Source organism: Trichomycterus rosablanca, chromosome 4 (genome assembly GCF_030014385.1).
Source record: "Trichomycterus rosablanca isolate fTriRos1 chromosome 4, fTriRos1.hap1, whole genome shotgun sequence".
NCBI lineage: Eukaryota > Metazoa > Chordata > Actinopteri > Siluriformes > Trichomycteridae > Trichomycterus > Trichomycterus rosablanca.
The window spans coordinates 13,634,417-13,704,989 of NC_085991.1; the positions used below are offsets into that span (position 1 = coordinate 13,634,417).

A 70,573-nucleotide genomic window follows, 5' to 3' on the forward strand; every position below is an offset into this window, starting at 1 on the left:
CTGTTCATCTTTCAATGTGTCGAATGCTTTTTATTGGTTTCTGAAAGTTTTTCGATAGTTTTGTAATTGTTTTGTTGTGATGTTTAGATGCCTGCTAGAAATCAGCGTTGCCCAATGTGCGGGGTGGAATATGCAAATTTATCCCAGCACTTGCGCAAGTTTCATCTCGTTGCGAACGAGAAGAACCTCTTGCTGCAGATGGCAAGTATGCGGTAATACAGACCTTTAAAATTTCCTTTGAAATGTCATTACAAATGCATCGAAATGATAAGTATGCAGGCGCGTCGTAGTGGGGTGAAATATGGGACTGAGTTACCAGTGACGCAAGTCAGGAGAGGGCCCATGAAGGCTCCAGAAGGAGTGTGGACTGAGGTGAGGGAGGCTTATGGGCACTGCTTGTCACCGTATCATCGTTTCGGTCTATCGCCGTGCACGACTGTCGGTCATCGCTAATGTGTGTGGAGAGCCTTCACCAGGTCTTCGGCATGATGACCGGATACTTTGTGTCCATGTCCGGTCATCGTGCGGGAGTATTGAAGAACCTGAGAGTGGACGAGGTCAAGGACGCCCAGGTGAAAGGCGACCATGTGACCATCGACGTGAGTGTGTCTCTTCGTTGCCCTCGGGTTCCGAGCGGTCCGTGGTACGGGGAGGCGGGATCGGGGTCGTCGGGCCCACTAAAACTGTCGTCTCTTTCTCTGTGATCACGTAGGTGGAAGAGCACAAGTCCGTGTCCACGTACGGCCGAATAATTTACTAGCGTGAGAATTGCACATCATAACGTGGCACCTTATTTTTTTCTACAGACAGACACAAGTAAGGATGTTCCCACGGGAGACCCAAAAACCCGATCCCAGCCAGCAGACGTACACCCTCCGTGTCAGAGGAAGAAACCTCCTTGATCTTCTGGAGGGTGTCAACCGTGCCCTCGAGGCGATGGATGCGGCCCAAGAGGACATTAATCGGTTTTATGCGGCCTACGGAGAACGGGTGTACGTTCTGTCACGGGCTGATTCCACGTCTCATGTAGGTGTACATAACCATTAGCTTTCAGTGTTAGGCTTGAAAATCAACATGATATTGTTTGTTTGTTTGTTCGTCTGTTAGGGTTTCGACATCATGTTTCAAACACTCGGCTCAGCGGGTAGCACCGTCACCTCACGGCGATAAGGTCCTGGGTTCAATCCCCGAATAGGGCGGCCCGGGTGGAGTTTGCAGGTGTTTGAACGCATCGTGAGAAGTGAAAAAAAAAAAAGTACATGTATGTATGTATATATACACATATATTTTCTTTACATATAGCGTGACTGGAAAATTTGAGTGTTGCGTGCCCGGGTGTACGTCCAGGAGCGTAAAAAGGTTGGACCGTCACAACGCCACTGTGCACGGTGACATGGAGGTGATGTTTAAATTTTCTTTTAAACAATGAACTTTTTTGTCGTAAATGATCAGAATGAAAGGACAACGACGAGCTCAAACACATTGTTTCGTTCTGTTTCTGTTCTTCAGCCGTCCAAGCTAGATTACTACACCACCCAGGCGAAGGTGAACCACGTCTTGGGCAAGATCGCGGACCTGAGGGCCAGCCACCCGGTACTGCCGATGGTGAGCACCTTAGATATCGGTCACTCCGGGAGGCCGTACTCCACACCCGCGACCCCTGCCGCACCCGCGAACTCCGCCGCACCCGCGACCCCCACCGCACCCGTTGCCACAGCCACGTCATCCGCCCAGGCGGAGGTCGGTTCCCGGGAACGGGTGGACGAGGCACAGCCGGGCACCAGCGCTGAGTGCAGTAACCCCGCCTGCGTGGCCATGGCGAAGAGGTTGGCGGAAACTGTCTTTGAGCTTGGCCGCCTCCAGAGGATCCTGTCCCACAGCCCCAAGAAAAGCACGCGGAAAAAGTTTTCACGAAGGGACACCTTCCTTCGTAAGGACTCTCCTGTATACGGTGAGTCCCTTTTACGGCCTGTCACGCACAATTACATTTTCCAGGACATGCGAGGCATCGTTTTAATTCTTAATTCCGATTGGGGTTTTGTGCTGGCACCAACCCTTCAAAGAAGAAGCTGGAAAACTCCAAAGGCTCGGTGACCCACATTTGCCGTTTTTTTATATTTGCCGGCGAAGGGCGCCTCTTGAAGGGGAACTTTGGATTTCTAAAGACGCATTCTTGCATCAGAGAGTGAGTCATAGACACATATCATCGTTTCGGTCTATCGCCGTGCACGACTGTCGGTCATCGCTAATGTGTGTTTGGGTGGTGCTTTCACACATTCGTTTTTCAGTTGGGTCAAGGCGTTGATCGAACAAAAGTTGAAGCTGACCACAATACGTTGCAATCTCATGAGTCTGAAGAAGTTCTTCGGCCATCTGACGTACGTGCCACGCCACACCACGAGACTGTCTGGACTCGATTTCCTGAGGCTGAATAATGAGGTGACGAGTCGGCTGAAAGATCTACAGCGCAATGTCACCTGTCATCGCCAGGCAGTCCTCAAAGCCGCCTCCAGGAAGTATGTAACGTGGTGAGTTGAGGATACGCTCACCGAGTCACGGAGGCCGTACCCACAATGACCTCGTGCTCGTCTCACCCCACAGAAAGCCTCGTGTCCAAGGAGGACCAAGTGAGCTTCCGGCGGGACGTTCGTCGGATCCTCCCTGCCAAGATCGGTGAGTGTCGTCCCCTCGATCGTTTCCGAAGTCGTGCGAGACGGAAGCAGAACCCCATCTAACGTCTTCTCTGTCAAACTGTGTCTCTCCGTAGAGTCCCTGAAGAATGGTTCTGTGGAGAGCCTTCACCAGGTCTTCGGCATGATGACCGGATATTTTGTGTCCATGTCCGGTCATCATGCGGGAGTATTAAAGAACCTGAGAGTGGACGAGGTCAAGGACGCCCAGGTGGAAGGTGACCACGTGACCATCGACGTGAGTGTGTCTCTTCGTTGCCCTCGTGTTCCGGACGGTCCATGGTACGGGAAGGCGGGATCAGGGTCGTCGGGCCCGCTAAAACTGTTGTCTCTTTCTCTGTGATCACGTAGGTGGAAGAGCACAAGTCCGCGTCCACGTACGGCCACGCCCAGCTGAGCCTGACCATGTCCGAGCTGAAATGGTTCAAGGGGCTGCTCGATGTGCAAAATAAGTTCAGCAGCGGGGAATCTCCGTACTTCTTTTTTAACACTTCTGGCGGCAGGTGCGAGAAGGTTCTCTCGTACTTCAAGACAGAGTGGACGCGGATGGGTTTTGGAGGAAGTTTCAATTTCCGCAACTTCCGGACCTCCATGGTGCACCACGTGAGTGTACAGTCAGTCATTAAGGTGTCATGAAACGCGTGTGTTAGGACGACGACGATTTCACGAAATTTAACTCTCTCTGATCCGTCTGTCCATTGTTGTGTTCTCTCAGACCAAGAACCTGACCCCTCGGAGGAGGCGGGCAGTGCATCGGGCCATGTGCCATTCTGAGGCGGTGGCCTCAAAGTTTTATGTGCCGCTCAACACGGTGCGGGAGGCCGCTGAAGTACGCTGGTTGAAAGAAGGGATAGGAGGAAGAACGCCCCGGATGCACCGGCGTCCGCCCCAGGGCCCGCCGCAGTCTCCTCCAGGAACACGAGGAGTGGGAGACGGAGGACTCTTCCGTGGAGGGCGAGCTACCGCACAAGCTGGAGAATTCGTCTTCGGACGAGTTCAAGGGTGGGAAGCGCTCTCGTAAGTGAAAGCACTTGGTGGAATCCTCCTCGTCCTCCACATCGCAAGAACCTGTGGTGCCGAGCACGCCCGACAGGCCTGTCACTCTACCGGTGAGACATCACCTCGCTGGGTGTTCTTTCTTTTTTTGTATTTATTTATTTTAATCGTCGTATGCTACATGGCCATCTGACATTGTCTAACCTTTGTCTTTTGTGTCAAGCTAGGGTTACCAAATCTTGGGAGGTGAACCCTCCCTGGAGCATGACTACGTGGTGCCCACGGTCAGGGTGAGCCAGTTCACCCTGAGAGCTCTGGGAGGATTCCGCAGGCCCTCGGTGCGTCTGCTGCCGAGATCGCCCTCTTCTTTCTCGTCCAGCGAAAAGATCGAAAAGGAAGAAATCGGAATGGAACCCAGTGCCACTTTTTAGGACCATGTTTTTTTTTTCTAAGTTCGGTTCCTTTCACCTTGTGTTTTGTCTTGTGAATGTTAAGAGTGTGCCTAGTTGTTTGTGTGTGTTCAATAAACGTTTGATTGTTTTTCTATTGAAAGAATGGCTCGTCTCCTCCATGCTGTGACCGTCCCGACCCACGTTCATGGGTTATGACTTTTTGGTTATCTCACGACACTTTGGTAATACCATCCCTTCCCAGTTCTGACCTCGACTCTTTGCCGACCTCACGACGCCCACGTGCCCTACGACACCCTAGAGGGTGGTGTTTCGGGTTTGGTGTCTCTGAGACCTTCTCTGACCTGTCAGAGGGACTTAGGGTTTCGTGATGACAACTTGGTTGTAGGGTGGTGTTTCGGCTTTGGTGTGTCCAAGACCTTTTTTGAGTCTCTCATGAGAAATGACACATTGGGAAGCCCTCTTAGTGATCCAATATTAGACCTCAGTTTGGCTCGGGAAGACTTAGGGTTACGTGATGTCACTTTGGTTATCTCAATGACAGGTTGGTGATCACTTCCTTCCCAGCTCCAAACTCGACTCTTTGCCGACCTGACGACGCCCACTTGCCCTATGCCACCCTATAGGGTGGTGTTTCGGGTTTGGGAAAAATATAGAGTTTATGAAATGTTTGCAATTTTGTGAGCCATTTGTCAAGAAAATAATTTTGAATCTATCATCTTCTATTCAAAAGTTATAATCAATTTAGCAGAAGGCGTCATTTAGCAATTTAGAATGTTCGTGTAGAATGTTCTTTTTTACTTCACTTTTTACCAATGTCAGCATACACTATAAACCAATTAAAGTGTACTTTTATGGAAAATAAAGACTACATATACACACCATTATAACCAGGAGAATCAGTTCTTTAAAATTATATGAAACTCAATGTTTTTCAAGTGTAATATAAATGTTTATAAAAACCTTCAAAATCAACCTAAAAAAATCTCTCATTTTTTACTTAATTCATAAATACTTACATTTTTAACACATTTCTGTGCAATATAGAGAAAAATATAGATTATATAAAATGTTTGCAATTTTGTGAGTCATTTGTCAAGAAAATAATTTTGAATCTATCATCTTATATTCAAAAGTTATAATCAATTTAGCAGAAGGCATCATTTAGCAATTTAGAATGTTTGTGTAGCTCCTTTTTTACTTCACTTTTTACCAATGTCAGCATACACTATACACCAATGAAAGTGTACTTTTTTCTTAATAAGACAGCAGATAAAATATATTTGACAAAATAAGCACTCTAACAACAGTGTATAGTTCAAAAACATTAAAGATTTCTATTAGAATTATATACACTTCTCATTCTATAAATAATTTCAAAACAACAATACAATATAGTTCAGCACTATTGAAGAACAATGAACAATGCATCACTCCATAAAACAAACTCTCAAATAATCCAATTCAACAATACAAGAAAAAGCAATTATTTGTTCAGGATAATCATCAATTCAGTAAACAGTTTTGAGGCAACAGGAGGTCACGAACAGGGGCTAAGGCGAGACAGAAGGGGCGGACACACACGCAGAGATGACAAAACCAAGGATATTTATTAATAACAAAAACAAAACCAGAACAAATGTTAAACAAAACTAAACACAGCTAACTAAGGTTAATCAACTAAAGCTAGAAACATAACTAAATGTGAGCTAGAAACAAGACTTAACATGAGCTATAACATGACTTCACATGGGGGGGGGGGGGGGGGGGGGGGGGGGCACGAGATGGCGGCAGGTGAAGACGTGTTTCTGTGAGAGGAATTTTATACCCCAGCTATTCCCCTCTAACGTTCTTTTTTGAGGTGGTATACAAACTGAAAATCCGACTTATGACTTGATGAACTTCCACATTTGCAAATAAGAGATTTTATATCAATTTTTAAAATACTTTTACCTCAGACTATTTCTTGATAGCTACCTAGCTTGTGTTAACTTTTGGGCTAAGGACTTAAGGGCTGCTATGGCTAGTAAAGGTGAAAAACTTTCTCAACAAGAAATGCATTCGTATGCTAAGGAGGCTACAAACAACAAAAACACGAAAGAAAACAGGAGTCCTGAGAGTAAGAAAAAAAAAGAGCTCTCAATGACTGACTTATATGATCTTATAAACGAAAGGTCTGACAGAATTGAGTCCAAAGTCTCAAGGAATGCAGCCTGCATTGAAGCCTTGGGAGAGAAAGTGGACTGCATTCACAACGAGGTGGGTGGCATTCGTATTGAAATTGATGAATTGAAGCAGAGATGTACCCTCCTATCAGCAAAAAATTGCTGATTTAGAAGAAAAGTTAGCTGAGACTGAGCGTCATGGGAGGAGATGGAATCTGCGGTTATACGGTCTGCAGGACCAACTGAAGGAAGATGTGAAATCTACTGTTATAGACGTGTGTCGCTCTGTGATGCCCTCGCTGCACGTTGCTATGGTTGATGTAGTTCATCACATCGGGAGATATGACAGCAACAGTTCAAAGCCAAGACCGGTGATTATACGATTCATCTCCCGAACGGAAAGAGACATGCTTTGGAAGACAGCGAAGAGCAGTGAGTACCTGAAGGCAAACAAGCTATTGTTTAAAGAAGATCTCACAGCAGCAGACAGAGCAGCAAGACAGTGTTTATGGCCCGAGGTCAAGCGTGCTAGGAAAGCTGGAAAGGTTGCCTACTACAGAGGTGCAAGAGCATATGTTGAAGGAAAACAAATTTTGCTTAGCCAGAGTGGTATGGAATTTTAATATAATGCAAAGAAATACCAACAGGGTGTGATTAAATTTTATATTTTGAGTTATTATATATTCACACAGCATTCATAGATACATTTAAGTATGTTGTATATCTGATTTCCTTATTATTTACACCCTTAATAACTAGAGTAAGAGAAGGGGTGCTGGAGTTTTTTTGTTCACACAGAACAAGGTTCCTAAAGTCACTTACTAATAATCTAGTGTTCTGTTCATTCTGTCTTTTTCACTGGTTTCGCTTAATGTCAGGGGCTTACGCAACATAAACAAAAGAAAATCAGTTTTTTTATTATTGCAACAAAGAAGGGCTGATTTTTATTTTCTACAAGAAACACAGTATTACTTCAGACTTACATTTTTGGAAAAGTCAATGGGGAAATGAAATGTGGCTATGCAATGGTACAAACAGATCAGCAGGGGTTGCTATTCTTAAGGGGAAATACAGGGGTAAGGTAGTTCACTGTGAAGATGATAACAAAGGTAGATGGCAACTACTTGTGATAGATGACATAGGTAAACAATACATTTTGGTTAATGTTTATGGAACAAATGATTTGCGTTCAAACTCAGAACTTTTAGACAAAATGGAGGAAAGGATCATACACATGTCCAGCAAATACTCAGATGCTAATATTATACTTGGTGGGGATTTTAATACAGTCTCAGATGACGGCCTAGACAGATGGCCTCCTAAAGTAAGGAGTAGTGATAACAGCAATGGGATCTTTAAGTTGAGCACTAATCTTGGTCTTGTAGATATTTGGAGAAAAAACAACCCACTAACTTTGATGTATACATGGCAAAATAGTAACCTGTCTGTGCAGTCTCGAATTGATTTATGGTTGATCTCAGAGGTTCTGTGCTATAAAGTAGAAAAAGTTAGTATTGAACCTGCAGTTCTCACAGACCATCGATCTATTTATATATCATTTAATACAGCTGACAGGACAGACAATTTTAGATATTGTAGAGATTATTGGATGTTAAACAACTCACTACTACTTAATAAAGATTTTGAACACAAGACTTCTGACATTATCAAAAAACATCATAGACAAGCATGTATAACTAATCAATTTGGAATATATTGGGAATTAATGAAATATGAAGTCAGATGTTTAGCTATTAAAATGAGTAAAATGATTGCCAATGAAAAACGAGTAGAAGAGGAAACTATTATTAAAGAAATTATTACGCTTAGTGATAATTCAAATTTAACTGAAAAAGAAGTTCAACGTATGGTAAAATGAGGAAATTTAGATCATATTTATGAGGAAAAAAGCAAAGGGTGCATTTATCAGATCAAGACGCAAATGGTTTGAAAAAGGAGAAAAAAATACAAAATACTTTTATGGCCTAGAAAAAAGAAACTCAGACAAACTTTTGATTGATAAACTGTGCATAAATGGTGTTGTTACAAGTGATATTCAAAATATTTCAAATCATATTACTAATTTCTATCAATTTCTATATTCTAGTAAAGGCACAGATAAAATTTTGTTAGATTCATTCTTAAAAAACTTAGATAACACACGTTCTGTTACTAATGAATTGAAAGATGTATGTGATAGGGAACTTAGTCTCAATGAGATTATTGGTAACATAAATAAACTTAAAGATAACAAGTCCCATGGTAATGATGGACTCTCTAGTGAATTTTATAAGAAATTTCAAGATGATATTAGTCCATTTATTCTTTCAGTCTTTGTTGAAGCAATATATAAGGGAATTTTGCCTACATCACTTAGACAAGGCATAATTACTTTAATACCCAAACCAAATAAAGATATACTTATATTAGAAAATTGGAGACCCATTACTTTGTTAAATAATGATGCCAAAATATTTTCACTTATTTTTGCGAATAGGCTGAAACTGGGTTTGGACAGTCTTATAGATCAATTACAGTCAGGCTTCATGAAAGGAAGGCACATATGTAATAACATTCGTCTTATACTTGACCTTATAGATTATAGTGAATATATTAATGATGAAAGCCTGATTCTGTTTATTGATTTTTTAAAAGCCTTTGACACTGTTGAACATGAATTTATTTTTAAAACTTTAGAATATTTTAAATTTGGTGATTTTTTTAGAAAAGCTGTAACAACTCTTTATGCTAATTGTAACAGTTCTGTTAAACTAGCTAGTGGGACCACAACCAGATTTTGTCTCTCAAGAGGCATTAGACAAGGCTGCCACCTTTCACCTTATATATTTTTGCTGATTGCACAACTCTTTCTTGTCACATGAAAATGAATTTTTTCCAAGGTATAAATGTTTTTGGTAAGGAACTGAAAATTTGTCAATTAGCTGATGACACTGTAATATTTCTTAAAAATTGCATGGAAGTTAGTAAAGCTCTTAAGGCTATGGATGTTTTTTCTAGAGTCTCTGGTCTTAAAATAAACCTTAATAAATGTGAGCTTTTTCCTCTAAAAAATAACAACACTAGTGAAATAGAAAATATCCCAGTAAAAGAGACTGTCACATATCTTGGTATAAAACTTTGTAAAGATGAATCTTTACGTAGCTCTGTGAACTTTGATCCCATTGTTGATTTCTCTAAAAAGAAATTTAATTCTTAGCTGCAAAGAGACTTGTCTATCTATGGACGTGTTTTGTTATCTAAATCTGAAGGACTTTCAAGAGCAGTTTATTTGTCTCAGGCATTATTTGTACCAAAGAATGTTACCAAAAACATGGACACATTAATGATTAATATATTCCCCCATTATTTATTTGAACAACTTTCCTTTTGAAATGTAACTTTGATATTAATAAATTACCTATTATGCTATCTAGATTCCACAAACAAGTGCTACAAACATGGTGCTTGGTCTATAAACACAACTTCTCTCCACACAACTTTTTCATTTGGAATAACAAGTACATCACTTATCAGAATAAATCTTTCTTTTTTTAAGAACTGGTTTCAAGCTAATATTCTACTAGTTTGTCAGCTGTTGAATACAGATAATAACTTTTTAAGTATTAATGAGCTTCGTCTTAAGTTTAACTGCCAAATTTCAGATAAAGAATACTTAATGGTTTTAGGATCAATATCTGACAAGAGTTTGTCTTTATTTAAAAACTACAGCACAAATCATTATATAGACATAAACACAATAATTAAACACTTGTTTCTGGGTGACATTGATATTATTAATGATAAATGTAGCAATAAAATGGTCCGATCCTTATTTAATTATTATTATACTCCTCCTTCTAAATCTTTATGGATCTCAATGTTTCCTGACTTAATATGGGAAGATACTTGGAGTGTACTTAAACGATATTGTATTGCGAATAAAAATAAAGAAGTCTTTTTTAAGATAATACATAAGATTTATCCTGCTAAGGTTACTTTGGAAAGATTCAGACTGGATATAGATTATTGTTGTTGTTTCTGTAATGAAGACAGAAACTATTGAGCATCTTTTTTTTTTTAATGTTCCATTGTATCTATGTTTTGGCATGAAATGGTTCAGTTTTTGAATGAAAAACTTAAAATGAATTTGTCTTCGGATATGCAAGTTGTGTTATTACATTTCTACAGAGATGGTACCCCTACAAATAGAAAATATGTGATTGATTTGTTTTTGATACTTGGTAAATATCATATACATCAAGCTAAATTGTGTAGTTTCAATCCCTGTTTCAATGTATTTAATATAGCCCTTCTTAACTACATTGACAGTATCAAATATTCCAAAAACAAGAAAGCTAGAAGAACTTTGGTATTACTGAAAGAGTTTGGAATTATTTCTGTGTAATGCCCACTGTGTAATGTAATGAGTGTTTATGTAGAACGATGTAAGAATGTGTCAAAATAAAGATAAAAAAAACCAAAAAAAAAAAAAAAAATTGTAGAAGAGGGTGTGGCAGGAGACAGAGTGTGCTCATGGAGAGGGGGCGTGGCACACAGGAGCACCAAACCACACAGAGACAAAGTGTTACACGGGATATCGAATCTCATCTAAGCAATTTTGCCAAAAATTCACTACAAAATATTTAAGACAATGCACAATGGATAATTACCTCAAATTACCTCCTTCCAATGAACAATGCACACTGAACTTTCACCTGTGAAGAGAAAGAGAAACAAAGAACATATACACAAACACAGGGGTTGAGGAAGGATGAGAGGGACTGACGGTAGAAGACAGAAGCCCTATGTAGGTCTAACTGCAAAACTCATCTCCTTCGCTAGAATGCCAAGACAGTTTTGATTGCCAACTAAACAAAATCTTCTACCTTGGCACTCAGGAGCCATGCATGCAATCTTTGTTTTATTTTCTTTTTTGAATTTTTTGTAGCAAAGCCAGCAATTTCTTGATACTTGCTCCATCTGAGGAATGTGGGTGACGTAAAATGATGAGGAAGTGGTTGGAGCTACTGAAAGCTGAGATGGCAAAATTGAATCGACGACAATGTCTGCAAGCTGGCGCGACAGATTTTCCCTAAAGTTTATCTGGCTGTAGCCTGCTAAACTAAACCCATAACGTGATGCTGGATTGGAACGATGCCAGTCCTGAAACAAAATGAAACTATTAACGACGGCTATGTCCACAAAATGGAAGAAAAGTGCTTTCCACCACTTTTGAGTTTTCTGAAGCAGACTGTATGTGTTTAACATTTTATCAGATCTGTCAACATCTCCCATGTGTTTATTGTAGTCCTTTACTACAGCTGGTTGACGGACTACTTTTCTGTCCCACGTGGCACCATTCTTTACCATCCTAGAAACCTCTGATGAATTATCAGCATTGTGGAAATTAGAGAGGCATGTAACTGCTCGCGTGTCCTTCCACAGAACAACTAAGACATTTCCGTCAATTCCACACCACCTCATATCACCACGGTTAGCTTGCCGCTCCCATTTCTTGACATCTTTGAAATCCACTGGGAATTTCTTACGATTAATCGTACATGTCCCACAAGCATTGATTCCCCACTCCTTAAGTCGGACCATAACAGTTGGTGATGTATAGAAGTTGTCAAACCAAACTGTGTGACCTTGATTTTTAAATGGCTGCACAAGGTCTTCGATCACTTTTATAGCCAAATCAGTTATGCGCCCATCAAGACTGCCTGTGTATACATCAAAGTCTAAGGTATATCCCGAATCTGAAGTTGCAATGACCCACAATTTGAAACCCCAGCGAGTAGGTTTGCCCATCATATACTGCTTGAATCCTGATCGACCTTTTGATTTTACCATTCTCTCGTCTATGCTCAGATTTTCATCAGCCTGGAAAAGCTGCTGACACTTGGTTTTGAGGTGGTCCATCAGGTAACGCAACTTCCTAAGACGATCAAGATTATTTTCTGTGGCAGGATCTACAACATGGAGGGCTGCCATTAATTCCTTGAAACGGTCACGGGACATGAATAACTTGGCCCATGAACCCTGAAGAGATCTGGTTCCCCAATATCTGTGAATGCTGTGGAGGGACGTGAAACCCATGTAAATGAGGATCCCAAGAAACCTATAGAATTCATCTGGGGTCACTTCTTCCCATGCCCCATGATGGTTCGCATAAGACGGCCTATTCAGTACAAGCTCCCACCCCTTAGAGTTTGTAAACTGGCAAATCTCAGCAACAATGGTGTACGTGAAAAACAACTTGAAGAAGTCTATTTCACGCAAGGTACTTGTGGCTGACCGTACAGCCCTATGCACACTTTCCAGATCTATGCCTACTGGATGAGAGGGATTAAATGGTATGGGCTCTGGTGCTTCTGTGTCTACATCAGCATAGGAAGGAAAGGATACAGATTCAGGGAAGCGTTTCCGCTTCCTACCTGACATGGGACAAGAAAGACTAACCAAACCCATAAAAGAAAACAAACATTAGTAAAAATCATAATCTGAGTTTGTACTCTTTTGTTGATTTTATATTTTGTTGGCAGCCCTGATTGTGTGTGTGGGTGCAAATGCTGACATTTATTGTCAGCATATATGTACACACACACACACATTTGAAATACATGTATTTACCGATAGGAGGTTGTTGGTTGATCCCTCTGCTCATCTTGCTCTTCTTCATCCTCTTCTTCCATTTCATCCAGGAGCTCCATGTCCATGAAGTCCTCTTCTTCAATGGCCATGCCTTCATGATCTTCATCGCTGTCATGTTCAGCAATAAGCCTAAGCTCGTCAGGGCCTATCCGCTGTCTCCTCTTCAGAGACTCCATAAGGCGTGCATATTGAGCCTTGTCTCCATCCATCTCAGAATAATAAAAGAAAAGAGATTACATTGAATAAAGGCGGTGACAGTGATATTTTAAAAATAATTACATATATGTAGAATTCAATCACAAAAACTCTATGTTTTTGTCAGAGAAGCTAATGTCCACAGGCTCATGTTTTGAAGTAAACTCAAGTACACTGAACCAATACATATGACAAAAGTTTCTCAAATCTGGCACATGGTTTACACATAAAACAATAATTATCTAAGAGGAGCAATAATTACAAGACAAAACTTGATGCTATGGTTATATTTTAAAATGTTGTAAATAGTCACAGACTGAAATGTTATGCACCTGTATGCTTTCAAAAAAAGCTTTCAAAAAAAGTTTGATACCATATTTTAGTCCCTTTCAAATATCTCTTGCAATACATTAGAAAATTATGCAAATCTGACAGAAATATTTTATAGATAAAACTATATTTTACTGATACAAGTAAGAATTACCACAGAAAAAAATATACCATGGAAATAAAGGTTACAAATTGCCCAGACTGACATGCTATCCACCTTTATGCTTTCTGCCTCAGCTAACTTACATTAGCCAGTCATGCTAAATGCATGTAATGCAAAATGTAATGCTATTATGAGCAAAGCTAAGGTGATTTCTAAGCAGACTTTAGACAGTATTTAAGTAAAACAAGTAAGCTATAACTGATTTCAAGATTACATGCATAAAATCTAACTTTGGACTTAGTTGAGCACCCTGTTGAAACCACATGGCTGCAGTGCAACACACAGCTCCAGTAGCTTAGCTTAGTTCACTACTATTCCCTTATTTGTGTAAAACTGCTGCATACTTTACAAACTACTAAACAAACGAGACTAAAAAGGTATCTGATAAACTCTCCACACGTATTTATTTCTATCTAGATGGACATAAAAAACATTACAATCGATTCAGAAAGGAGAGTTGTGCAGCTGACTGACTAAACTTAGAACGCAGCTCTCAAAAACACCTCAGCTTTTCCAAAGCGTAAAGCACTAATAATATTACAATTTTACCATTAAAGCCAAGTTTTCTGAGTAGAAATGAAAAGTAATAACACTAATAAACAGTTTTAAAATAGAACTTACCTCATTTCACTGACAGAATTTCTCTTTCTGTGTTGTTATCCAGTCGACTGTCTCAGCTGCGTCCGTGTTAGGGCGGGGCGAATGAAACAAAAAATTCTCCTTCTCATTAAATATGCAAACCAGCCACGACACAAACCGCTTGACCAATGATATTGCCTTTTAGCCTGGGTTGTCAGCTACCTGGGGCAGTTTTCAGATTTACAATCAGTGATTGGACGGCGGAGATATAAGGCTTTAAGCCATCGAAATTATTGTTTCGAAATTTGAATGGGCCGGCTTTAAAGGGTTAAGCTGGTTACTGTTTATCGACCCCCTGGTCCTTACTCAGAATTTCTTAACGAATTTGCAGATTTTCTTTCTAAATTAGTTTTATCAACTAAAAAAGCTTTAATTGATGGTGACTTTAATATTCATTATGAGGATAAGTGTAATCCACTGAAAATTCTGTTTGATTCTATTTTAGAATCTTTAGGCATTACCCAAAATGTAACGGGACCCACTCACCGCTGTAAACATACCTTAGAATCAATACTTACTTATGGTATGAACATAGACAACCTGGAAATTGTACCACACAATGACTTAATTTAATGATCCACCTTTTTGTTTATTTTTGCACACAGCTGTAGGGAGGGAAAATATACAAATGATGGCAGACTCCATCTACCTTTTGTCAAATGCTGCACTTTTAGAGAAGGAGAGGACATGGTTCAGATATATATAGGAATGATAGCAGTCTTTGAGTGATTCTGCAGCACAAATATTACATTGCTTGAATTTGTTTGCCTTTTTTCTATCCTTCTATTGAGTAAAAGATTACATCTAATCTGCATTGAATGGCATTTCACATAGGGTGATATGTTGGTTTTCAATAAAAAGAACACTTGGCAGGGTGGCAGCATAGGTCAGACGGACACCTGCACTGGGTTGAAAGTTTGGTTCAGAAAGTAATTTCATGTAATTGGTGGCACCATGGCAATGTGTATAAAGTAGGGCTTAAATATTTAACAAATGCAAAGCATTGGGTGATTAAAAAATTTGACAATTCAACACTTTAGAAACCACAGCATAGTGTTTTACTTCAGCATTTAACAAAACAATAGATTAAAATGCCAAAGATTACTGTAAGTTACAAACCAGAGAAAATGCATCGGTGCACATAAAAAGTACTACAGTATCTGTGACTGAATGAAGGAGCGAGTAAGCGATTAAAAAAATTAACCTGGTCTATTTAAAGGTGCCACAGATCTAAAAATGATGAGAAAATGCATCAGAACCTGCTTTTATTCCCCACTCAAATCAACTGAAAATAGGAGGAGTTTGTATAGAACTGTAAAGAAGCACAATCACCCCGTCCTTCTTTCACTTCTCACAATACAAACATGATGTTCCTGTGTTCTCTTCTTCTCAACTATACAATGTAAGTACATCTCAGTATTTTTATCCAGTCACAGTACACAATGTGTTTTAGTTTTACTGTACGAGTTTGGCACAGTCAATAACACCACTGAATGATGTATTAAATGCAGCAGAGGGACACAGCATTGTTCCCTCTTGTGAATATAAGAGTACAGATGATCTGCAGTGGTATCGTCAGTATCCTGGATCTACACCAGAGTTTATTGTTTCTATTGGTACACATCAGTCCTATGAGATCTCTAGCATTCCTGGTTTATCAGCTATAATTGATGGGTCAGAGAACTTTGTGAATCTGAAGATCTCTGCTGCAGTATCAGATTCTGCTCTGTACTACTGTGCCATGAGCCCCACAGTAACAGAAAACTCCTCTATGTTGTACAAAAACCAGTGTATACAGATCACAGACTGAGTACCATGCATTCTTTTTATAACTATATGCTACGGGATAAAGGGTGGTGGACCCAAGAGCAGAGCTCCCGGTTTATTTATTTTATGGGTAAACAGTGAAAGTGAACTAATATAAAACAGAAAACAAGGTATGGAGACTGTGTTTGTGTACTTTTACTGTTGTGAGTGTCTGAGGCTGGATTTGAACCAGTAACTCACTGAACCAGAGAGCAGTGCTTTACCACTGCTTTACAGGAGGAGTGGAAAAAGCACATGGAAAACAAACTCAAAAAGCGGTAGTAAAAAAATGGCGGGAACGGCAAACAAAAGAGATGCTGAAAATGGCATGCTCAAACAAAGGGAGATAATAGTAACTAATCCAACACAAAATTACCATCAGCTTCAGGGCCGGAAACTCTCCTTTAACTAAAATGTTTGTTTTTTGAGAAATAAACTTAAGACAGGGAGCTGAACCCTTTAAGATTTGCTCACCCTTTTAACACAGATTTTCTTACTGAGTTTACACCTCAGTTAATCTGTCTATTTCTGTTTGTTTTAATTTTCTGTTCTTTTTCTCTCTTTTCTTTCACTTGTTTGTTGTAGCTTTTCTTTTTCTTTTCTTTTACTTTTCTTTTCTCCTTTTGCTAAATACCATACCGTCTGCCCCTCTACAAAGGTGCAGCACTGAGCAATGGTTTGAGTGAGCTTTAATGCAGAGCCCTGCAGGTGTGCCTGATTAGCAATAATCAGTGCTGGGGCTTCTGGGAACTGGAATTCTGAGAGCTGCTCCCAGCTGCTCTCTTACTGTGCCGCCCAGGCCCCCTGCTGGTGACCGGCGGCATGGACTGTCCCCTTACACTATATTACCAAATCTAATGGGTTTCTCTTTGGATCTTGGTTCTTTGTGAGGTTTTTTGTGTGGATTTTGTTTGCTTAATTTAAAATCCTGACACACACCAGCAGGACAAAGACCTAAGCATAAACATAAAGTAATAGAAAAGGACAAAACACAGAGAGGGCAAGAAGGCAACCTGCAAATGTAAGAGACATGTAGACCTGTTGACGTAAGAAATGTCCCTAAATTAGGTGATAGGTGAAGAGTAAGTAATTACAGGAAGAGATCATTTCAGTTATTGATTCCAAAAGGTGTGCTATCAAATAAAATAAAAAAATTAAGTTACCTAAGTCATCATCCTCTATAATGACTTCAATCCTCAAATTAAAACAAAAGCAATCCATGTAACACTAATGTGACATTTAATGTTGTTAAACAAACTCACCAGTGTGTCCTGGGGCACTCATGGCATCATCCACAGCTTCAAATTCAGTCTTCAACATCACTGTCATCAACTGTGATCTCATCTTTAAAACAGGAGCAAGCAAAACTGAATAGGCAACCGATATTGTACGTAAGACTATGTGTGCACGAAAACCTTATGTCCATAATAAAATTTAAATTTAAAAGTATAAATAAAATTGCTTTTTCACTTTCATGTGTTCTTTGAATGCAAAATTAGGTTCATATTTGCTTCAGATGCATACCTTCAATCTCAATGTCATCAAGTGATTTGCCCTGTAGATCAGGGAGACACCCTTTTTCCATGGCCAGTAAAAGTTTGAATATTTTAGCCAACTGAGTTGTTGCTTCTGGGAGCCTGTAATAGTCATGGTGCACACGAAAGTCATGTCCCAAAAAGTCTGCAACTTGATCCAATTCATTGTTTTTTAGATTAAGAATTTGTGAGAGAGTGGCCACATGTTTATGCAAGTGTGTTGATTGGAGATGGAGAATGTAGACTCTGCCAGAGCAGCCAGACCCAAAACCTTGGTTCTTCCCTGCTGTTTGCTTACTACCCCTGGTTTTGAGGAACATCTTCTTACATGTCGCCAGAGGTCTTTCCGAGAAGCGATCCGAGAAGCAAAGCGCGCACACGGCCAGAACATCCACAGCCACTTCCAGAACAGCGGTGACACACGGCGCTTGTGGCAGGGCATCCAGGCCATCACCAACTACAGGACGACTCCACCCGTCTGTGACAGTGATGCCTCCCTTCCAGATGCGCTGAATGACTTCTACGCTCGGTTCGAGGCGCAGAACAACATGTTGGCGAGGAAGATGATCCCACCTTGTGACGACCAGGTGCTTCGTCTCACCACAGCGGACGTGAGGAGAACTCTGCACAGAGTCAACCCACGGAAGGCTTCTGGACCAGACAACATTCCTGGCCGAGTGCTCAAGGGATGTGCAGACCAGCTGGCAGATGTATTCACTGACATCTTCAACATCTCCCTGAGCAGCGCCATCGTTCCAACGTGCCTCAAGACGACCACCATCGTACCCGTGCCAAAGAAGTCATCTGTGTCATGCTTCAACGACTATCGTCCCGTAGCACTCACGCCTATCATCACGAAGTGCTTCGAGAAACTAGTCATGAGGCATATTAAGACCCTACTGCCTCCCACCATGGACCCACTGCAGTTTGCGTACCGTCCTAACCGTTCAACGGACGACGCCATATCCACCACACTTCACCTGGCTTCTACACACCTGGACAGAAAGAACACTTACGTCAGGATGCTGTTAATAGACTTTAGCTCAGCATTCAACACCATCATTCCTCAGCATCTAATTGGAAAGCTGAGCACGCTGGGCCTGAACACCTCTCTCTGCAACTGGATCCTGGACTTCTTGACTGAGAGACCTCAGTCCGTCCGGATCGGTAAGAACACCTCCAGCACCACCACACTGAGCACCGGCGCTCCCCAAGGCTGTGTGCTCAGTCCACTGCTGTTTACTCTGCTTACGCACGACTGTACAGCAATGCACAGCTCGAATTCCATCGTTAAGTTTGCAGACGACACAACTGTGGTGGGACTCATCAGCAACAACGATGAGTCAGCGTACAGAGAGGAGATACAACATCTAACGGACTGGTGCCAAGTCAACAACCTGTCTCTGAATGTGGATAAAACCAAAGAGATGGTCATTGACTTTAGAAAGACACTAAGGGACCACTCCCCACTGCACATCGACGGCTCATCTGTTGAGATCGTCAAGAGCACCAAATTTATCGGTGTTCATCTGGAGGAGAATCTCACCTGGACCCTTAACACCAGTTCCATCACCAAGAAAGCCCAGCAGCGTCTCTACTTTTTGAGAAGACTGAGGAAAGCTCATCTGCCACCCCCCATTCTCACCACGTTCTACAGAGGAACAATCGAGAGCATCCTGAGCGGCTGCATCACTGTCTGGTTCGGAAATTGTACTGCGTCGGACCGCAAGACTCTCCAGCGAGTAGTGAGGACAGCTGAAAAGATCATCGGGGTCGCTCTTCCATCTCTCACGGACATTTTTAACACCCGCTGCATCCGCAAAGCTCTCAGCATTGTGGACGATCCAACCCATCCATCACATGGACTTTTTACTCTGCTCCCGTCTGGGAGACGATACCGCAGCATCCGGACTAACACAACCAAACTGTGTAACAGTTTTATCCCTCAAGCAATCAGACTTCTAAACTCAGTACTGTAACAATTTCCTCCGGAAATTTTCTGCTGCCACACACTGATCTGTATTGACTATGTTACTTGCATTTTTGACTGTTACTTGCATTTTTGCACACCTCCTGGAAATGCACAATAATTTCTGCACCTTACTTGTATTTTGCACCATATTTACTTTTTAGGCACCTTATCTGCATTGCCAATTTTACGCTGCTAATGTACAACATGTCACTACCTCATGAACCATTGTACCATCTATTCACCATCATGTACTAACACTTGTCTTTAGTCCTGTGTTCTAATTACTTGTTTAGATTAGGGATAATTAGGAATATCTTTTGTAGTTATTTATTATAGGATTTTTTGTATTATTGTTGTATTTGCACTGTTTTGTATTGTCTTGCACTTTTTGTACCGTGTAACACCGTGATCCTAGAGGAACGCTGTTTCGTTTCAATATGTACTTGTATGTAGCTGAAATGACAATAAAACCTCTCTGACTCTGACTCTGACTTTACGCACAAACATCCCTTTGCAATACATGCAGTGCACAAATTGCTTTGAATCACAAGCTCTGTTAGGTCTTCGTTTTATTTTAAGAGACCCACTTCCTTTCTGTAAAACCTCTGAATTATGCTGATAGTTACCCTTGTTTCTATTTTTTTCCAGCAAACTTTTACTTTCTTTTGAGTACTTTGGAAATGACAGTGCTTCTGCAACTTCAACTTCTTTCATGTGCGTTTTTAAGTGGGGAGAAATTTTAGACTGTGGTTTCCCACAAATGTAACAGTAGTTTTTTCTTGTTTTCTGAACAAGAAATTACAGATGACTGAAAACATGTTTCAGCATTATCCACTGCATCCTCCTGTGCTGTCACTGATATGGCCTGGAAATCAGTCTCACTATTTGCACCTCTTGTCATCTGAGTCTACATTTGTCAACTGCTCCTCATAACAAAACAAGCCAGATTCTTCATTCAAACAAGCTTCTTCCCTGTCTTTCAGACACTGTTTGCCATTGCCTTTGCTCGCATAATTTGGGACCAACTTCAAAATGCAAATTCCACTGAACTGTCTGATTCACTGTCTGACTCTGGCACATATTCTTCTTCTGATAGTGACCTATCCTCATCAGAACTAGAATTCCTTTCCTCCTAGTATCAGAAAATAGAAGATCACTAAACCACACGGTATTAAATGGTAACAGTTTACAAAACAAACTGTAAAAATACTTACCCTTGGCACAAGATCTGTATGATCTTTTTCAAATTTTTCAAAGCAAGACTTTGCAGAAACAACAGCAAACTACAAGAGAGAAAAAATAAAGCTTATTAAAGAAAAAACAATTATGCTTAAAATAAAATTAAGGCAAGGCAAGTTTATTTGTATAGCACCTTTCATACACAGTGGCAATTCAAAGTGCTTTACATAAGGAAAAATTAAAAGCATTAAAACATTCCTGAGATCTAGAACCTCAGAAAGACTTCTTGCAAACATTTAGTTACAATTAAGAACATGAAATTCAAACAAGAGAGATAACAATTAAGAACATGAAAAATTAAAAGAAAATATTGTAAAATATACCCTACAATTTAAGACATATGAAATTAAAACAAGAGAGATAAGCAATTAAGAACATGAAAATTAAAGGAAAATATAGTAAAAAAAAAAAATTATTAAGAGCATGAAAATCACAAAGAAATATGGTAAAATGAGGGTAATAGCAAAAATTTCGAGCTCAATCATAGGCACAAGAAAAAAGAAATGTTTTTAACCTGGATTTAAAGATTTCTACATTTAAGGAACATCTAATATCTCCTGGCAGTCTGTTCCAGTTATATGCAGCCCAACAACTAAATGCTGCTTCACCATATTTAGTTTGGACTCTGGGCTCAACTAGCTGACCTGAGTCCATCGATCTAAGAGATCTACTGGGTTTATATTCTCTAAACATTTCTGAGATGTATTCTGGGCCTAACCCATTCAGTGATTTATAAACCAGTAGCAGCACTTTAAATTCTATTCTGTAACTAACCGGAAGCCAGTGTAGAGATTTTAGAACTGGAGTGATGTGCTCAGTTCTCTTTGTCTTAGTTAAAACTCTAGCAGCAGCGTTCTGAATGAGCTGTAACTGTTTAATGGTCTTTTTGGGAAGTCCAGTTAAGAGACCATTACAATAGTCCACCCTACTAAAGATAAAAGCATGGATCAGCTTCTCTAGGTCTTGTTGGCACACTAGACCCTTGATTTTGGCTATATTTCTAAGATGGTAGAAGGCTGTTTTGGTAATGGTTTTTATATGGCTGGTGAATGTGAGATCTGAGTCTATTAGAACACCAAGATTTTGGACTTGGTCTTTGGTTTTTAGAGCCCGGGAACTGAGGTGTTCACTGACACTAATGCTCTTCTCTTTGCTGCCAAACACAACAATCTCTGTTTTGTCCTTATTTAACTGTAAAAAAATTCTGGCTCATCCAGTTATTGATGTCCTCCAGACACTGACACAGTGAATCAATTGGTCTGTAGTCATCTGGTGAGAGAGCCAGATATATCTGTGTGTCATCTGCATAACTATGGTAATCAATGTTGTTAACCTGTAGCATTTGGCCTAATGGCAGCATATAAAGATTGAACAGAAGAGGTCCGAGAACTGATCCCTGGGGGATTCCACATGTCATAGCCACCCTGTCCGATTCATAGCTGCCAATAGTGACGAAGTAACTCCGGTCTTCTAAATAAGACCTGAACCAATTAAGGACTGTTCCGGAAAGTCCAACCCAGTTTTCCAACTTATCCAGCAGTATTCTATGATCTACAGTGTCAAAGGCAGCACTATGATCCAGTAAAACCAGAACTGATATTTTACCCGAGTCAGTATTCAGCCGTAGATCATTTAACACTTTTATGAGAGCCGTTTCAGTGCTGTGGTGAGGTCGAAAGCCTGACTGAAATTTGTCAAAATAACCACTGGAATTCAAAAAACTGCTGACTTGACTGTAAACAACTTTCTCAATGATCTTAGCTATGAAAGGAAGATTTGAGACCGGCCTGTAGTTGTTTAACACAGACGCATCCAGAGTTCTTTTTTAGGAGTAGCTTAATTTAATTCCTGCAATGTATTTCTGAACATTACCCTAACTGAAGTGTACCTACTTAAAGTCTACTGTAAGTGCAAATAAGTTGGGGCAACATTCAGTAAAGTTACCTTCAAGAGACCAAAAACAACATGCAAACTGATGTTGGATCTTTTACACAGTAGAGTTATGTGGAATCTGACCAAGTTCTTCTTCAACCTTAGCAGCTTTACATTTAAGAACTTAAAATGAAAGACTTTATTACAGTGTACTAAAACTGTAAATTTACTATAGTTCTAATTTGACTAAACACTGGCAGTTATTGCTCAATGGGCATAATCTTATGTGATGTCACAATTGAGAGCCTAACAATGGCTAACAATGGTACTAAAATTTTAAATTTACTATAGTTCTAATTTGACTAAACACTGGCAGGTATTACACTATGGGCTGTTACTGTTAATCACCTGTCTTTCATATGGTACTTTTGAAAATGATCAGTTCTTTTGTGACAAAGAAATTTGATGTGGGCGGAGCTGTGAATTATCCCAATCAATGATCACAGTCTGAACAGTTATAAGAAGAGCACCTGATTTATGTTCCTCAGAATGAAGGACTGTAGGACTGAGCAAGATGTTTTGAGCTGAGTCAGGTTTGTAATTATTACATTTCCATTTGTTCTTTTCAAGCTGAACTCAAGAACATGATCTTCTGTGATGTCACAATTGAGACCCTAACAATGGCTCTGACATGTCTTACTGTTATTTTTGTAAGTGCTATATGTTGGGGTAGTTTTTAGTGATTCAAGCAACTGAAGACATTCAAGTGTTCTATCTTTTTTCTAATTTAAGAGATTGAAACAGACTGGGATTACTTTAAACAAGAGCACTATTTTGTATTCTTAATAAGTGCTCTTGTTTGGGGCAGTCTCATCTGTGCAGATCCAGTTCAGTGTCCTGCAACTTTTTAATGTTTAATTTAATTCCTGCAATGTATTTCTAAAGTGTACCTACTTAAAGTCTACTGTAAGTTCAAATAAGTTGGGGCAACATTCAGTAAAGTTACCTTCAAGAGACCAAAAACAACAAGCAAACTGATGTTCGATTTTTTATACAGTAGAGTTATGTGGAATCTGACCAGGTTCTTCTTCAACCTTAGCAGCTTTACATTTAAGAACTTAAAATGAAAGACTTTATTACAGTGTACTAAAACTGTAAATTTACTATAGTTCTAATTTGACTAAACACTGGCAGGTATTACACTATGGGCTGTTACTGTTAATCACCTGTCTTTCATATGGTACTTTTGAAAATGATCAGTTCTATTGTGACAAAGGAATTTGATGTGGGCGGAGCTGTGATTTATCCCAATCAATGATCACAGTCTGAACAGTTATAAGAAGAGCACCTGATTTATGTTCCTCAGAATGAAGGACTGTAGGACTGAGCAAGATGTTTTGAGCTGAGTCAGGTATGTCATTATTACATTTCCATTTGTTCTATTCAAAATGAACTCAAGAACATGATCTTCTGTGATGTCACAATTGAGACCCTAACAATGGCTCTGACATGTCTTACTGTTATTTTTGTAAGTGCTATTTGTTGTGGTAGTTTTAAGTGACTCAAGCAAGACATTCAAGTGTTCTATCTTTTTTTAATTTAAGAGATTAAAACAGACTGGGATTACCTTAACCCTTTAAAGCCGGCCCATTCAAATTTCGAAACAATAATTTTGATGACTTAAAGCCTTGTATCTCTTCCGTCCAATCACTGATTGTAAATCTGAAAACTGCCCCAGGTAGCTGACAACCCAGGCTAAAAGGCAATATCATTGGTCAAGTGGTTTGTGTCGTGGCTGGTTTGCATATTTAATGAGAAGGCAGAGAATAAATTTTTTTCATTTGCCCCGCCCTCACACGGACGCGGCTGAGAGAGTCGACTGGATAACAACACAGAAAGAGAAATTCTGTCAGTGAAATAAGGTAAGTTCTATTTTAAAACTGTTTATTAGTGTTATTACTTTTCATTTCTACTCAAAAAACTTGGCTTTAATGGTAAAATTGTAATATTATTAGTGCTTTACACTTTAGAAAAGCTGAGGTGTTTTTGAGAGCTGCGTTCTAAGTTTAGTCAGTCAGCTGCACAACTCTCCTTTCTGAATCGATTTTAATGTTTTTTATGTCCATCTAGATGGAAATAAATACGTGTGGAGAGTTTATCAGATACCTTTTTAGTCTCGTTTGCTTAGTAGTTTGTAAAGTATGCAGCAGTTTTACACAAATAAGGGAATAGCAGTGAGCTAAGCTACTGGAGCTGTGTGTTGCACTGCAGCCATGTGGTTGGAACAGGGTGCTCAACTAAGTCCAAAGTTAGATTTTATGCATGTAATCTTGAAATCAGTTATAGCTTACTTGTTTTACTTAAAAACTGTCTAAAGTCTGCTAAGAAATCACCTTAGCTTTGCTCATAATAACATTACATTTTGCATTACATGCATTTAGCATGACTGGCTAAAGTAATTTAGCTGAGGCAGAAAGCATAAAGGTGGATTACATGTCAGTCTGGGCAATTTATAACCTTTATTTCCATGGTATATTTTATCTGTGGTAATTTGTACTTATAACAGAGAAATATTATTTTATCTATGAAATATTTCTGTGAAATTCGCATCATTTTCTAAAAAATTGCTGCATTTATTTGAAAGAGACTAAAGTATGCTATGCTACCATATTGGTGCATATAGGTAGATAACATGTCAGTCTGGGCAATTTATAACTTTTTTTTTACCATATTTTTTTTCTGTGGTAATTCTTACTTGTATCAGTGAAATATAGTTTTATCTATAAAATATTTCTGTCAGATTTGCATAATTTTCTAATGTATTGCAAGAGATATTTGAAAGGGACTAAAATATGGTATCAAACTTTTTTGAAAGCTTTTTTTGAAAGCATACAGGTGCATAACATTTCAGTCTGTGACTATTTACAACATTTTAAAATATAACCATAGCATCAAGTTTTGTCTTGTAATTATTGCTCCTCTTAGATAATTATTGTTTTATGTGTAAACCATGTGCCAGATTTGAGAAACCTTTGTCATATGTATTGGTTCAGTGTACTTGAGTTTACTTGTAAACATGAGCCTGTGGACATTAGCGTCTCTGACAAAAACATATAGAGTATTTGTGATTGAATTCTACATATATGTAATTATTTTTAAAATAACATCACTGTCACCACCTTTATTCATTGTAATCTCTTTTTTTTTTATTCTGAGATGGATGGAGACAAGGCTCAATATGCACGCCTTATGGAGTCTCTGAGGAGGGAACAGGGGCTAGGCCCTGACGAGCTTAGGCTTATTGCTGAACATGACAGCGATGAAGATCATGAAGGCATGACCATTGAAGAGGAGGACTTCATGGACATGGAGCTCCTGGATGAAGGGGAAGAAGAGGATGAAGAAGAGCAAGATGAGCAGAGGGATCAACCAACAACCTCCTATCGGTAAATACATGTATTCCAAGTGTGTGTATTTGTAAATGTGTGTGTGTACATATATGCTGACAATAAATGTCAGCATTTGCACCCACACACACAATCAGGGCTGCCAACAAAAGTTAAAATCAACAAAAAAGTACAAACTCAGATCATGATTTTTACTAATGTTTGTTTTCTTTCATGGGTTTGGTTAGTCTTTCTTGTCCCATGTCAGGTAGGAAGCGGAAACGCTTCCTTGAATCTGTATCCTTTCCTTCCTATGCTGATGTAGACACAGAAGCGCCAGAGCCCATACCATTTAATCCTTCTCGTCCAGTAGGCATAGATCTGGGAAGTGTGCACAGGGCTGTACGGTCAGCCACAAGTACCTTGCGTGAAATAGACTTCTTCAAGTTGTTTTTCACGTACACCATTGTTGCTGAGATTTGCCAGTTTACAAACTCTAAGGGGTGGGAGTTTGTACTGAATAGGCTGTCTTATGCGAACCATCATGGGGCATGGGAAGAAGTGACCCCAGATGAATTCTACCGGTTTCTTGGGCTCCTCATTTACATGGGTTTCACGTCCCTCCACAGCATTCACAGATATTGGGGAACCAGATCTCTTCAGGGTTAATGGGCCAAGTTATTCATGTCCCGTGACCGTTTCAAGGAATTGATGGCAGCCCTCCATGTTGTAGATCCTGCCACAGAAAATAATCTTGATAGTCTTAGGAAGTTGCGTTACCTGATGGACCACCTCAAAACCAAGTGTCAGCAGCTTTTCCAGGCTGATGAAAATCTGAGCATAGACGAGAGAATGGTAAAATCAAAAGGTCGGTCAGGATTCAAGCAGTATATGAAGGGCAAACCTACTCGCTGGGGTTTCAAATTGTGGGTCATTGCAACTTCAGATTCGGTATACCTTAGACTTTGATGTATACATAGACAGTCTTGATGGTCGCATAACTGATTTGGCTATAAAAGTGATCGAAGACCTTGTGCAGCCATTTAAAAATCAAGGTCACACAGTTTGGTTTGACAACTTCTATACATCCCCAACTGTTATGGTCCGACTTAAAGAGTGGGGAATCAATGCTTGTGGGACATGTAGGATTAATCGTAAGAAATTCCCAGTGGATTACAAAGATGTCAAGAAATGGGAGCGGCAAGCTAACCGTGGTGATATGAGGTGGTGTAGAATTGACGGAAATGTCTTAGTTGTTCAGTGGAAGGACACGCGAGCAGTTACATGCCTCTCTAATTTCCACAATGCTAATGATTCATCAGAGGTTTCTAGGATGGTAATGAATGGTGCCACGTGGGACAGAAAAGTAGTCCGTCAACCAGCTGTAGTAAAGGACTACAATAAACACATGGGAGGTGTTGACAGATCTGATCAAATGTTAAACACATACAGTCTGCTTCAGAAAACTCAAAAGTGGTGGAAAACACTTTTCTTCCATTTTGTGGACATGGCCGTCGTTAATAGTTTCATTTTGTTTCAGGACTGGCATCATTCCAATCCAGCATCACGTTGTGGGTTTAGTTCAGCAGGCTACAGCCAGATAAACTTTAGGGAAAATCTGTCGCACCAGCTTGCAGACATTGCCGTCGATTCAATTTTGCCATCTCAGCTTTCAGTAGCTCCAACCACTTCCTCATCGTTTTACGTCACCCACATTCTTCAGATGGAGCAAGTATCAAGAAATTGCTGGCTTTGCTACAAAAAATTCAAAAAAGAATATAAAACAAAGATTGCATGCATGGCTCCTGAGTGCCAAGGTAGAAGATTTTGTTTAGTTGGCAATCGAAACTGTTTTCAGTCTTGGCATTCTAGCGAAGGAGATGAGTTTCGCAGTTAGACCTACACAGGGCTTCTGTCTTCTACCGTCAGCCCCTCTCATCCTTCCTCAACCCCTCTGTTTGTGTATATGTTCTTTGTTTCTCTTTCTCTTCACAGGTGAAAGTTCAGTGTGCATTGTTCATTGGAAGGAGGTAACTTAAGGTAATTATCCATTGTGCATTGTCTGTTAAATATTTTGTAGTGAATTTTTGGCAAAATGGCTTAGATGAGATTTGATATCCTGTTGCCTCAAAACTGTTTACTGAATTGTTCAATGATTATCCTGAACAAATAATTGCTTTTTCTTGTATTGTTGAATTGGATTATTTGAGAGTTTGTTTTATGGAGTGATGTTCTTCAATAGTGCTGAACTACAGTATATTGTATTGTTGTTTTGAAATTATTTATAGAATAAGAAGTGTATGTAATTCTAATAAAAATCTTTAATGTTTTTGAACTATACACTGTTTGTCACACTGCTAGCCTCGGTGTGCTCATATGTGCCACGCCCCTCTTCTCTGTGTGCACACTCACTCCCCTGCCATGCCTCACAGGTGATTGGCTCCCTGAGCTAATCAGCCCCAGCTGCTCCTCATCAAGGAGCATTTATAAGGAGAGCTGGGGCAATGGGCAGGTGGGAGATTATTGTCGGTGTAACTCTGTTTGTGTCTGGTATCTCTGTCCTGGTATCTCTGTCCTGGTATCTCTGTCCTGGTATCTCTGTCCTGGTATCTCTGTCCTGGTATCTCTGTCCTGGTATCTCTGTCCTGGTATCTCTGTCCTGGTATCTCTTTCATGGTAACTTTGTTTGTGTCTTGTATCTCTGCTCCTGGTACCTCTGCCCGTTCTCGTCTTGTTTGCTCTGTTTGCTCTGTTTGCTCTGTTTTCCTGTTTAGTCTTTGATTAGCCTGTCTGTTAGCCTGTGTAGTCTGATTAGCCTGTTTAGTCTTTGTTTAGCTTGTCCGTTAGCCTGTTTAGTCTGTTTTGCCTGTTTAGTCTGTGTTTAGCCTGTCCATTAGCCCAGTTAGTCTGTTTAGCCCAGTTAGTCTGTTTAGTCCTGTTCTGTCAGTTTAACCCTGTCTTGTCTTTATTATCATTAAATATAGTTTATCACACATCTCCGCGTTTGTGTCCGCCCCTCCTGTCCGTCTAGCCCACACACCGTTACAGAATAATCTCCCTAAGAGGACACAGCGAGATGTTTTTTGTCCATGTTTTTCCGGACTTCGGCTCCATGAGGTTTCCTCAAACCTTCCCGCTTAGTAGGCCAGCTCCATATGATGGAAGCGACTCAGGCGTCGAAGGCTTCCTTCTACAGAGCCAGCTCTACCTGCAGAACCTTCTGGACCCCCAGCCAGCTGAAATCGACAGGGTGCGATTTATGATGTCTCGGCTGAGGGGTGCTGCTCGTGAGTGGGCTAAGCAGCTTTGGTCTGACAGGGGAGTTGAGCTGAACTCGGTTAAGGTGTTTGAGGGCCTCATGAGAGCAAAATTTTCCTGCAGCAGAGCGCCCACTGCTAATGTGGTCCGGGTTCCAGTGTCTCCAGGGTCCAAACAGCTGACTTCTGACGCATATCCAGGGTCCAAGCAGCTGATTCCGGACGCCTCTCCAGTGTTTTCGCAGCTGACTCCAGTGTCTCCAGGGTCCAAACAGCTGACTTCTGACGCATATCCAGGGTCCAAGCAGCTGATTTCGGATGCCTCTCCAGTGTTTTCGCAGCTGAGTCCAGTTTCTCCAGGGTCCAAACAGCTGACTTCTGACGCATATCCAGGGTCCAAGCAGCTGATTTCGGACGCCTCTCCAGTGTTTTCGCAGCTGAGTCCAGTTTCTCCAGGGTCCAAACAGCTGACTTTTGACGCATATCCAGGGTCCAAGCAGCTGATTTCGGACGCCTCTCCAGTGTTTTCGCAGCTGAGTGACTTTTCTCCAGTGTTTTCGCAGCTGAGTCCAGTTTCTCCAGGGTCCAAACAGCTGACTTTTGACGCCTCTCCAGGGTCCAAGCAGCTGATTTCGGATGCCTCTCCAGTGTTTTCACAGCTGAGTCCGGTCTTTCCAGGGTCCAAACAGCTGACTTTTGACGCATATCCAGGGTCCAAGCAGCTGATTTCGGACGCCTCTCCAGTGTTTTCGCAGCTAAGTGACTTTTCTCCAGTGTTTTCGCAGCTGACTTCGGACGCCTCTCCAGGGTCCACGCAGCTGAATGACGTTGCTCCAGTGTTTTCGCAGCTGACTTCGGACGCCTCTCCAGGGTCCTCACAGCTGAGTGATGTTTCCCTAGTGTTTTCGCAGCTGAGTGATGTTTCTCCAGTGTTTTCGCAGCTGACTTCGGGTGCCTCTCCAGGGTCTTCGCAGCTGAATCAAGGAGTTTCTCAAGGATTTTCGCAGCTGACTTCGGACGCCTCTCCAGGGTCCTCGCAGCTGAGTGACGTTTCTCTAGTGTTTTCGCAGTTAACTTTGGACGCCTCTCCAGGGTCCTCGCAGCTGAATGACGTTTCTCCAGTGTTTTCGCAGCTAACTTCGGACGCCTCTCCAGGGTCCACGCAGCTGAATGACGTTGCTCCAGTGTTTTCGCAGCTGACTTCGGACGCCTCTCCAGGGTCCTCACAGCTGAGTGATGTTTCTCTAGTGTTTTCGCAGCTGAATGACGTTTCTCCAGTGTTTTCGCAGCTAACTTCGGACGCCTCTCCAGGGTCCACGCAGCTGAATGTTTCTCCAGTGTTTTCCCAAGTGACTTCGGACGCCTCTCCAGGGTCCTCGCAGCTGAATGATGTTTCTCCAGTGTTTTCGCAAGTGACTTTGGATACCTCCCCAGGGTTCTCACAGCTGAATCAAGGAGATTCTCAAGGATTTGTGCAGCTGATTAATGACGTTTCTCCAGTGTTTTCGCAAGTGACTTTGGACACCTCTCCAGGGTTCTCACAGCTGTTTTAAGAAGTTTCTCAAGGGTTTTTGCAGCTGATTCCGGACGCCTCTCCAGGGTCCTCACAGCTGAATCAAGTAGATTCTCAAGGATTTGTGCAGCTGATATGACGTTTCTCGAGTGTTTTTGCAGCTGACTCCGGACGCCTCTTCTCAAGGGTCCACGCAGCTGACTCCGGACGCCTCTTCTCAAGGGTCCACGCAGCTGACTCCGGACGCCTCTTCTCAAGGGTCCACGCAGCTGACTCCGGACGCCTCTTCTCAAGGGTCCACGCAGCTGACTCCGGACGCCTCTTCTCAAGGGTCCTCTCAGCTGACTCCCGGAGCCTCTTCGCCAGGCTCACCGCAGCTGACTCCCGAAGCCTCTTCGCCAGGCTCACCGCAGCTGACTCCCGAAGCCTCTTCGCCAGGCTCCACGCAGCTGACTCACGAAGCCTCTTCGCCAGGCTCCACGCAGCTGGCTCCTGTTCCCGAGTTGGTGTCCTCCGACGGCACTTCTGTTCCCGAGTTGGTGTCCTCCGACGGCACTTCTGTTCCCGAGTTGGTGTCCTCCGACGGCACTTCTGTTCCCGAGTTGGTGTCCTCCGACGGCACTTCTGTTCCCGAGTTGGTGTCCTCCGACGGCACTTCTGTTCCCGAGTTGGTGTCCTCCGACGGCACTTCTGTTCCCGAGTTGGTGTCCTCCGACGGCACTTCTGTTCCCGAGTTGGTGTCCTCCGACGGCACTTCTGTTCCCGAGTTGGTGTCCTCCGACGGCACTTCTGTTCCCGAGTTGGTGTCCTCCGACGGCACTTCTGTTCCCGAGTTGGTGTCCTCCGACGGCACTTCTGTTCCCGAGTTGGTGTCCTCCGACGGCACTTCTGTTCCCGAGTTGGTGTCCTCCGACGGCACTTCTGTTCCCGAGTTGGTGTCCTCCGACGGCACTCCTGTTCCTGAGTTGGTGTCCTCCGACGGCACTTCTGTTCCCGAGTTGGTGTCCTCCGACGGCACTTCTGTTCCCGAGTTGGTGTCCTCCGACGGCACTTCTGTTCCTGAGTTGGTGTCCTCCGACGGCACTTCTGTTCCTGAGTTGGTGTCCTCCGACGGCACTCCTGTTTTTGAGATGGTGCGCCCCGATGGCGCTCCTGTCCCTGAGTTGGTGCATCCCGATGGCGCTTCTGTTCCCGAGATGGCGCCCCCGGATGGTGCTTCTGTTTCTGAGTTGGCGCTTCCTGACGGCGCTCTTGTTTTCGTGTTGGCACCCCTAGATAGTGCTTCTGTCTCCCTGTCGGCGCCCCCTGATGGTGCTTATGAACTCTCGTTGGCACCCCTAGGTGCTTCTGGCTCCTCGACAGCGTTCCCCGACTGCGCCTCTGGATTTCTGTCGGCAGCCTGCGTCCCACCATTTTTATCACGCCTGCCTGAGGACATGTTTAATGACTTCAAATTTACCCCGCAGGGCCCAGGACCTCCTTGTTTTTGTTTTTTAAGGCACTCCAGGTGTAGTGCCTTTGGGAGGGGCATCTGTCACACTGCTAGCCTCGGTGTGCTCATATGTGCCACGCCCCTCTTCTCTGTGTGCACACTCACTCCCCTGCCATGCCTCACAGGTGATTGGCTCCCTGAGCTAATCAGCCCCAGCTGCTCCTCATCAAGGAGCATTTATAAGGAGAGCTGGGGCAATGGGCAGGTGGGAGATTATTGTCGGTGTAACTCTGTTTGTGTCTGGTATCTCTGTCCTGGTATCTCTGTCCTGGTATCTCTTTCATGGTAACTCTGTTTGTGTCTTGTATCTCTGCTCCTGGTACCTCTGCCCGTTCTCGTCTTGTTTGCTCTGTTTGCTCTGTTTGCTCTGTTTTCCTGTTTAGTCTTTGATTAGCCTGTCTGTTAGCCTGTGTAGTCTGATTAGCCTGTTTAGTCTTTGTTTAGCCTGTCCGTTAGCCTGTTTAGTCTGTTTTGCCTGTTTAGTCTTTGTTTAGCTTGTCCGTTAGCCTGTTTAGTCTGTTTTGCCTGTTTAGTCTGTGTTTAGCCTGTCCATTAGCCCAGTTAGTCTGTTTAGCCCAGTTAGTCTGTTTAGTCCTGTTCTGTCAGTTTAACCCTGTCTTGTCTTTATTATCATTAAATATAGTTTATCACACATCTCCGCGTTTGTGTCCGCCCCTCCTGTCCGTCTAGCCCACACACCGTTACACTGTTGTTAGAGTGCTTATTTTGTCAAATACATTTTATCTGCTGTCTTATTTCAAAAATATGGATGTTGACAATTTAGTAATAATTAAGAAAAAAGTACACTTTCATTGGTGTATAGTGTATGCTGACATTGGTAAAAAGTGAAGTAAAAAAGGAGCGACACGAACATTCTAAATTGCTAAATGACACCTGCTAAATTGATCATAACTTTTGAATAGAAGATGATAGATTCAAAATTATTTTCTTGACCAATGGCTCACAAAAATGCAAACATTTCATATATTCTATGTTGTTCTCTATATTGCCCAGAAATGTGTTAAAAATGTAAGTATTTATGAATTAAGTAAAAAACGAGAGATTTTTTTAGGTTGATTTTGAAGTTTTTTTATAAACATTTATTATATTACACTTGAAAAACATTGAGTTTCATATAATTTTAAAGAACTGATTCTCCTGGTTATAATGGTGTGTATATGTAGTCTTTATTTTCCATAAAAGTACACTTTCATTGGTTTATAGTGTATGCTGACATTGGTAAAAAGTGAGGTAAAAAAGGAGCGACACGAACATTCTAAATTGCTAAATGACACCTGCTAAATTGATCATAACTTTTGAATAGAAAATGATAGATTCAAAATTATTTTCTTGCCAAATGGCTTACAAAATTGCAAACATTTCATATATTCTATATTTTTCTCTATATTGCACAGAAATGTGTTCAAAATTTAAGTATTTATGAATTAAATAAAAAACGAGAGATTTTTTTTAGGTTGATTTTGAAGGTTTTTTGTAAACATTTATTATATTACACTTGAAAAACATTGTGTTTCATATAATTTTAAAGAACTGATTCTCCTGGTTATAATGGTGTGTGTATATAGTCTATGCTATGTACGGTATTTACACAATAGGGTTTTTTCTATGACTGTTACATAGTGTCCGAAAATGGAATGTTCCACTCAGGCATGAAAGGGTTAATTTAATTCCTGCAATGTATTTCTGAACATTACCCCAGCTGAAGTGTACCTACTTAAAGTCTACTGTAAGTGCAAATAAAATGGGGCAACATTCAGTAAAGTTACCTTCAAGAGTAAAATAAAGGTAAATAAAGAGACCAAAAACAACAAGCAAACTGATGTTGGATTTTTTACACAGTAGAGTTATGTGGAATCTGACCAGGTTCTTCTTCAACCTTAGCAGCTTTACATTTAAGAATTAAAATGAAAGACTTTATTACAGTGTACTAAAACTGTAAATTTACTATAGTTCTAATTTGACTAAACACTGGCAGGTATTACACTATGGGCTGTTACTGTTAATCACCTGTCTTTCATATGGTAGTTTTGAAAATGATCAGTTCTATTGTGACAAAGGAATTTGATGTGGGTGGAGCTGTGAATTATCCCAATCAATGATCACAGTCTGAACAGTTATAAGAAGAGCACCTGATTTATGTTCCTCAGAATGAAGGACTGTAGGACTGAGCAAGATGTTTTGAGCTGAGTCAGGTTTGTAATTATTACATTTCCATTTGTTCTATTCAAGCTGAACTCAAGAACATGATCTTCTGTGATGTCACAATTGAGACCCTAACAATGGCTCTGACATGTCTTACTGTTATTTTTGTAAGTGCTATTTGTTGGGGTAGTTTTAAGTGACTCAAGCAACTGAAGACATTCAAGTGTTCTATCTTTTTCTAATTTAAGAGAGTAAAACAGACTGGGATTACTTTAAACAAGAGCACTATTTTGTATTCTTAATAAGTGCTCTTGTTTGGGGCAGTCTCATCTGTGCAGATCCTGTTTAGTGTCCTGCAACTTTTTAATGTTTAATTTAATTCCTGCAATGTATTTCTGAACATTACCCTAACTGAAGTGTACCTACTTAAAGTCTACTGTAAGTGCAAATAAGTTGGGGCAACATTCAGTAAAGTTACCTTCAAGAGACCAAAAACAACAAGCAAACTGATGTTGGATTTTTTACACAGTAGAGTTATGTGCAATCTGACCAGGTTCTTCTTCAACCTTAGCAGCTTTACATTTAAGAACTTAAAATGAAAGACTTCATTACAGTGTACTAAAATTCAAAATTTACTATAGTTCTAATTTGACTAAACACTGGCAGGTATTACACTATGGACTGTTACTGTTAATCACCTGTCTTTCATTTACATTTACATTTACATTTTCGGCATTTAGCAGACGCTCTTATCCAGAGCGACTTACAGAAGTGCTTCTATAGTGAACATTTCATTTCTCAAGTTTAGGTAAACAACAGTCAAAGAACACAAACCTGCTAAAACCTGTTAAAAGGCTTTTTTTTTTTTTTTTTTTTTTTTTTTTTTGAAATGGAAAAGAATGGAACGAAATGTTAGTAAATAAGTACAGTCAGCCTAAGTGTTTAGTAAAAAGGTGGGTTTTTAATCGTTTTTTAAAGACAGCAAGAGACTCAGATGTTCGGACAGACAGAGGAAGTTCATTCCACCACTTCGGCGCTAGAACAGAGAACAGCCTTGATGCTTGTCTTCCTTTAGTCCTGGATGGGGGCTCAAGTCGAGCAAGACTAGAGGCTCGGAGGTTGCGTGGTACAGAGCGTGGTTTGATTAGGCCACGAAGGTAGCTTGGGGCTGGTCCATTTTTGGCTTTGTAGGCGAGCGTCAGTGTTTTAAACTGAATGCGTGCAGCTACAGGAAGCCAGTGAAGAGAACGTAGCAGTGAGGTGATGTGGCAGTGTTTGGGTTGGTTAAAAACCAGACGTGCAGCTGCATTTTGAATGAGCTGTAAGGGTTTCATATGGTACTTTTGAAAATGATCAGTTCTATTGTGACAAAGGAATTTGATGTGGGCGGAGCTGTGAATTATCCCAATCAATGATCACAGTCTGAACAGTTATAAGAAGAGCACCTGATTTATGTTCCTCAGAATGAAGGACTGTAGGACTGAGCAAGATGTTTTGAGCTGAGTCAGGTTTGTAATTATTACATTTCCATTAGTTCTATTCAAGCTGAACTCAAGAACATGATCTTCTGTGATGTCACAATTGAGACCCTAACAATGGCTCTGACATGTCTTACTGTTATTTTTGTAAGTGCTATTTGTTGGGGTAGTTTTAAGTGACTCAAGCAACTGAAGACATTCAAGTGTTCTATCTTTTTCTAATTTAAGAGAGTAAAACAGACTGGGATTACTTTAAACAAGAGCACTATTTTGTATTTTTAATAAGTGCTCTTGTTTGGGGCAGTGTCATCTGTGCAGATCCAGTTTAGTGTCCTGCAACTTTTTAATGTTTAATTTAATTCCTGCAATGTATTTCTGAACATTACCCTAACTGAAGTGTACCTACTTAAAGTCTACTGTAAGTGCAAATAAGTTGGGGCAACATTCAGTAAAGTTACCTTCAAGAGACCAAAAACAACAAGCAAACTGATGTTGGATTTTTTTCACAGTAGAGTTATGTGGAATCTGACCAAGTTCTTCTTCAACCTTAGCAGCTTTACATTTAAGAACTTAAAATGAAAGACTTCATTACAGTGTACTAAAACTGTAAATTTACTATAGTTCTAATTTGACTAAACACTGGCAGGGATTGCTCAATGGGCATGATCTTCTGTGATGTCACAATTGAGACCGTAACAATGGCTAACAATGGTACTAAATTTACTTTAGTTCAAATTTGACTAAACACTGGCAGGTATTACACTATGGGCTGTTAATGTTAATCACCTGTCTTTCATATTGTACTTTTGAAAATGATCAGTTCTATTGTGACAAAGGAATTTGATGTGGGCATAGCTGTGAATGGACTACTTGCACTCAAGGCTATGACGCATTTCCGTTTTCAAATAGTGCGGCTTGATCGTTTCCGGTAGTATTGTTTACATTCATCGGCATATGCAAAACCTTCGTGAGATTAAAATGAGTGTCCGGTGTAAAGTTTTTATATCAGAACGTTTTCAGAAACAGCTCAAGAAATATTCAGAGCACTGTTGTGTTCCTCTTTGCTCGGCGTCGGCGAAGTTTAATGGAAGTTTTCATAGCTTCCCAGCTATGAACTCAGGAGGCAGTGGCTAATAAACATCCGTCGGGACCACTTTACTATTTCGCCTTATACGAAGGTCTGTAGCAGACATTTCTTACCAGACCACTTGGTTGAACCAAAAATTCCAGATAATCGGAGAAGATTGACGAAGGGTGCAGTACCATTGCTTTTTTTAATGGAACAGCTACAGCACTCAGGCTCCACGGCAAATTAATTTCCCTTTCCCATACAGTAAACATTAGCCAGTTATTTACAGTGGCATGCCTGTTGTCAAACTATCAAAACAAAGCACTAGTTAAGGTATGGGTTAAATAAAAAATAAAGCAGTAGTTATCAACTCCAGTCCTAGGGACCCCATGCCCTCTGTAATTTATACTGTTGTATTTCTCAACACTTTAAATTCAGCTCCTGATTTCATTAAGCAAACATGTAAATAATTTGCATTACACACCGGTTCTTTACATAAAAACACAATGCACTGTTTCACAAAAACACAAACAATCTTTTATTAAGTAAACATATGATTTAATTTTGTTTGTTTATTAGGATTTTATTATCATGTTTTACACTTCACAAGTTCACAAGTTATATTGAAAAGTTACAGACAATTTTATATCTCCAGTTCACCTCACTTGCACGTCTTTGGACTGTGGGAGGAAACCGGAGCACCCGGAGGAAACCCACACAGACACGGGGAGAACATGCAAACTCCACACAGAAAGGACCCGGACCGCTCCACCTGGGGATCGAACCCAGGACCTTCTTGCTGTGAGGCGACACTGCTACCCACCGTGCCGCCCTATAATTTAATAAGTATACAGAATATTCAATATTTACATTTTCTCATTTCTGTCCACAAATTATGTATTTATTAAACTGTAAAAGAGCATATTTTAGACACACCAGGTTCTGTAAATATTTTGTATACTTTTTGTACATTAAAACATTAAGTCTAAACTAATTCTGTTTCCAATATTTATTATTTTTTATTATTTATTATTATTATTTATTAATTATTTGTTACTCTAGGCTTGCGGAGCAGATGCCACTCAGCCCAAGAACTCTGCTCCCGAGTTGACACCTCAATTTTGTGAGCCATATAAAAAAGCTCCTGTTCAGTGCACACAAAAGCACAGGTGGGTGCATCAAGGTGGTGGTCTTTCAGAGGCAGAAGTGGGGTTGATGGAACATCAGGATGCAGCGTGATGTGTCGTGATGGTAAAACAGGCTGCTGATATGACAGAACACTGCCCTCCTGCACCATACCAAATGCACACTGCACAGCTGGCTTGTTGAGGTCCATGCCCATGGTGGTCACCAGCGGCTTGTCTTCAAGGCTGAATTTTTCATAAGCCTCTGCCACTCTAAACATGCATGGATCCGGTAAAGGGCCCACCATGCCCCTGTAGAGTCCACTCCTACAAATTTAAGTAGAGACAATACCCCAAACTATAAGCATTCAGGTTAATAATTAATTAAAGTTAATTATAACTATTTATACATTTCAGGTGTGGTAGAGCAGGTAAATTGTACAACTGCAGGTCTAATGAGCAGATTTGTAAAGTAATTAATCACCTTACCTAACTACGCCTTGAGACTTTTGATTTGGCACAGGTGATCATGTTGTTGATTGGTCCTGGCTTTACACCCTAATAAGAGAGACAAACGTTGCTGCAATGTAGTTCAGACAGTGCATTAAATTAGAATGCTTATCAAGTGTGATTATTATAAACTTACAATTGTCCGAGGTTTGTGCCAGCGCTGTTCAGTTTCAGTACAGCTGTGCACAGGAGGAACTACTGGCACACTGAGCTGAGAGAAATGTGCAGTTTGAAAAAGCAAAGCCACTATGTGGTTGCATAGGGCAGTGCCTGCAACACATGAACTGCATGTGTGTGTCAGCACAACAGGAGATGAATCACGTAGCCCGATCTGTAAGGGGGTAAGCAAATTAGTAATGACTTTGTTTAATTCATGGGTTCCTATACCAGTGCTGGTGATCCCACATCACATTTTTTGTTTTAACTTATCTAAAACCTGATTGAACTAATTAACAAATTAAGTTCCTCGTGGGTGAGGCTGAGTAAAGTGTTTTAAAATGGAGAGAAAAAACATGTGTATGGCATAAGCACCCCAAGAATGGAACCTGGAACCTCTTGCTTAATTTATAGCAATAGGTTTTGGATATAGAACCTAGAACATCAAAGAACAGTGAAGACTGATTTGAACATCTGAACTTCAGAGCAAAAAGAGATCCCAACCCAGTCATTAAACCCTATATGTTGCATATTTTTCCACCAGATTTTTCCACCAGATTCAGCTCATTACCTAAGTAAAGGCTGGTCATGTGGGGGAAACACAAAAAATTGCTAAGTATGGCGTTCATAAGACTGACTTTAGGAATCCTGGATTGCCAATATGTTCATTGCTAGAGCAGTGTCTCTTAATGCTACTTCTGGTAACTCTAGATTAGGTATATTGAATTCTTGGTACGTTGAATCATGGAATATTTAAAACTGTATGGAGTGGTCAGGAACATGACTGAGAAACACTGCCATAGAGGGTCAAACTCAGCTCCTGGATGCCAACAGCTTTTTCCAATTTTAGAACAAGACAGTTATATAAGAAGTGAACATTAAATGAAGTTAATGCTAAACTCTGCAGTGCTGTGGACACAGGAGTGAAGTCTGTAACCCCTGGTTTAGCCCTACACTTCCTCCCTACTCGTAAACTGTGCGCTGACTCGTTCTTCTTCATGGATCTGTAGCACAAGGCTCTCACACTGGCCTCCCCTGACAGCCTGTCCCTATTCGACACTAAATAAAAATAACATACAAATTAATTGTACAGTTTGTACATTAGATAGCTAGTTACCTCATCGTTAGTAAACAAATTAGCAACGTTGTCATGCTGTTAAGCTGTGTTAGCAATACTGACCATTACAGCATAACAGGGTGAAAAAAGACATAAAACGTAATAATTTTAATGGAAAACATGCCTAGAAGTAAATATCATGAACAACAGCAAAGTTGCAGTTTCAACATAATACTTCCACTTGTCAACAGGACAAACTAACCCAGCTAACACTAATGTAGTTACCCTTGCTAACGCTAGCTAAGTAGCTTCTTTCTGTACTTCGCGGGCTAACCTAAAATATAAGATAAGCGTTTCCTTACCTTCGTAGTTGTGGATGTATGACGAGGCATACAGTTTAAAGCCCTTCTCCAGCTTGCTAGATGAGGCTTTACTGGTCTTCTTACATATCCGATGAATGTCGTTAATGTTCATTTTTGGAAGCTCTTGCAAACACCGACTGAAAAATACCGCCATTGCGAATGTAGTGGAAAACCGGAAACGCTGGAGCAGCACTAAAGAAAATGCGGAAGTAGTTGTGCAAGTAGTCCATTATCCCAATCAATGATCACAGTCTGAACAGTTATAAGAAGAACACCTGATTTATGTTCCTCAGAATGAAGGACTGTAGGACTGAGCAAGATGTTTTGAGCTGAGTCAGGTATGTCATTATTACATTTCCATTTGTTCTATTCAAGCTGAACTCAAGAACATGATCTTCTGTGATGTCACAATTGAGACCCTAACAATGGCTCTGACATGTCTAACTGTTATTTATGTAAGTGCTATTTGTTGGGGTAGTTTTAAGTGACACAAGCAACTGAAGACATTCAAGTGTTCTATCTTTTTCTAATTTAAAAGAGTAAAACAGACTGGGATTACTTTAAACAAGAGCACTATTTTGTATTCTTAATAAGTGCTCTGTTTGGGGCAGTCTCATCTGTGCAGATCCAGTTCAGTGTCCTGCAGCTTTTTAATGTTTAATTTAATTCCTGCAATGTATTTCTGAACATTACCCTAACAGAAGTGTACCTACTTAAAGTCTACTGTAAGTGCAAATAAGTTGGGGCAACATTCAGTAAAGTTACCTTCAAGAGACCAAAAACAACAAGCAAACTGATGTTGGATTTTTTACACAGTAGAGTTATGTGGAATCTGACCAAGTTCTTCTTCAACCTTAGCAGCTTTACATTTAAGAACTTAAACTGAAAGACTTTATTACAGTGTACTAAAACTGTAAATTTACTATAGTTCTAATTTGACTAAACACTGGCAGGGATTGCTCAATGGGCATGATCTTCTGTGATGTCACAATTGAGACCGTAACAATGGCTAACAATGGTACTAAATTTACTTTAGTTCAAATTTGACTAAACACTGGCAGGTATTACACTATGGGCTGTTAATGTTAATCACCTGTCTTTCATATTGTACTTTTGAAAATGATCAGTTCTATTGTGACAAAGGAATTTGATGTGGGCGGAGCTGTGAATTATCCCAATCAATGATCACAGTCTGAACAGTTATAAGAAGAGCACCTGATTTATGTTCCTCAGAATGAAGGACTGTAGGACTGAGCAAGATGTTTTGAGCTGAGTCAGGTTTGTCATTATTACATTTACATTTGTTCTATTCAAGCTGAACTCAAGAACATGATCTTCTGTGATGTCACAATTGAGACCCTAACAATGGCTCTGACATGTCTTACTGTTATTTTTGTAAGTGCTATTTGATGGGGTAGTTTTAAGTGACTCAAGCAACTGAAGACATTCAAGTGTTCTATCTTTGTCTAATTTAAGAGAGTAAAACAGACTGGGATTACTTTAAACAAGAGCACTATTTTGTATTCTTAATAAGTGCTCTTGTTTGGGGCAGTCTCATCTGTGCAGATCCAGTTCAGTGTCCTGCAACTTTTTAATGTTTAATTTAATTCCTGCAATGTATTTCTGAACATTACCCTAACTGAAGTGTACCTACTTAATGTCTACTGTAAGTGCAAATAAGTTGGGGCAACATTCAGTAAAGTTACCTTCAAGAGACCAAAAACAACAAGCAAACTGATGTTGGATTTTTTACACAGTAGAGTTATGTGGAATCTGACCAAGTTCTTATTCAACCTTAGCAGCTTTACATTTAAGAACTTAAAATGAAAGACTTTATTACAGTGTACTAAAACTGTAAATTTACTATAGTTCTAATTTGACTAAACACTGGCAGGTATTACACTATGGGCTGTTACTGTTAATCACCTGTCTTTCATATGGTACTTTTGAAAATGATCAGTTCTATTGTGACAAAGGAATGTGGGCGGAGCTGTGAATTATCCCAATCAATGATCACAGTCTGAACAGTTATAAGAAGAGCACCTGATTCATGTTCCTCAGAATGAAGGACTGTAGGACTGAGCAAGATGTTTTGAGCTGAGTCAGGTATGTCATTATTACATTTCCTTTAGTTCTATTCAAGCTGAACTGAAGAACATGATCTTCTGTGATGTCACAATTGAGACCCTAACAATGGCTCTGACATGTCTTACTGTTATTTTTGTAAGTGCTATTTGTTGGGGTAGTTTTAAGTGACTCAAGCAACTGAAGACATTCAAGTGTTCTATCTTTTTCTAATTTAAGAGAGTAAAACAGACTGGGATTACTTTAAACAAGAGCACTATTTTGTATTCTTAATAAGTGCTCTTGTTTGGGGCAGTCTCATCTGTGCAGATCCAGTTCAGTGTCCTGCAACTTTTTAATGTTTAATTTAATTCCTGCAATGTATTTCTGAACATTACCCTAACTGAAGTGTACCTACTTAAAGTCTACTGTAAGTTAAAATAAGTTGGGGCAACATTCAGTAAAGTTACCTTCAAGAGACCAAAAACAACAAGCAAACTGATGTTGGATTTTTTACACAGTAGAGTTATGTGGAATCTGACCAAGTTCTTCTTCAACCTTAGCAGCTTTACATTTAAGAACTTAAAATGAAAGACTTCATTACAGTGTACTAAAACTGTAAATTTACTATAGTTCTAATTTGACTAAACACTGGCAGGTATTGCACAATGGGCATGATCTTTTGTGATGTCACAATTGAGACCCTAACAATGGCTAACAATGGTACTAAAATTCTAAATTTACTATAGTTCTAATTTGACTAAACACTGGCAGGTATTACACTATGGGCTGTTACTGTTAATCACCTGTCTTTCATATTGTACTTTTGAAAATGATCAGTTCTACTTTGACAATGGAATTTGATGTGGGCGGAGCTGTGAATTATCCCAGTCTATGTACTAATACTGGAGGTTTTGATAGTTTTGTAATGCAAGCACCAACCACACTTACCAGCTCAACCAGACAACATAGTTTTGAAGGTCAGTCACACAGATCAAAGTAACACAAAGCCTCTTTTTCCTGCTGGCTGGTTGGTCTAGGGGTATGGTTCTCACTTCGGGTGCGAGAGGTCCCGGGTTCAAATCCCGGACTAGCCCTTGCTTAAGCCAAAAAACTTATCAAGTGTCCCGTTACAATCTAATGATTAAACAAAAATGACACATGCTGATACACTGGTAGAAGTTGGTGAGCTTATGTGGATGTAAATACCTTTCATAACAATTCTTCCAGTCAGCTTTAATTTTTGTTTTTCTTCTACCGATTTTAGAATCTTTGGGCAAATTCGAAGCATTGAAAATGTTACGAAATCCAAACAGCAAGAAGCATGAAGTCAACACGACAAGATAAAATATCATGGTAATGTAAATGCTACAAAATCTCTTGTATAACTAACCGATTAAAGACAGCGTCACAACGTTTGTATCGTACAGTTTGGGTGGATAAACATGATACATAACGTAAACAGTGTGAAGTATAAAGTCAGTGGGACTGCACACAGCTCCTGTCAAATGCTTCCAAGTCTTTTTATTTGACAAAGCGAGTCTTTAATGAAACCTCATGCTTATTTGTATTCTTAATAAGTGCTCCTGTTTGGGGCAGTGTCATCTGTGCAGATCCAGTTTAGTGTCCTGCAACTTTTTAATGTTTAATTTAATTCCTGCAATGTATTTCTAAAGTGTACCTGCTTAAAGTCTACTGTAAGTGCAAATAAGTTGGGGCAACATTCAGTAAAGTTACCTTCAAGAGACCAAAAACAACAAGCAAACTGATGTTGGATTTTTTACACAGTAGAGTTATGTGGAATCTGACCAAGTTCTTCTTCAACCTTAGCAGCTTTACATTTAAGAACTTAAAATGAAAGACTTTATTACAGTGTACTAAAACTGTAAATTTACTATAGTTCTAATTTGACTAAACACTGGCAGTTATTGCTCAATGGGCATAATCTTATGTGATGTCACAATTGAGACCGTAACAATGGCTAACAATGGTACTAAATTTACTTTAGTTCAAATTTGACTAAACACTGGCAGGTATTACACTATGGGCTGTTAATGTTAATCACCTGTCTTTCATATTGTACTTTTGAAAATGATCAGTTCTATTGTGACAAAGGAATTTGATGTGGGCATAGCTGTGAATTATCCCAATCAATGATCACAGTCTGAACAGTTATAAGAAGAACACCTAATTTATGTTCCTCAGAATGAAGGACTGTAGGACTGAGCAAGATGTTTTGAGCTGAGTCAGGTATGTCATTATTACATTTACATTTGTTCTATTCAAGCTGAACTCAAGAACATGATCTTCTGTGATGTCACAATTGAGACCCTAACAATGGCTCTGACATGTCTAACTGTTATTTATGTAAGTGCTATTTGTTGGGGTAGTTTTAAGTGACACAAGCAACTGAAGACATTCAAGTGTTCTATCTTTTTCTAATTTCAGAGAGTAAAACAGACTGGGATTACTTTAAACAAGAGCACTATTTTGTATTCTTAATAAGTGCTCTGTTTGGGGCAGTCTCATCTGTGCAGATCTAGTTCAGTGTCCTGCAACTTTTTAATGTTTAATTTAATTCCTGCAATGTATTTCTGAACATTACCCTAACTGAAGTGTACCTACTTAATGTCTACTGTAAGTGCAAATAAGTTGGGGCAACATTCAGTAAAGTTACCTTCAAGAGACCAAAAACAACAAGCAAACTGATGTTGGATTTGTTACACAGTAGATTTATGTGGAATCTGGCCAAGTTCTTATTCAACCTTAGCAGCTTTACATTTAAGAACTTAAAATGAAAGACTTTATTACAGTGTACTAAAACTGTAAATTTACTATAGTTCTAATTTGACTAAACACTGGCAGGTTTTACACTATGGGCTGTTACTGTTAATCACCTGTCTTTCATATGGTACTTGTATTTTAAAATGATCAGTTCTATTGTGACAAAGGAATGTGGGCGGAGCTGTGAATTATCCCAATCAATGATCACAGTCTGAACAGTTATAAGAAGAGCACCTGATTCATGTTCCTCAGAATGAAGGACTGTAGGACTGAGCAAGATGTTTTGAGCTGAGTCAGGTTTGTCATTATTACATTTCCATTAGTTCTATTCAAGCTGAACTCAAGAACATGATCTTCTGTGATGTCACAATTGAGACCCTAACAATGGCTCTGACATGTCTTACTGTTATTTTTGTAAGTGCTATTTGTTGGGGTAGTTTTAAGTGACTCAAGCAACTGAAGACATTCAAGTGTTCTATCTTTTTCTAATTTAAGAGAGTAAAACAGACTGGGATTACTTTAAACAAGAGCACTATTTTGTATTCTTAATAAGTGCTCTTGTTTGGGGCAGTCTCATCTGTGCAGATCCAGTTCAGTGTCCTGCAACTTTTTAATGTTTAATTTAATTCCTGCAATGTATTTCTGAAGTTTACCTACTTAAAGTCTACTGTAAGTTCAAATAAGTTGGGGCAACATTCAGTAAAGTTACCTTCAAGAGACCAAAAACAACAAGCAAACTGATGTTGGATTTTTTACACAGTAGAGTTATGTGGAATCTGACCAAGTTCTTCTTCAACCTTAGCAGCTTTACATTTAAGAACTTAAAATGAAAGACTTCATTACAGTGTACTAAAACTGTAAATTTACTATAGTTCTAATTTGACTAAACACTGGCAGGTATTGCACAATGGGCATGATCTTTTGTGATGTCACAATTGAGACCCTAACAATGGCTAACAATGGTACTAAAATTCTAAATTTACTATAGTTCTAATTTGACTAAACACTGGCAGGTATTACACTATGGGCTGTTACTGTTAATCACCTGTCTTTCATATTGTACTTTTGAAAATGATCAGTTCTACTTTGACAATGGAATTTGATGTGGGCGGAGCTGTGAATTATCCCAGTCTATGTACTAATACTGGAGGTTTTGATAGTTTTGTAATGCAAGCACCAACCACACTTACCAGCTCAACCAGACAACATAGTTTTGAAGGTCAGTCACACAGATCAAAGTAACACAAAGCCTCTTTTTCCTGCTGGCTGGTTGGTCTAGGGGTATGGTTCTCACTTCGGGTGCGAGAGGTCCCGGGTTCAAATCCCGGACTAGCCCTTGCTTAAGCCAAAAAACTTATCAAGTGTCCCGTTACAATCTAATGATTAAACAAAAATGACACATGCTGATACACTGGTAGAAGTTGGTGAGCTTATGTGGATGTAAATACCTTTCATAACAATTCTTCCAGTCAGCTTTAATTTTTGTTTTTCTTCTACCGATTTTAGAATCTTTGGGCAAATTCGAAGCATTGAAAATGTTACGAAATCCAAACAGCAAGAAGCATGAAGTCAACACGACAAGATAAAATATCATGGTAATGTAAATGTTGTAAAATCTCTTGTATAAGTAACCGATTAAAGACAGCGTCACAACGTTTGTATCGTACAGTTTGGGTGGATAAACATGATACATAACGTAAACAGTGTGAAGTATAAAGTCAGTGGGACTGCACACAGCTCCTGTCAAATGCTTCCAAGTCTTTTTATTTGACAAAGCGAGTCTTTAATGACACCTCATGCTTAAACTGTTAGAAATGCTTTAATGAAGCTCTGCACTGAATTTTCTTTTGTCATGAATACACTTCCCAGTGCAACCAGTCGACATGGTTTTGACGCTAAGCCACGTCGGTCAAAGAAATGCCCTGGCATCTGTCCAGGCTGGCTCGTTGGTCTAGGGGTATGATTCTCGCTTAGGGTGCGGGAGTTCCCGGGTTCAAATCTCGGATGAGCCCTTGTTAACCCACGTTTAATTTATCAACTGCCTCTTCAGGTTCTAATCCCAGTGTGCAAATGGAAATGAATTGGGGATTAAATGGCAAAACTGAACAGCTTTCTATGTGGATGCCAGACCACGTTATTAAAATTCTAACCTTTAGCTTAAACTTTGTCCTCATACAATTAAAACAAACAAAACAAAAAACCTTTATAAAATCATGCTGCCAGAGTTATTCTAAAAGCCATCGAGAGGTTTTGTGAATCCATGTTTAAATGTAAAGCACTGTCATTGTGAAGGAAAGTCAAACAGTGCAGAGGATGAAGTCAACACGACAAGGAAAATCTCATGTCAACGTACATTTCTTTCAATCTTTAGTATTAATAACCGATAACACAAAACATCATAACGTTTGTTTTATGTAGAAAAAGAAATAAATATTACTAACTTTATTATTAAAATATTAAATGCTGATTTTTTTTGTTGCCACTGAACTAAATTGTTAGACAAGATCTGTTTTATTTTTTTTATTTGTACAGTTGTGTTCAAAATTATTTAACCCCCACTGCAGTAAAGTGTTTTAGCAAGTTTTACATTTATTTTTTATCTTGTTCACAATCAGATCAAATAAGGACTTGTATAATAGACAAATGCAACTGAAATTACAACAATATTTTTTCTAATATACCAACAAATGTCCTTTTTGTGATTTCCTCATTGACAAAATTATTAGTCACATACATCATTAGTACTCCCTTTGGCAGTAATAATGTCCTTCAGACGTGAAACATAGCTTGACACAAGTTACTTGCAGCGATCTACAGGTATCTTAGCCCATTTCTCATGGGCAAAGGCCTCCAGTTCATTGACATTCTTGGGCTTGCTTGCTGCAACTGCCTTCTTCAAGTCCCACCAGAGATTTTCTATGAGATTTAAGTCGGGCGACTGTGATGGCCACTCCAGAATCTTCCAGCCCTTCTTCTGCAACCAAGCCATGGTAGAATTGGAGGTATGCTTGAGATTGTTGTCCTGTTGGAAGGTCCAACGTCTCCCAAGCTTCAGCTTTGTCACTGACTTCATGATATTTCCACCCAAGATCTCCTGAATTCATGGTACCTTGCACACGGTGGAGATTCCCTGTACCTGAAGAAGCGAAACAGCCCCAGAGCATGACTGACCCACTGCCATGCTTCACAGTAGGCAAGTTGTTCTTTTCTGTATAGGCCTCGTTCTTCCTCCTCCAGACATATTGTTGAGCCATAGACCCAAAGACCCATTGTCTCGTCGCTCCAGAGAACAGTATCCCAAAACCTTTGTGGTTTGTGCACATGGTTTTTGGCATACTGGAGTCGACTCTTCTTGTGCTTTGGAGTCAGCAGGGGGTTGCGCCTGGGAGTTCTGGCAGGAAGGCCTTCATCTCGCAGTGTTTGCCTTATTGTCTGGGCTGAAAACTGATTACCTTCCTCTGACAAGTCCTGTCACAGTTCCTCAGCTGTCAGCCGGGGATTTTTCTCCACCTTTCGTTTCAGGTAACGGACAGCAGTCACCGACAGCATCCTCTTTCTGCCATGCCCAGGTAGCGTTTCCACTGTGCCTTTAGCTTTAAACTTGCAAATTATGCTTCCATAATCCAATTCCATATCTTTTTATGTCCATATCCTTGCTTTTTGAAGAGAAATTACCTCCTCTCTTGACTTCTTTGACCATTCCCTGGACTTCACCATGTTGCAGAGACACCATTAACTGTCTAGAGGGAGCTGAGTATCTCAGTCCTTTTAAATCTGCTTAATTGCGGCTCGTTATGGTTCTGTTCACATCTACAGGTGCTTTCAACGCCTGATTGAAAACACCTGATTGAAACATTTGTTCTTGAGAGTGGTAATCTTTAAGGGGTTGAATATTTTTGTCAATGAGGAAATCACATTTGTTGGTATGTAAGAAAAAATATTGTTGTAATTTCAGTTGCATTTGTCTATTATAAGATAAGATAAGATGAGATAAGATAATCCTTTATTAGTCCCACAGTGGGGAAATTCACATTGTTGCAGCAGCGAAGGGACAGTAAAGCACTCAGTACAAAAAATAGACAATAAAAAGTACAATGTACGTATAACAATAATAATAAAAAGTCAGAAAAAACTCTGAAAAATATTTACAAATAATTAAAAATAATTGCACAAGTGAAAAATATTGCACATTATAATAATTACACATGGGGAAAAAAAAGTCACACATTGTAATAATGAATAATTTAAAGTGTGTGTGTGATCTGTCTGGAACAGTGCTGATTGTACAGCAGCAGGAAGGAAGGACCTGCGATACCGCGCTTTCCCACATTTGGGGTGAAGCAGCCTGTCACTGAATTAGCTGCCCAGTGCTGCCAGAGTCTCATGCATGGGGTGGGAGTCATTCTCCAGCATGGATGCCAACTTGGCTAACATCCTTCTTTCTCCCACCACCTGCACTGGGTCTAAGGGGCTCCCCAGGACAGAGCCGGCCCTCTTAATAAGTTTGTTCAGTCTCTTCCTGTCCGCTGTAGAGATGCTGCTGCCCCAGCATACCACTCCATAAAAGATGGCTGATGCTACCACTGTATCAAAGAAAGTCCTTATTTGATCTGATTGTGAACAAGATAAAAAAATAAATGTCAAACTTGCTAAAACACTTTACTGCAGTGGGGGTTGAATAATTTTGAACACAACTGTAAATAATACCTGCTCTGTGGGGGTCCTGACCATTGAAGAACAGGGTGAAAGCAGGCTAAAAACGTATGCAGAGAAACAGACGGACTACAGTCAGTAATTGTAGAACTACAAAGTGCTTCTATATGGTAAGTGGAGCTGATAACATGGACAGTAAGTGTAGAAACAAGGAGGTGGTTTTAATGTTATGGCTGATCGGTGTATATAAAAGTAACAGATAGGAAACTGACATTTAATTTCTGAGTAAATACAATTTGTTGCCTTAATATTAGCATAGCATTACCCACTTATTATCTGTAATGTGAAGTACATCTGAAATGTACTTATTTTATCTAAAGCAACTAAAATATGTAACTTAGTGTTTAGTTTTTGTACAGTATAGAATGATTTCCTGTCACTGTGGGCCTCAGAGCACAGTAGTAGAGAGCAGAATCTGATACTGCAGCAGAGATGATGTTCAGATCCACTCGATTTTTATCTTCATTTATCTTTACAGAAAACCCAGAAACTGCAGCTTCTTTCTTATACTCACTAACCAGAATAATGAACTCTGGTCTGAATGTGGAGAACTGATGATACCACTGCAGGTCCTTACTTGTACCAGATCCTTTGTAATTGCAGGATAAAGTAACAGAGTCTCTCTCCAAGAAAGTTCTAGTGGTTGAAACTGAATTAATTTCCTGTGCGCTGTTATAACCTGTGGACAGATAAAGAACAATGTTTATTTATTGAAAGATATAAGTGTAAGGAAAAAAACTGAGAAGAATCTAGCAGCAGATACATTGTAACTTCTATTTAAGGTTTGGATAAAGGTTCTCATGTGTTATGTGATGTTATTTCTCACCTAAAACAATGGAAAGAAGTAACAGAAATCCAAACAATACCATGACTGAACTGCAGAATAATGTAGCTCAACACCTGCTATCATATCTTATACATAATTAAACCATTTCCTCTCTTTAACTTCCTTTTCCAGCAGTACAGCCCTGTTACACAGTTTAGTAACATGTAGATGGAGCCTGCCATCATGTGCACACTTACACTCACTACATCTGTGTGGAACAAAACCTACCATCTATTTGTACTGTATAACTGATCATTTAAGCAAATATTGTATGTAATATGTTTATTCTTACAGAACTGCTGTCATTTTTATATTTGATGTAAACATTAACTTAAACTCTTGATTTATGTCTTATTATGTATTATGGATTTAATGTATTGCACTGACACAACTGTTAGTACATTTGATGAATAATAAGTGAAGTATTTATCATGGTAAGCAATAAGCCAAAGACACTTGCAAAAGTGCACTGAAAGACACGTCAAAAATCTGCACACAAGCATTTAGAAGAAAAAAAAAGAAGACTTGCCATATAATCACAACAGCTTAGTTACTGTAAAATATGTACAGGGTGAGTCAAAAGTCTTTTATTTCAGAAACGAAAGGGAAAATGACATATCTGAAAACCCCAGCAAGTAATGGGTGAGGGGGCCTATCTTTTAGGCTATGTCCGGAACATGGCCGCCATCTTGAAAGCCGCCATATTGGACCAAGGGCAAGTTTTTCCAATGGGAAGGTGGACATGTAGCATATAAAAAAAATTTTTTTTCTCAGAAATCGATTGCCGCAAGATCTCTCTTGTGTATGGTTCTCGGTACCTCAGATCCAACAATGCAGGTCTTGTCAAAGTGGTAAGAAGTGACTGATGCTGGCGTCAGCTGATGGTGAGCCCTTCAGTATAACATATGGTCTAGCTGTCAGGATTCCTGGTTTTTACCCAGGTGGCCCGGGTTCGACTCCTGGTATGGGAATTCGCCCTTGTTACCTCAGAACCAACAATGCAGGGCTTGTCCAAGTGGAAAGAAGTGACTGATGCTGGCATCAGCCGATGGCAAGATTTTCAGTTTCCCATATGGTCTAGGGGTCAGCATTCCTGATTTTCAGCCAGGCAGCCCCGGTTCGACTCCCGGTATGAGAATTCGTCTTCATGATAGGACTCGAGCAAAACTTTGTCTGTTAGTTCCTCTGTGCCATGTTGCTGTAGCTCAAGAGGTTTGTTCTGTTGGAACTATGACTGCAGTCTATCAGGAAGCAGTCGATGTGAGCTGGACGTGGCTGACCGTTGGAATGCCGTGATCGTATAGTGGTTAGTACTCTGTGTTGTGGCCGCAGCAACCCCGGTTCGAATCCGGGTCATGGCAGTGTGTTTTTGTATGCCGTGCTTTAAAGTTTTTAATTCTCTTTTTGGTCAAAAGACAGAAATGAGGCTGGAGCTTCAGGGAAGTCACAGGCACAGTCCCTCAGGGCCGGTGGTGCAATGCATATGTGTCCGACTACGGATCAGAAGATTCTAGGTTCAACTCCTGGCTGGCTCGGTTACCTTGTGCACTTTTTGTCTTTCTAACGCCACAAAGTGGAGACCTTTAAACAATGTCACGTAGGTTCGAAAACCAGACCACTGAACAAAACCCCTGAAACTCTTGCTTTCAGATCCGGTGCTGCTCACAAAAAAAATCACAACAGTAACACCAAACAGAAGCAGTTCATCTTATACAGACATTCTTTTAATATAATGTTAATGACATACAGATTAGTAACCACAGTGCAGAGAACAATAGATTAGCCATCCATCGCCTTAACCACTTGGTCACCTCGTCTTGCTTTACCTGCTTGTTTCTGGTCTGATTGGTCTGATTGATCAATGTAGATTTTGTAGATCTTTAAAAGACTAGGGATGTAACGATACACTCTACCCACGATACGATACGATTCATGATACTGAGTTCACAATACAATTTATTCCCGATTTTTTTAAACAAAATGAAATTAAAGACAAATTATGACAAAGTTTCCTTTTATTATTTCTCTTTAAAAAATAAAATAGAATAATGTATGTGCGCTTATCTTTTAATTATCTAAAAAAAAAAAAAAAAACAATGCTGCACATTTCCCCTCACATTTCATATTTTGTGTAAAAAAAACAAATGAAATTTTAAAACAAATCCCACATTATATAATAAATAAATAAATAATACCAACAAAGAAAGTAACCTCAAATAAATAAACCTAAGGTTTTGCCTGTGCTCCTTCCAAGCTTGGTAAAATGTCCTCATATCTTTTGCCACGAAAATACCAATGCACCTCATGTAAACGCGCTTGTCAGCGTAGTTTGCCCTTTTATGAATGATTTTCGCTTACGCGGGGTGACCGGAGCTTCTCACTGTGGTGAATTATATGTTTATTATGTTCGTTGCGCTATGTGTAGTTCAGTATCCTGTTGTTTTGTCCATTATCTTTTTTCATTTTCGGTCTTGAGGAAACCACACTTCTGATTTGAAAAAGAAGGGGGCATTTTCAAGTTCCACATCTTCACCTGTGGTCGCCTTTTTTCTGGAACTGTGTAGTTCTAGGGTTGCCAAGTCAGGCATAAATTACCACCGCAACCTTTGAATAAAGCTAGATTTGGCAACCAGGCGAGGTGGCTGGCGCAAGTGCCCTTCGCTGTTTAAAGTGAATATCGATTCATTTTACCTGAATTATTGATTTAAATCGTGGCAAAAATGCATCGATTTTTAACTGTGTATTGGTGCATCGTTACATCCCTATAAAAGACTGAACAAATAATGCACTAATGCAGTGTGCGTGCACATTCTGGTAAACACCCAGATATTTCTTAAAAGGCAATGTAGCTGTTCAAGCCATCTGGGTTGATCAATCAGACCAATCGGCACAGAAACACATTTTCCTAGGCAGGTTGAGACGAGGTGGCTGAGTGGTTAAGGTGATGGACTGCTAATCCGTTGTGTTCTGCATGCGTGGTTTTGGAAACAAGACCTTTAAACATTGATCAAAAGCACTAAAATTCATGCTTTCAGCTCTGATAATTAAGCTCCACCTTTACAACATATTGGTACTACTTACATAAAATACAACTGTAACACCAGAGAGAAACAGCACATCTTATATTTTTACATTATATATTTTTAATGCATTTGTGTTTTTGGCTTACTTCATGGAGGTAGAGCATGTTCTGACGTGGTGTTAAGGCGATAGCCTGCTAATCCATTGTGCTCTGCATGTATGGGTTCGAATCCCATCCTCATTGAAGTCCAAGCCTTTAAACATTGAACAATACCCCTGAAACTCTTGCTGTCAGCGCTGTGCAAAATATTGGCACTACTCACAAAAAAATCACAACTGCAACACCAAATAGAAACAGTTCATCTTATACAGCCGTTCTTTTAATATAATGTTAATGACATACAGATTAGCAACCACACATTGTTTAATGGTCTCCACTTGTGGATTTGTAGAGCTGGATTATTGTGCATGCATTAAGAATTTAAAAGGTATTGTTTTTGACGAAGATAGGATTCGAACCCACGCGTGCAGAGCACAATGGATTAGCAGTCCATCGCCTTAACCACACTGGGGTGAAGGTTTACCTTCCAACATGACAACAACCCGAAGCTCACAGCCGAGAGACCAAAGGAGTGGCTTCGGAGAAAGTCTGTGAATGTCCTTGAGTGGCCCAGCCAGAGCCCAGACCTGAATCCAATCAAACATCTGTGGAAGGAGCTAAAAAAAACATGACGGAACTTGCAAGGACATGCCCAAGAGGAATGGGCAAAAATGTCCAGAAACAAGTGTGCCAAGCTCGTAGCTTCCTTCCCGGTATGGGAATTCATCTTTATGATGGGACTCGAGCAAAACTTTGCCTATTAGTTCCTTTGCACCATGTTGCTGTAGCGCAAGAGGCTTGTTCTGTTGGAACTATGACTGCAGTCTATCAGGGAGCAGTTGCTATGAGCTTGACGTGGCTGATCGTTGGAATGCTGTGATCGTATAGTGGTTAGTACTCTGTGTTGTGGCAGCAGCAACCCAGGTTCGAATCCGGGTCACAGCAGGGTGTTTTTGTATGCCGTGCTTCAAAGTTTTCCATTCTCTCCTTAGTAAAAAGACAGACATGAGGCCGGAGCTTTAGGGAAGTCACAAGCGCTGTCCCACAAGGGCCAGTGGTGCAATGGATAACGTGTCTGACTACGGATCAGAAGATTCTAGTTTCGACTCTTGGCTGGCTTGTTTACTTTGTCCCTTTTTTGTCTTTCTAACTCCTTGTGTATGGTTCTTGGTACCTCACATGCAACAATGCAGGTCTTGTCAAAGTGGTAAGAAGTGACTGATGCTGGCGTCAGCCGATGGCAAGCCCTTCAGTATAACATATGGTCTAGCTGTCAGGATTCCTGGTTTTTACCCATGTGGCCCGGCTTTGACTCCTGGTATGGGAACTTGTATTTCGAATCCGGGTCACGGCAGGGTGTTTTTGTATGCTGTGCTTCAAAGTTTTCCATTCTCTCCTTGGTCAAAAGACAGAAATAAGTCCGGAGCTTCAGGGAGGTCACAAGTGCTGTCCCACAGGGGCCAGTGGCGCAATGGATAACGCGTCTGACTACGAATCAGAAAATTCAAGGTTCGACTCCTGGCTGGCTCGGTTACCTTGTGCCTTTTTTGTCTTTCTAACTCCTTGTGTATGGTTTTTCGTACCTCACATCTGACAATGCAGGTCTTGTCAAAGTGGTAAGAAGTGACTGATGCTGGCGTCAGCCGATGGTAAGTTCTTCAGTTTTCCCATATGGGCAAGCGGTCACCCACCCCCGGTTTGACTCCCGCTATGGGAATTCGCCTTAATTCCCTCAGATCCAACAATGCAGCTCTTGTCAAAGTGGAAAGAATTGACTGATGCTGACAAGAGCTCCCCCTACTTTTCTAATAATAAAGAAGGGATATTAATTAATTACTTTTCCCATAAAAAGGTAATGGTGAGGTGATGAACTGCTAATCCATTGTGCTCTGCACGCGTAGATTTGAGTCCCATTCTCGTTGAACACAACACCTTTTAAACTCTTAATGCATGCACAATAATCCAGCTCCACAAATCCACAAAGTGGAGACCTTTAAACAATGTGTGGTTACTAATCTGTATGTCATTAACATTGTATTAAAAGAACGGCTGTATAAGATGAACCACTTCTATTTGGTGTTACAGTTGTGAGTTTTTTGTGAGTAGTGCCAATATTTTGCACAGAGCTGAAAGCAAGAGTTTCAGGGGTTTTGTTCAATGCTTAAAATTCTGGTTTTCAACAAGGATGGGATTCCAACCCACACATGCAGAGCACAATGGATTAGCGGGCCATCACCTTAACCACTCAGCCACCTCGTCTTGCTTTACCTGCTTGTTTCTGGTCTGATTGATCAATGTAGCTTTTGTAGATTTGTTAAAGACTGAAGAGCAGAAAGCTCATTTTATTTTAGTTCTCTTTAGTTCTCCTTAAAACCGACTGTTAACAAATGATGCACTTATGCAGTGTGTGTGCACATTCTGGTAAACACCCAGATATTTCTTAAAAGGCAATGTAGCTGTTCAAGCCGTCTGGGTTGATCAATCAGACCAATCGGCCCAGAAACACATTTTCCTAGGCAGGTCGAGACGAGGTGGCTGAGTGGTTAAGGCGTTGGACTGCTAATCCGTTGTGCTCTGTATGTTTGATTTTGAAAACCAGACCTTTAAACATTGATTAAAACCCCTGAAATTCTTGCTTTCAGCTCTGATAATTAAGCTCTCACCTTTACAACATATTGGTACTACTCACATAAAATACAACTGTAACACCAGAGAGAAACAGCACATCTTATACAGGCATTTTTTTTAATGCAGTTGTGTTTTTGGCTTACTTCATGAAGGTAGAGCATGTTCTGACGTGGTGGTTAAGGCGATGGACTGCTAATCCATTGTGCTCTGCACGAATGGGTTTGAATCCAATCCTCATTGAAAACCAAGCCTTTAAACATTGAACAAAACCCCTGAAACTCTTGCTTTCAGCTCTGTGCAAAATATTGGCACTACTCACAAAAAACTCACAACTGTAACACCAAATAGAAACTGTTCATCTTATACAGCCGTTCTTTTAATACAATGTTAATGACATACAGATTAGTAACCACACATTGTTTAACGGTCTCCACTTTGTGGATTTGTGGAGCTGGATTATTGTGCATGCATTAAGAGTTCAAAAGGTAGTGTTTTCGACAAGGATGGGATTCGAACCCACGCGTGCAGAGCACAATGGATTAGCAGTCCAGCGCCTTAACCACTCGACCATCTCATCTGGTCAAGCTATGAGAAATGCTCTTCTGGTCTGATTGCAGGTGTGTCATTTGTAATCAAGTGTGGCAGGAGGAGCTTCAGAGGGCTGGATTGGCCTGAAAACGGGTGGAAAGAGGCAACATAGACGATCTAAACTACTACTCTTATGTCCGTTTGCTTTTCCACATATGGTCAATAGGCTGCAATGTTTTCAAAGCACTCTGAGGTCATTTGAGAGAGCTTTTAAAAGTGCTTTCACCTCAATGAGGATGGGATTCTCCTGCACTTTTAAAGCTCTCTTGAATTACTTTGGTCTGCTTTGAAAACATTGCCGCCTATTAAGCATATAAGGAAGAACAAACATACGTAGGAGTAGCAATTCAGTACGTCAGTGTTACTTATTTCCAATGTTTTCAAAGAAGACTGAGGTTATTTAAGAGGGCTTTTAAAAGTGTGTTTACTTCAACGAAGATGGGATTCAAACCCACGTGTGCAGAGCACAATGAATTATCCATCCTTTGCCTTGTTCATCCAGTTGTAGACTTTCCAATTCTTTGTAGTTCATAGCCAAATTTATCAGCCATGCACTGATCTCTGTTACTTAAATTGTAACCATCAACCAGTAGGGGTCAAAACTTTTATGTTTTGAGGTAGTTTGGAGACTTTTAGCAGATGCAAAATTCAAACACACGATTTTGACATGTCAGTTGCTACGTCTTAGCATGTTTTACTGCTGCACCACCGAAGCACCATAATCACACATGTAGTAACACCTACCCTATGGAGCTTTTGTATTGTTTTTGTACAGTTATAGTATAATTAACACTCTTTAAGTGTATTGATCACTAGTGTCACTTAAGTGCACTGTAGCATATTGAAGATAAGTATACTTAAGTCTACTTTATAGCTTTATGAAAAATACACTTAAGTAAACCTTTGTATATGGTAAACTGAGCGATCGGGGAAGACGGGCCTTGGCCAGGGAGGTGAGCAGGCACCCAAGGTCACTCTGACAGAGCTCCAGCGTATCCTTGTGGAAATGGGAGAACCAGCCATCCAGGCAGAACTCCACAGATCACACCAGACGGAAGCCACCGCCACTTAACAATAGCTGATATAAGCACATGGGTGAGGGATTACTTTGGCAAACCTTTGTCAAGCACTACAATACAGAGTTACATGCACAAATGCCACTTAAAACTTTACTGTGAAAAAAAGAAGCCTTATGTTAACCATGTCCAGAAGCAGTATCAACTTCTCTGGGCTCAGGGGTATTTAAGACCACTGAGCTAAAACACTGATTGTTTATTAGATAAACAGACCTGGGATACAAGAAGCAGCAAGTGATAAAATGTAAAAAACATGCTAATAGCTCCCTCCTCTGATAACAGGTTTTTGTACAGTATAGCTGTATTTCCTGTCACTGTGGGCTCCAGAGCGCAGTAGTACAGTGCAGAATCAGATACTGCAGCAGAGATGATCTCCAGTTCCATTGTTTTTTTTGTTTTTGTTTTGTAGCGTTTCATTGAGATTCTTCTGTCAGACGCTTGAGCTGTTTCATCATCTTCACCATCTCCACTAATCAGCACTAAAAACTCTGGTTTTGATCCAAGTTTTTGTTGATACCAGTGAAGACTATAAACTGATCCATCATACGTACAGGACAGTGTGATGCTGCTTCCTTCAGTTGAAGAATAGCTGGTTTGATCTGGTTTAATGCTCTCAGCAGCTTCTGATATAAAACATTATAACAATTTATAACATTTAGTTAATACTATATTAAACACATTTTATTTCTAAATATAGAATTTATGCTTCTAATAGTAGGAAATACATAATATTTAAATATGATGCCTCTTATATATCACTTACCATTATCATCAACAATAATGAAAATGAAGAAGAGGAGTAACATCATTGTGCTGAGTGTCTGATTCAGATCTGGCATCCATAATTGAAAGTGTCTCTGCTGTATGTAACCACATCTGGCTCCCCACCCCCAATCCAGTTACATCCATGTCAACTCATGTCAACCTTTATCTGATATTGTGAAGATAGACTAACAAACCATTGTATATAAATAAAAACAAAACCTTTATGTAGAAAATAAAGTATAGCTGCAGTTTATGATGTGTTTGTTGCTACACTTCAACAGCATACAGATGATACTAATATTTATATTGGCACATTACTGAAACACTATATACTGTGTATTAATTGCACTTTACACATATCACTATCAATCCATCCATCCATCTGTTAGTTTTATATTATTGATTTTGAATCTTTGGATGACTGTTTAAGGTGTATGTTTACAGGTGAGTTTAATGGTATATTGTGTTACAGATTTATTCATAACAATGCTGATGATTAATTGAATCATCATTTATTTACCTACCCAAGTTTATAGACCATAACTAACTCAGGTAAAATGTCAATAGATATTAATAGGGGCAGTAGTACTTTAATTGTTAAGATGCTGGACTAGTAATTTGAGGTAATTGAAGGGGTTTAAACATCTGACTTGTCTTGCAATTTCAAACAATCAACTATTTTATCTTTGCTCGAAATAAAACGCTGCTTGTCAAAATACACACATATCCAGCCAATACATAAACACTACACAACAGTCATTACACTACATAAAACAATACAAAACGCTGTGCCTTTATTATAGCAAAACCAAACATCTTTATTCAGGAATTTTTTTTTGTATATTTGAAAACATATTTACACTGATGTGTTTATATATTTATATACTAGAGAACCAACAAAGAAATACAGTATATGAACTGTAGTATATTTATTTATTGTATATACAGTTTGCAAAATCATTTGTTTATTCTGCTTCAGGATCGTGTCTCTGGGCTGGGTCAAGGCACAGGACTTCATCTACATCACAGGCAATATTCTGCCTATCTAGACAGCGGGAAAAAATTAGTCATGCAGAATCCAGGCTTCAAAAGAATTCACTCTAATCTCATCACATGCTGCATCCATGCTGCATTGACTGGAGTAGATATGGGTATGCTGAGAAGAATTTTGCATTAAAGTGCACTATCATGCAGAATGTGTGTTTGTCAGTGAGAATGTGTTTAGAGTTTTGCAAAAAGGTTGAATCAGATATGAAAACTGTCTAGGATAAAATAGTTTAAGGTTTTGTGAAAAGAGTAATTAATTTAATAGACAAGTTTTGGCAGTTGACAGATGTGTTTCAAGAATGGGGTTTAGTGTTTTAGCGATTGAGAAAAACTGTAAAAGAAAGGCAAATAGCTCCCTCTTCTGAGAAAAGCAGAGTGAGTCTTAGTGGCTTTTTGTACAGCGTAGTTCCTGTTTAAACTGTGCAGATGTTTCAGTGGTTTGTAAGATGTAGATGGATTCTGCCATCTGGTGTATAATTTATCTTGTGACAACACTGTAAAAACTATAAAAACACTGGAAAACACTTTACTTCACTACTACTTGTAGTTTGTGTTGGCATGCAAGTCCTTACGTTTATTTTTAACGCACAACCTCTGTTTTAACAATAGTTTAACTGGTGCAGTTTAGCAAATGGAATTTTTGCCCAATGAGCTTGGGTCCAAAGATTGTTACTGCATAAAACTGATGTGAGTTTAATTCATCATTTCTTAATGCAGTGGTTGGCTGTGTTAAGTGGCACAATACCCCGATCAGGCATAACATAAGTGTTGCTCCACTATTAAATGATATAGATAAACATGTGATGTTATGGGGGTGCATCTGTACCCATAGCATTGTGCTTTCATACCACACATTGAGTGGTGTACCACTGATGCATAAGTGTATGTTGAGGTTTTAGAGAGACACGTGCTGCCATCAAGGTAATATCATTTCCCAGCAGGTTCATGGTTATTTCACTAAGACAATCCCAGGCCTCATTCTGCATGTGCTACAACAGTGTAGCTTTGTAGACTCTGAGTGCTTGTGTTTGACTGGCCGGCTTTTATTCCAGATGAAGCTTTTATATCAAGCAAAAATGTTTTGAAAAAAGTATTTTCAGTTTCCAAATTATTATAATGTGTAATAAAGTGTATAAAATGTATAAAGTGTCCCATTTTTTTATGCAGAATTTTATTATTTTTATACTTTATGCTATAAAGTTTGTCAGTATCTTTGTATTTAATATAAATAATATGACTTTATAAGTCTGTTGTGAATCTAAAAAACAAAACCATGTGATTCTCAGTCTGTGATCTGTATACACTGGTTTTTGTACAGCATTGTGGAGTTTCCTGTTACTGTGGGCTGCATGGCACAGTAGTACAGAGCAGAATCTGATACTGCAGCAGAGGAGATCTCCAGATTCACAAGGTTTTTTGTTCCATCAACTGTAGCTGATAAACCAGAGATGCTAGAATTCTGCTGTGATCCAAATGCACCGATAAGAACAATAAACTCTGGTGTAGATCCAGGATACTGACGATACCACTGCAGATTAGTTGCACTCTGATATTCACAAGAGAGAACAATGCTGTGACCCACTGCTGCATTTAATGTATCATTCAGTGGTTTTATTGACTGTGCCAAACTCTTCCCTGCAAATCAGATAAATATGTTTTATGTGATGTAATAAATAAATAGTCAAACAGCAAAACTAAAACACATTGTGTACTGTGACATTAATAATGAGATGCACTTACATTGTATAGCTGAGAAGAGAAGAAGAGAACACAGGAACATCATGATTGTATTGTGAGAAGTGAAGGAAGGACGGAGTGATTGTATTACTTTACAGTTCTATACAAACTCCTCCTATATTTAGTTGATGAGTGGGGAATAAAAGCAGAACTCTACATTAATCACTCACAGCCATATTGAGTATTTTAACTGAATACACTGTATTTTTTCACATAGATAAAAACATTCTATCTAATTACATTATATACATTTTTGTTTGCAACATAATTACACAATGTAGATTAATTAATGAACTTTTGACTGGTACTGTATACATACACACATCTGTTTAGCATTAGCATTTTTTATCAGAGAAGATCAGAAGTGGAAGTGGAAGAATCTATTCCAAATTCATATGTGGAAAAATACTTAAATGATAGATGATTGTACAATTACTTTACCAATATCTTAATGTAACCCAAGTTCAGTGCAAGGTGTCATGCTGCCCCCTATCGGTGGTATCTTTCCTCTGGGTTGTGTTATTTTTTCATGTAGAAACAGAAATAAGTATTTTTGTTCAATTCTGTTCTAATTACAAATTGTGAATTGCTTCTAAACTCTCTCTGCTGTGTTTTCGATCCATGACTATGTAACTCATTTCTATGGTTAGTAAATGCACATGTACCCATCATCCTGGGATCACAAAGCCCTTCCATGGGGGCACCAAGGAATCTGTTTGTGAGGCTCAGCAGCAGGATCCTGATGTTGGTAGTGTCCCTTTGAAACTATATTCATGGCCACTACAGTGTATTGGGTTCATGTGTCCCCTGTTGTGAGACACCCAGGCAGTTAATGATGGATAAACTTTTGCTGTTAAAAATTTAAAAAGCGCTTAGGTGGCACTCAGTGGTGTTAATGACTGTGCCAAACTCTTCCCTGCAAATTAGATAAACAGGATGTTTTATGTAAGATCAATGAAAAGAAGTTATACTCACACTCTTACACAAAATGAACACATGCACATTGTGTTCTGTGATTGCATGAAGTATAATGAGATGAACTTACATTGTATAGCTGAGAGGAGTAGAAGAGAATACAGGAGCATGATTACAAAAATCACAATCACTTTTTACAAGGGTAATATGGGTGTTAAATATCATGTTTTGTTAAATAATACAAGATACTAACAATCAATCAGAGAGAGCAGGTGCTATTTATATTGTACTGTGTGTGTGTGTGTGTGTGTGTGAGAGAGAGAGCAAGTTTTGAGTTTTATTTTTTCAATTTGGAGTGGGTTTAATTTACCTTAAAACAATATGCACAAGGTGAGAGTATAATTATCACTGTTTGAAACACTGAAACTCCATCACAGTTCAAAATCATTTAGATGTCATTATCTCCCATTTGCCACTTTGTTTCAGGTTTTTATAAACTGCTCCACATTGTATGTCAAAAATAATGCCTGTTGGTCACTCTGTTTTATTTACATTTATCTGGCTTGACAGACTAAGTACAATAAGAATAAGAACCATAAGATTATAGTCAATGTCAAATGTAGATTTACAAAAAAAAAAAAAAAGAACAGACTGTTGGAGCTGTCTCCCTGGGTCCTATGTAACTTTCACATTTAATACAATAAAATGTGGCACATAGTGGCCAAACTGCCCGCAGGCTTTATCAAAAAGATACTGGGTAACTGGAAAGCCTGAACAATGTTCAGTAAAAATGTCAAGAAGATGCAGAAGAGCTACACCAGTCAGGTTGTGCCTTTTTACATACGACATGAGCAACAGCAGACTCTATCCTTTAGTGAGAGATGCACCAGGGTATACTGGGTCATCGCCATGTTGTATCTGTGATAGCAGACAAATTGCTTACTTTCATACATCAAGAAAACTAAAATGATTTAAAGATCCATAAGCCTCAGATCCATAAACCGATTTGTATTCATGACAGGAAGAAGAGAAGTAGACTGAGCACACAGCCCTGGGGCACATCAGTATTCAGGATGAGGGTGGTAGAGGTAAGATTGATGAGCTTAACAGACTGTGGTGTGTTAGTAAGAAAGTCCAAAGTCCAGTTACAGAGTGAGAAACTGATGCCCAGATCTAAGAGCTTTTCAAGTTTGGAAGGTCTAACTGCTTCCAGTCTGTGTGCTGCAGCTGATGTTGTAGGGAGGAATCAGCCCCCTCGAGCCATACTTTAATACTCCTTACAATGGGTTTCACATGACAGATGATGAGGGACAAGAAACACAAAAAAGTGGTCCAATTGTCAAATGTGGGTAAGGGGAGCAGTGCTGGTGTACACATGATCACGGTTGGGTCTGAGGATGTTTGGAATGTACTCCGTAAGCTACACCTTGGGTTAGGATAATAATGTTGTAAAGGATAATAATGTAAGTGAAGGTTGTGTAGGTTTCCTGATAAAATCCAGGTGGATCCCTTCTTTAATCCCCTGCTCTTTCACTAAAGAATGTTGACTTATCAAAATGTATCACAGTGTGCAATTAGAAATCAAAGGTGGCATTAAATTGGTAAACATGTAAAGCCTGTCTAATTACATGGGGTTACAAAGGTACTTTATGAAAACAGCACAAAGCTTTCAAATGCTTCCTAGTCCTGACAGTTGACTAATTAAAATAAGTTTTTACTATTTGGAGCCTTTAAATATTTTTCATGTTTCAGCTCTTTAAAAAGAGGTTATAACCAGTCTATGTACTGATACTGGAGGTTTTGATAGTTTTGTAATGCAAGCACCGCCCACACTTACCAGCTCAACCAGACAACATAGTTTTGAAGGTCAGTCACACAGATCAAAGTAATACAAAGACTCTTGTTCCTGCTGGCTCGTTGGTCTAGGGGTATGATTCTCACTTCGGGTGCGAGAGGTCCCGGGTTCAAATCCCGGACGAGCCCTTTAGTTGAATGCTTTGTTGAACTATACAAAAAACTTATCAAGTGTCCTGTTAAAATCTAATGATTAAACAAAAATGACACATGCTGATACGCTGGTAGAAGTTTGTGAGCTTATGTGGATGTAAATACCTTTCATAACAACATACCTTTCTTCCAGTCAGCTTCAAGTTTTTTTTTCTTCTACAGATTTTAGAATCTTTGGGCAAATTCAAAGCATTGAAAATGTTACGAAATCCAAACAGCAAGAAGCATGAAGTCAACACGACAAGATAAAATATCATGGTAATGTAAATGTTACAAAATCTCTTGTATAACTAACCGATTACAGACAGTGTCACAATGTTTGTATTGTACAGTTTGGGTGGATAAACATGATACATGATGGTAAACAGTGTGAAGCACAAAGTCAGTGGGACTGCACACAGCTCCTGTCAAATGCTTCCACGACAAAGCGAGTCTTTAATGACACCTCATGCTTAAACTGTTAGAAATGCTTTAATGAAGCTCTGCATTGAATTTTGTTTTGTCATGAATACACTTCCCAGTGCAACCAGTCAACATGGTTTTGATGCTAAGCCACAGAGGTAAAAGAAATGCCCTGGCATTTGTCCAGGCTGGCTCGTTGGTCTAGGGGTATGATTCTCGCTTAGGGTGCGAGAGGTCCCAGGTTCAAATCCCAGATGAGCCTTTGCTTACCCACGTTTAATTCATCAACTGCCTCTTCAGGTTCAAAATTTTAACAGCTTTCTACTTGGATGCCAGGTCACTTTATTAAAATTCTAATCTTTAGCTTAAACGTTGAAAAATAAAATTATGCTGTCAGAGTTATTCTAAAAGCCATCGATAGGTTTTGTGAATCCATGTTTAAATTTAAAGCTCTGTCATTGTTGACTGTAAATTTTTTATCAACAATTGATAAAACATGTTTATCTCTATTTTGTTGATAAAAAAAGGGAGAAATTCCTCACATAGATCAGGAGACTCATCAAGGTGCGGGGTCTCGACCGGACTTAAAATTGTACTAATTGTATTGTAAAGAACATGCAAGATAATTAATAGAGAAAGTACTGTTCCATCATTATGAAAGACACAATATAAGCACTACATGAGCTAACAAAGAGGAAATGTGATAAGGAAAAGATTTAAATTGACATGAATTTACTACCTGTGCCTCAGTACACCAGACTGAGGCTCAGGTAGCACCTGAAATACTGTGTCTATTAATATAGAATATAGAATAAAACAGATAAAACTTGTTTTACTTTGTGAACTTTTCCAGTAAACGATTATCTGTTAAGAAGCAAACAGCTCCACCTAGTGAGAACAAAACACTTATCACATGAAAGAGTTTTTGTGCAGCATCACTGGAGTTGCTGTTACTGTGGGCTCCATGGCACAGTAACACAGTGCATAATCTGTTACAGCAGCAGAGGAGATCTTCAGCTCCACTTTCTTATCTTCTGTATTAAGAGTTATAGACAGACGTGGATCAGCTGGTTCAGCATATGTGACATCTTTTGTGGATCGTCTAATCAGCCCCAGAAACTCTGGTTTTGATCCAGGTTCTTGATGATACCAGTGGAGACTATGTGGTGATCCTGTATATGTGCAGGACAGTGTGATGTTGCTTCCTTCTGTTGAAGATAAACTGGGTTGGTCTGGTTCAATGCTGTCAGCAGCCTCTGCTATAAAAACATAATTTACACAAACCAATATCAAATAAAGTGTATTAAAATAAAGAAATAAATAATTAAATAATAATAACAACAATACAAATACTACTACTACTAATAATAGTAATACTAAATGTTATTAACAAAGAGTAAATATATATTTACCAGTGTGAGCAACAACAATAAATGCTAAAACAAGGAGTAACATGGTTGTTCTGTGTGTCAGGTCAAATAACCAGCTTTAAGGAAAATGCACATTTTTACATTTTGTTCTCACATCTAGCTACCCTCCACAGTGATAGTGAATCATAAGGAGGGTCTAAATCTAGAAGCAGCTTCCTTAATGCTTTTCTGCCTGTGCTGACATACAGTATTATACAGTGTATTAGTATACAGTGCTGGGCTACTTACAAAGACTGTGTTTAAATCAGCTGCTTTTTACTTTCCACAGAAGATGGTAAAAAAAAAATTCCAGAAGAAGAAAATTTTAGATTACAATTTTATACATTAAAAAATATAATTGAGCACACCTGGTAGTTTTAAGAGCACTTATTATTATGCCAGATTTCTCAGTTGAGTTGTTAAGTAATTAATAATCTAATGCCCTCGCTTGTTTTATCATATATAAAAAGCACAATTAAAACACTATAAATGCCAGTCTACAAAACCAATACAGATCAATTCTTAGTATATCACTGTATGCCCACAGCAAAAAAAGAAAAATGGACTGCAGATAATTTAAGTTGTTAATTATCACATTTATAATAGTAATTTAAAAGATAAATAAATAAATATATGAAAGAGTCAAAAGTATACAGATTATCTACAAAACCAACACAGAGCAACTTTCATTGTGCTCGTCCATGTCATCACTATAAAATAAAAAATAAAAAACAGTACAGATATCAGATGTAATTTGATTGAATAAATGATATGAATTCAAATGGCAATTGTAAAAAATAAAAATTATTATAATAATAAAATGGATAGTCTACAAAATCATTAAATGTTACTTCACAGTGTGACAGTCTACGGCCACAGCAGAGCTTAAAACCCTAAACATCAAATCCCATTTTCAGAATTTTTTTTTTAAGATTCACTAAAACAAGAACCTGGGATTTGTTTGTTCTCTTGAACTTTTATTAAGATAAAAAAGTACAAAGAAAAGATTCCCTGTGTTTTTACTGACCTTTAACTGTATTTTATAAAAATAAACATTACATCACCATTTCAATTCATTCCACTTTTTAATTGTATGAGAACTGAGGATACTAATTCATCGCCTTTTGTTGCTTGATACAAAATTAAGACACAGAAAACTCTGGTAATTGTTGACTGACCGACCTCTTCATGATGCAGCATTTATTTACCATAGGAGACAGATCTGCACTGCAGGCAGGCCAGTCAAGCACATGTAATCTGTGTCTACAAAGCCATGTTGTTGTAGTGCATGCAGAGTCTTGCTGAAATAACCATGGACCTTTCTAGAGAAGATGTTGTCTTGATAGAAGCTTATGTGTCTTTTAGATCATTATATATGCCTCCAAGTCAGTGTTACCTTCATACATATGCAGATCACACACTTCATAGGCATTAATGACTGATGATAAATTTGTTTTTGTTTTTTTATAACAGTCTAGAGTCATTTTCATCTTTAGCACTGAGAACCCAACATTTGGTGAAAACACATCTTATCTGAGATTGTGCCCAAAGAAACAGGTATCATTTTAGGTTGCATTACTTGATGCGGTGATAGACTGTGTTACTTGACAACAATTTCCCAAAGTATTCCCCAGCCTTTGTAGCTATATTTATTAAAGTAACATGACAGTACGTGCAGTTGTGAGGGTACACATACTGCTCTACATGGATTGAGATTTCTTTAAATTCTTTATTGTTTTCAGAATATTATGTACAAATAGCAGTTAATTTACCAATTACCCTGCTATTGTAAAATGTTTCCAGACAGTGTCACTGAAATATTCCAAATTACCCACTCCATTGGGGACAGGTTAGGAATGCAGACAGGCCAGTCAAGTCCCCCTACCCTCCTGTGATTTTGCACTGTGTTGTTGAAATATTTATGGACATCTCTGGAAAATATGTTGTCTTAAAGGCAGCATATGTTGCTCTAAAATCTCACTGTACGTTTCTGCATTAATGCTGCCATCACAGAAGTGCAAGATAGACAGATGGGGCTAAGCAGCAATATAAACATGCATTAAGTAGGCATGGTGAAGCAAGACCATACTGTCTAATGAAATAATAAGTCTATGAAATAAGTCTTTCGTCTGGAGCACACAGCATCTATTTCTTTCAAACAATATCTGGTCTACTAATTTATCTTAGCACACACATTTACTCTGTGTGATGATCCATCACAGATGCATCTAAGCCCAGAGAACTTGATGCTGTTTCCGGACATGGCTAACATGAGACTTCCTTTTTTGCACAGTAATGTTTTAAGTGGCATTTGTGCCACTCCGTATTGTGATGCTTAACAAAGGTCTGCCAAAGTAACACTTACACATGTGGTTATATGAGTTATTGATGAATGACAGATCTTGATGCAGTGCTCTCTGAGGGATCAGAGATCATGGGTGTTAAGCACTGAAATTCATCCAGGTTTCTTAAATTGTTTAATGATATTATGCACTGAAAAAGGACAATATGCAAATCCATTCCAATCTTTCTTAAGAAACAGACAAGATAACTGAATAAACCAATATAGATTTAAAATTAACTTGTTTAAGATGGTTATTTGAAGCATGACAAGCCAAAACCCACATAATGAATAAAAGTTTAATTTAATTAAAGAATATTTAAAATGATATGCATCCCCTCTTGGGCAGCACAGTGGTGCAGTGGTTAGTGCTGTTGCCTCACAGTAAGTGGAGCCTGAATTTGATTCCCTGGCTGGGTGGCCAGGATACTGTGTGCAAGGGTTTGACCTGTGATGGACATTTTGCACAATGACTCAAACTTATCGCAACCCTGACCAGGATAAAGCAGTGGTAAAACTGACAATGAATGTTAGAATGCTCAATAATGCCATTGTGGCATAGCTGGTAGAGTGAATGCTGCACAGCAAAAGGGGACCTGGAGATCATAAATTACCTCTGGTCACTGCCTATGAGGACAATGAGCATTGCCACATATGTCCATTTTTGTTTTCTGGGTATTATAGCAGTAGTTTTTTTCACTTTCCCAAAACATGCAGATGGTGAACTAGCTGCTTTAATCCCTTAATGTGAAGGCAACATCCAGCCCAATATTTTAATCATCACTGTGATACTCTTGTTTATTTTTTTGTGTATTATAACTGGGAAAAGGGAAAACTCTTTATACATCTTGTATTTAGGGAAGACATGAATTAATGCATCTAAATCAATTAATGCACATACTGTATGTGCAACTATTCAAACATGTTGCATACAAACATTTCCTAAACTGAAACAGTCAAAAATGTATACCAACCATAATACAACATTTTCTTAGATTATATAGTGTGAGGCCACAGCTTCACCTTATTGGTAATGCCAAAGATTAGTAAGTTTTTATATTTTACAGTCTGGTGGAGATTAAGTTTGGTTGTATAAAACTAGCTAAAGTAGCTTACCAAGTTAAATACAGCTTAATTACAACAATTACCAATTAATTTTTACAAGGATGATATGGGTGTTAATTACCATGTTTTGTTTAATAATACAATATACGTATATACAGAGAGCAGGTGCTACTTGTATTGTATTGTGTGTGTGTGTGTGTGTGTGTGTGGTTAACTGATAAGATGTAAAAGGAAAAAACTAACTTTGATCTTCTGAGCTTTAAAGAGCTTCATATATGTGAGTTTTTGTACAGCATCTCAGTAGTTTTGTATCACTGGACGTCTCTAAGAGCACAGTGATAGAGAGCAGAATCTGTCAGCTGTAGATTGTTAATAATAAGTTCAGTAGATGTATCATCTGTGTTTGACTGTAATCGAGAGCCAGTGGGATTGTGCTCCAAATGGCTATATGATTTGGCACCTTTATACAGTAAAAACTGTGGTGCGCTGTTGGGATTTTGTTTGTACCAGTAAAGATAAATGTTGCTGCTGCTGGACTGATATGAACATTTTAGAGTAACAGTCTCTGTTTCTTTTGCAACAATATTTACTTCTATTGGTCCAATTTCATCTGCAAATCCACCTGCTGTAAAGAAAAAGAAAGTAATTTAAACAAAATTGATTTGTCAGCAAACACAATGTAATAAATAAATAACTTTCATTTTTTAATAAATGTGTTCATTATTACCTGATGCTACAGTGAGAATCAGTGTTATGTATCTCCCAGTGTGCAGCATGTTGCATAGTTGAGGCATTTCTGAACACAGCTTTGTGAGCACTCGGCATAACAGTTCCGTATGAAAGTCAACACTC

At 39.4% G+C, this 70,573-nt stretch overlaps 1 long non-coding RNA gene and 7 other non-coding genes across 8 annotated transcripts; 6 read left to right on the forward strand and 2 right to left on the reverse strand.

Moving 5' to 3' along the window:
• Positions 1-38,334: 38,334 nt before the first annotated feature.
• Positions 38,335-39,142, reverse strand: LOC134311413 (uncharacterized). Its single transcript, XR_010011413.1, has 3 exons — positions 38,795-39,142; positions 38,638-38,706; positions 38,335-38,475 (listed from the first exon to the last, which is right to left on the reverse strand). It is a non-coding gene; the product is annotated as an uncharacterized LOC134311413 (long non-coding RNA).
• A 4,180-nt stretch (positions 39,143-43,322) lies between these two features.
• Positions 43,323-43,394, forward strand: trnap-cgg (transfer RNA proline (anticodon CGG)). Its single transcript has one exon. It is a non-coding gene; the product is annotated as a tRNA-Pro (tRNA).
• A 2,951-nt stretch (positions 43,395-46,345) lies between these two features.
• On the forward strand, positions 46,346-46,417 carry trnap-cgg (transfer RNA proline (anticodon CGG)). Its single transcript has one exon. It is a non-coding gene; the product is annotated as a tRNA-Pro (tRNA).
• A 5,492-nt stretch (positions 46,418-51,909) lies between these two features.
• Positions 51,910-51,981, forward strand: trnah-gug (transfer RNA histidin (anticodon GUG)). Its single transcript has one exon. It is a non-coding gene; the product is annotated as a tRNA-His (tRNA).
• A 3,217-nt stretch (positions 51,982-55,198) lies between these two features.
• trnar-acg (transfer RNA arginine (anticodon ACG)) lies at positions 55,199-55,271 on the forward strand. The gene has a single exon. It is a non-coding gene; the product is annotated as a tRNA-Arg (tRNA).
• Positions 55,272-56,864: 1,593 nt separating this feature from the next.
• On the reverse strand, positions 56,865-56,946 carry trnas-gcu (transfer RNA serine (anticodon GCU)). Its single transcript has one exon. It is a non-coding gene; the product is annotated as a tRNA-Ser (tRNA).
• Positions 56,947-64,408: 7,462 nt separating this feature from the next.
• Positions 64,409-64,480, forward strand: trnap-cgg (transfer RNA proline (anticodon CGG)). The gene has a single exon. It is a non-coding gene; the product is annotated as a tRNA-Pro (tRNA).
• A 616-nt stretch (positions 64,481-65,096) lies between these two features.
• Positions 65,097-65,168, forward strand: trnap-agg (transfer RNA proline (anticodon AGG)). Its single transcript has one exon. It is a non-coding gene; the product is annotated as a tRNA-Pro (tRNA).
• The last annotated feature ends 5,405 nt before the right edge of the window (positions 65,169-70,573 follow it).